This window comes from Rhinatrema bivittatum, chromosome 19 (assembly GCF_901001135.1).
Source record: "Rhinatrema bivittatum chromosome 19, aRhiBiv1.1, whole genome shotgun sequence".
NCBI classification, from domain to species: Eukaryota; Metazoa; Chordata; class Amphibia; order Gymnophiona; family Rhinatrematidae; genus Rhinatrema; species Rhinatrema bivittatum.
In genome coordinates this window covers 45,381,240-45,435,331 of record NC_042633.1, presented here as the reverse complement: position 1 = coordinate 45,435,331, position 54,092 = coordinate 45,381,240, and the positions used below count along the sequence as shown (strand labels likewise).

General features: G+C 50.5%; 4 protein-coding genes across 4 annotated transcripts; 3 read left to right on the top strand and 1 right to left on the bottom strand.

Moving 5' to 3' along the window:
• Window positions 1-12,997: 12,997 nt before the first annotated feature.
• LOC115080877 (surfeit locus protein 4-like) lies at window positions 12,998-26,203 on the top strand. The gene is made up of 6 exons (XM_029585337.1): window positions 12,998-13,048; window positions 22,129-22,315; window positions 24,124-24,200; window positions 24,552-24,595; window positions 24,863-25,049; window positions 25,717-26,203. The coding sequence occupies exons 1-6, from the start codon at window positions 12,998-13,000 to the stop codon at window positions 25,981-25,983; spliced, it is 813 nt and encodes a 270-aa protein (XP_029441197.1). The 3' UTR covers window positions 25,984-26,203.
• A 2,058-nt stretch (window positions 26,204-28,261) lies between these two features.
• Window positions 28,262-33,271, top strand: LOC115080900 (afadin- and alpha-actinin-binding protein-like). The gene is made up of 9 exons (XM_029585361.1): window positions 28,262-28,519; window positions 29,112-29,181; window positions 29,333-29,492; window positions 30,841-30,970; window positions 31,286-31,401; window positions 31,486-31,659; window positions 32,025-32,127; window positions 32,236-32,416; window positions 32,721-33,271. The coding sequence occupies exons 1-9, from the start codon at window positions 28,453-28,455 to the stop codon at window positions 32,935-32,937; spliced, it is 1,218 nt and encodes a 405-aa protein (XP_029441221.1). The 5' UTR covers window positions 28,262-28,452; the 3' UTR covers window positions 32,938-33,271.
• Window positions 33,272-35,887: 2,616 nt separating this feature from the next.
• On the top strand, window positions 35,888-39,522 carry LOC115080914 (alpha-ketoglutarate-dependent dioxygenase alkB homolog 7, mitochondrial-like). Its single transcript, XM_029585376.1, has 4 exons — window positions 35,888-36,220; window positions 38,198-38,371; window positions 38,681-38,805; window positions 39,070-39,522. Exons 1-4 carry the CDS (start codon window positions 35,993-35,995, stop codon window positions 39,203-39,205), a joined length of 663 nt encoding a protein of 220 aa, XP_029441236.1. The 5' UTR covers window positions 35,888-35,992; the 3' UTR covers window positions 39,206-39,522.
• Window positions 39,523-41,086: 1,564 nt separating this feature from the next.
• On the bottom strand, window positions 41,087-41,413 carry LOC115080418 (persephin-like; the record flags this gene model as incomplete). The annotated part of the gene is made up of 1 exon (XM_029584559.1): window positions 41,087-41,413. A coding segment is annotated over one exon (327 nt), but the record flags the coding sequence as incomplete, so codon positions are not given.
• Window positions 41,414-54,092: the final 12,679 nt, after the last annotated feature.

Genomic DNA, 54,092 nt, shown 5'->3' with positions numbered 1-54,092 from the left:
TAAAATAATGAGCGGAGTGGAACGAGTAATCAGTGAAAAGTACAAAGACCAGGACACACACAATGAAGTTACTGAGTAATACATTTAACACTAATAAGAGAAAAACTTTTTTACTCAACGCATAATTAAGCTCTGGAATTCATTGCCAGAGGATGTGATGAAAGCTATTAGCATAACTGCGTTTAAAAAAAGGTTTGGACGAGTTCCTGGAGGAAAAGTCCATTAATAATTATTAGGGTGGAGTTGCAGAAATCCACTGCTTATTCCTGGGATAAGCAGCCTGGAATCTCTCTAACCCTTGGGATCCCGCCAGGTTCTTGTGGCCTGGATTGGTCTCTGCTGGAAACAGGATGCTGGGCTTGATGGACCCTCGGTCTCACCCAGTATGGCAGGTTCTTATGTTTTCAGCTACTGAGTGGCAGAGCCAGAATCTTCTTTACCCTAGAACAGTGGTTCTCAACCTTTCTAATGCCGTGACCCCGCAATACAGTTCCTCATGTTGCGGTGACCCCAAACCAAAAAATAATTTTGGTGGCTACTTCAAAACTGTAATTTTGCTACAGTTATGATTCGGAATGTAAATACCTGATATGCATTATGTATTCTCATTGCTACAAATCAAACATAATTTAAACATAGTGATTAATCACAAATCAATATTTAATTATATGTTGAGAAATATTTATTACTAATTCCAATAAATAACATTTCACCATGGCATAGCATGGGTTTAAATATAACAACAATTCCAAATAAATAACATTTCACCATGGCATAGCATGGGTTTAAATATAACAACAATTCCAAATAAATAACATTTCACCATGGCATAGCATGGGTTTAAATATAACAACAGTAATATAACAGTAAACAACAGTGCAATGTTTTGCAACAGTATGCTGCCAAATTCAGTGAGATGGTTGTGGTTGCTTCTTGCTTACCAATTCAGAAATGATTACACACAAAGCACCTTACACTTACACAGTATTGTGTGCATGGTGTGTGTACTGTTTTTACATTATTAACCTTTTTTACACCAGCAGGCTGTCTCGCAGGCTCTCTTGGCTCTCCGCCTCTTGCCTCTCCGCCTCCTAGGCTTCTGTCCTCCGGCGCTTGCTGCGTCCGCCCACTGATGACGTCAGCAAGCGCCGGACACATGTAATGCGCTGCTATGGACTGTGGAGCGTTCCCCCCGCCCCTTAGGCCCCGGACGGATGATGCAATCACGTCTGCGCATGCTCGCAGGCGTTCAGTTTGGAACGCGCATCCATAACGGCGTGCGTTCCAGCTGAATAGCGCTGCTGCAGACGGTAGCGCGACTTCTCAGCGGCTAAAGCCATCAGAAATATGTATTTTCCGATGGCTTTAGGCAACCCCTGTGTTTTGGTCGTTCGACCCCCCGCCGGGGTCGCAACCCACAGGTTGAGAACCGCTGCCCTAGAAGTTACCTGCAGCATCCCTAGACAACATGTGAGACTATCTGGAGATTCGGAGATTCAGGCTGACTCGGGGGGATATTCCACAAACATTTGTAATAGTTTGCATGTCGGAACAGAGGGCATAGTTTCTCATTTTTCTCTAGGCTATCCGGCCCTTTAAGAGCAGGGTAATCGGAGTGACAGCTCTGCAGCGAGCTCTGGGAAAGGGCCTCAAACAACAGCTCCGTCACCTAACACTTCTGGGAGCTAAAAGTCTTCCCTTCCCTGGCGCAATGAGGTTTCAGGGTCTCAGCCCCAGACGAGGCGGTAATTCAGCACAGGGGGTTATTCTCTCTCTCTCTCTCTCTCTCTCTCTCTCTCTCTGTTGGAGGGGGGAGAAGCACCTTCGTTACCTTTATCCCTTATGCGTAGCAGGGCAAGAAGGAGCAGGAACATTTGCTAATTTCAGAGAATATTATCTCTGCCCGCTCCAGGCTGAGCAGAGTGGCAGCTCCCGCCTACCTGTTGCCTTCATATTATTTCCAACCCGCCTGCTTAGGTTTGCATGGAGTTAAGTGACATCTGCACACACACACACACACACAAATAAACACACACACACACACACACAAATAAACACACACACACAAATAAACACACACACAAATAAACACATACACACACACACACACAAATAAACACACACACACAAATAAACACACACACACAAATAAACACACACACACACACAAATAAACACACACACAAATAAACACATACACACACACACAAATAAACACACACACACAAATAAACACACACACACAAATAAACACACACACACACACAAATAAACACATACACACACACACAAATAAACACACACACACAAATAAACACACACACACACACACACAAATAAACACACACACACAAATAAACACACACACAAATAAACACATACACACACACACACAAATAAACACACACACACAAATAAACACACACAAATAAACACACACACACACAAATAAACACACACACAAATAAACACACACACACACACACAAATAAACACACACACACAAATAAACACACACACACACACACACACAAATAAACACACACACACACACAAATAAAGACACACACACACAAATAAACACACACACACAAATAAACACACACACAAATAAACACATACACACACACAAATAAACACACACACACACACAAATAAACACACACACACACAAATAAACACACACACAAATAAACACATACACACACACAAATAAACACACACACACACACAAATAAACACACACACACAAATAAACACACACACACACACAAATAAACACACACACACACACAAATAAACACACACACACAAATAAACACACACACACACACAAATAAACACACACACACACAAATAAACACACACACACACAAATAAACACACACACACAAATAAACACACACACAAATAAACACATACACACACACAAATAAACACACACACACACAAATAAACACACACGCCCCCCAAAAATAAATAAATAAATAAGCCAACAACTGCCTGGGCACCATTCAAGGCAGGGGAAGAGCACGAAGCCCAGGTTTCCCAGCAGATGTGATCCAGAGGTGCCGTTACCACAAAGGCTAAGGACGCCTGCGAGCCGACAACTCCCCCCCCCCCCCCCTTACCATCTCCAGCTGTTCCTGCTGTGGTCAAGGAGCTTGCAGGCACATCCAGACGGCTGCCAAGGTGCAAAGCCACCGGACTCGGTCCTGGTCAGATTCAGGGAAGCGTTAACGCCGAGGGGCTCCTCACAAGGCCAGGGAGCCCAGTCACACCCATTCTTGCACTGCAGGAGAAAGACCGATGGGCAGAAGCGATTTCGTTAGATTCATCATCCTGAGCCTCTGCAGGGTCCGATCACTGACAAACCGCAGCACCACAAAGCAGCCGTGTGGGATATTTATCCCCAGGCTCCCTGTACAGCGGGTGTGCGTTTTCCTCCTGTTTCTGACTCATACGGCTCAGAAAATTGTCCGGGCCCAGTGGATTTACCGAATAAAAAGAAGGCCTAGAGGTCTTCCTGCCACCGGTCAGCAGCCTCCCACCGTCTGCAGGGAAATCCGCCCTAGCCTTAGCTCCACGGCGGAGATCGGCGCCTAGACGGGATAAATTAACTACTCGGCGGCGCCGGTTCCACCGGCCTGTGCTTCGGGACCTTTACCTCCGCCCGGGGAAGACGGCAGGAGTCCGAAACGTACGTCCGGTTTGTGAAATCTGTGGGCGGGGCGGCCCTTGTGAAAACGCCGCTGCGGGTGGGATTCGGCGAGACGCCGCGACGATGATAATCTAAACTATTTCTCGGGGGGGGGGGGACACACACAGAAACGGAGGCCGAAGGAGTCCGGGGACCATGGGAAGCCCCCCCTGGCCCCCGGCGTCTCCCGGCCTCCAGCTCCAGGCCCGGCCCTGCCCGCACCCCCGCTACTGGGAGTCTCCTTCCGTGTCTTCCCCAGCAGGACAAGACGCGCCTCCTTAACGCTCCTCCCCGAGTCTGCTGCCTTACGGGGGCTCCTGTCGTCAACCCTGGCTCTGGAACATAAAATGCTTGTCTCCTGGGGGGGTTAACTGCTCCTATCCTCCCCTGAGAAAGAGCCCCGACCCGGCGCTGTGGCCAGGTTTTCCTCAACCTCCAGCAGCATCTGAAGCCGGCATCCTTGCCTATTTCCGGGAGAGCCTGGAAAAAAAAAAAAAAAAGGGGGCTTTGCGCGACAAAAACAGCCCAAGTCGCGTTTGGGAAGAAACGAGGAGTAAGCCAGGGTCAAGAGAGGTGATCACGTGCATAGAGAGTGCGCCAGGGCAACAGAGGCCACGGTGGTCCTTAATATCGTGGTTTGCAGCCTGCGCGGGCCTGTGTTGGCTCGGACATGGCTCTACCCACCTCAAAGGCCGCTGAGATGGATCCAGAAGACTCTGCCGAGCTCGGAGCCGGGTGACCCTGCAACAAAGTACTCAGAATCCCATCGCTCCGAGGGCTTTGTCGCGCGTCACTTTGTATCCATAAAATTATTGCGTTCCTCACGCCGCCGCTGCCGCCCTCTGCCTAGCAGCATTTTCCTTCCGAGGTGCCTCCGCGTTATCCGTAATAAGTAGCCCATGTGCCCCCCTCCTGGCTTACAACACTCCCAAGCCTTCTGAGGCTGCAGACAGCTCGCATTGCTGGAAGCGGATCACAGGTTCCCTGCTTTGCCGGCACAGAACCTTTCAAACGTTCAAATTCCCCCAAAGACTGGGAGATGGCGTTGGACACCTCCGCTGCTGGGAGTTTACGCACTTGCGACTTTCACCGCCGCTCTTCACCATCGCAGCGGCAGAGGAGGATATAGCAGCAGATAAGAACCCATCCGGTCTGCCCAGGCTACTTCCTGCTACAGTGGCACAGGCTCCAGCTGATGTCCTAGTCCTATTAATGATCCTCTGTACTTGTACCGTGCTTTCCTGGTCTGTTACTGCTTCTGCCTCTATCACCTCCTTTGGGAGGTTATTCCATGCATGTAAAGGAATAATTTCTGATGGTAATCCTGAGTCTGTGTCCCCCCGTTCCCCCCCTGCAGCCTCAGATCGTGAACCTCTTTGCTCTGGAGAAGGTTTGCGTTTAGCAGGCCCAGGGAGCGAACCAATGCTCTGTACAATTTCCAGGCCTCTGATTAAATTGTGGGCCGAGGTTTTTTGTAAGTGACATAAAATTAACGTATCCGACCACCGCTGGACGCCCAGCAGCTAGCGAAGCGCACGCTGCAAGGTGCAATCGCGGGGGAGGATCCGGATGCTAACCCCCCAAAATTTTAGCCTCCCCCCCCTCCCCCCTCTATTCTGTAAAAAAAAAAAAAAAAAAAATCTGCACCGTCCAGAAAAGGTCGGGGGCAGTCGGGCATTCCCTGGTCACCACTTGCCCGGAAGCTGGGAATTTGGAGGCTGGCGCTCTGCTTCGCATCCTTTTGATGCTAAAATAAATCGATTAAAGGTTTATCAACAGCCGGCCGCCCCACCCCTGAGTGTGAAACCTTTGGAGGCGCGGCACCGGAGCTGTGACCGGGTGCCACAGCCCCTCTCCCCCCTGAGACTGCCAGGGCCTCGTTACAGGAAGCTGCCTAAGCAGGTGCACTAAGGATTTGGGGTGGAAACCTCTCCAGCTGGACCCCGAAGGAGGCACAGCCTGTCCCTTGAGGACGCCGGAGAGGCCCCGGGGGGCACTGCAGGTCTGCTCCTGCCCCATGAACCAAACTTTGCCAAGGTGGCCTGCGCTACGGGGAGGAGGGGAGCCTCAGCAGCAGCGCTTCCCGTTCCCGCCGGCAGGACGGTGGCTCCTCCTCTCCATCGTTTCTGGACACTGTGGTGCTGTTCGCCGAGCTCTGCAGCTCTGGTCCTGGTTCCTTCTATGTCCACCTCATGCAGTTGGGGTGGGGGTGGGGGGGGTGGGGGGGAGCAGGGTTAAATCTAGGAAATGCGCCCAGACCAGCGGCCGCTGCAAATTCCCTCTGTTTTCTTCTCCCTTCCTTTTCGGGCCATTGCCAGCATTCAGCTTGCGTTTTATTTTTACCTCCGCCCCGCGCGCTGAGCCGAGGACGTTTGTGATATCGTCCGCGAGGACTCCCAGGCCCTTCTCCCGGGTGCTCGGTTTGGTGATGACCCAAGAGGTCCGTCCGGTCCGCCCAGCAAGCTTTTATTTTAGGGCAGTAACCGCCGCTCTGCGCAGCTTACCCCCGTTTACGCAGGTTACCCCCTTTTTTTCCCCTGTGTTTGAATCCCATTTCCGTTCGTATCTTCACCGCCTCTTCTGGGAGGGAGCTCCATATGTCCCCCCTCCCTTTCTCTGAAAAAATATTTGCTTCCATCTCACAACCCCTCCAGCTCCCCTGTCCTGAACTTCCACTGTTTCTTCCCTCTTATTTTCTTTCTCTTCTATGTATCACTCCATGGTGAGACCGCACCTTGAATACTGTGTACAATTCTGGTCGCCGCATCTCAAAAAAGATATAATTGCGATGGAGAAGGTACAGAGAAGGGCAACCAAAATGATAAAGGGGAATGGAACAACTCTCCTATGAGGAAAGGCTGAAGAGGTTAGGACTTTTCAGCTTGGAGAAGAGACGGCTGAGGGGGGATATGATAGAGGTGTTTAAGATCATGAGAGGTCCAGAATGGGTAGATGTGAATCTGTTATTTACTCTTTTGGATAATAGAAGGACTAGGGGGCACTCCATGAAGTTAGCAAGTAGCAGATTTAAGACTAATCGGAGAAAGTTCTTTTTCACTCAACGCACAATAAAGCTCTGGAATTTGTTGTCAGAGGATGTGGTGAAAGCAGTTAGTGTAGCTGGGTTTAAAAAGGGATTAGACAAATTTCTGCAGGGAAAGCCATGTAGACTTGGGAAAACCACTGCTCATCCCAGTTTTGAGCAAGAAGGATTGGTTCTGCCTGGGTACCTGAGACCTGGATTGGCCACCGTTGGAAACAGGACGCTGGGCTAGATGGCCCCCTCAGTCTGACCCAGTATGGCAATTTCTTATGTTCTTATGTAGAGAAGAAGCCATAAGCAAAGCTTACTGATGTTCTTTCCTCCAAGCTGTTTAAAAGTAAATTTGATTTTTGTCAGGACACAGGCATGATTCAGATTCAAGAGCAACTTTCTTGGCCTGACAATTTGCAAAGTAAGACATACAGTGGTTAAAAAAAAAAAAGACGAGCTGTGCCTCCTGGTGGTCAATGGGAAGAATGCAGCTGCATACTCTCCAATTTAATGCCCGTCTGGTCACATTTAAGCCGCCTCTAGATACCTGAATCAGAATTCTCCCTTTTGCATGCTAAGCCATGACCCGACAAGGTGCGTCTAAAATGCTCTCTCTTCAGCTCCGTTGTAACGCTCACCATTTCTGGAACCTTTTCCTCTGTTTTAATTTTGACAGCTCCTCAAAATGTTGCTGGCTGTGATGTCCCAGTAGATCCGAGCATCCCACTCTAATAAAACTCACCCTAGCTCTCTCGTGCTGGATGCCAGGACGCATGCAGAGAAAGCAGTAGCTTACCAAGCCTGCCCTACTGGCTCCCCAGGAAGTCAGGCTTACAGGACAGCCACAGTGATTATGCATGCGCTGGGGACCCAGTATCTGCAACGGAGCGGACACCTCGGAGGGACTAGTGATCCAAGAAAGCTTGAAGAATGGTTGACTGCTTGGCAGTTAAGATTCCCCATGCAAAAAAAGCATTTTGGGCTGCAGAAATGTGATGGGACATGTAGGAATGGTAATTACCTGAAGTACACTGACCAGGAGAGAGAGCACGGGGTGGGTAGTGCCTGATGATCTCCATGGAGAAAAACAGTAGGATAAGGTACCAGCCAGGGGTGCGTGGGAAGAGGGATCCCCACAGGTTCTTGGGGAGAGACCTCGTCTAGAACTTTGTGTCCGGTTCTGGAAGCTGCACCGTTGCAAGGTGGTCCGGAGAAAGAAAAGCAAAATGTGTTTTAAGCTCAAACCTCGTCAATGGTTAACTCAAGGCGAGTTACTTTCGGGTACCGAGGTCTCGCAATCTTAAGGGTCTGATGATTTACTAATAATGCTTGAGAAGCAACTCCCTTGGAAAATACTTAAAACACCTTTATTACTGCATTTCAGCAGAAGCTGAGGCCCTGTGGGCGCCAGTAAATATTTATGCTGTTGGTCATAGATTTTTATCACTTAGGTTATGTTTTATATTCGCTATGTTTCATGCTGTATCAAACCTGAAGGACTGGAACGACGTTCTGTTATGTACTGTTAGTAAATGTTATATCTTATTCTGTTATGTACTGTTATGTACTGTTATGTACTGTTATGTACTGTTAGTAAACATTACATCTTTCTTGCTGTACATTATGTGATTTTAGTTTTATTTTCATTGCTGTTCGCGTTGCTTTGAATTTGAAGCAGTGTTATTGTGTTTTTTTTCTTACATATTTACTTTTTACCGTTGCTTTCCTTGTTGTTATCCACTTCGATCTTGTATTGTAGTCCTTAATGAATCAAATGAGCAAGGAAGTAATGCACAAGAAGCAAAAACCTTTTTAGGAGGAAATAAGTTGTAGAGCTAGGGGGGGGGGGGGGGGGTCAGGATGTGAAACTCCAGGGAGATAAACTCAGGAACAATGCCGGGAAGCGTTTCTTCACGGAAAGGATGGCAGAAGCTAAAATGGTAAAAACTTATAGGCTATGCAGCGAGGCTGCTTACTTGTAAAAAGTGAGGGGATAATGAAGGCGTAACCCAGCAGTATCACAGCTCATGGGAGTAGCCCAGGGATCATTTTTAAACGGTCAGTCAGTAAGGCAGCGAGTAAGCAGAAGTTACAGCGCTTGTATATTAAAAACAAAGAAGAAAAAAGTAGCCAGAAGCTAGAAATAAGCCAGGAGCAGTGTAAACCTAAGTAAAAAGGTTGAAAAGTTCAGCTCAGTTACCCACATTGGAAAGGTGTTGAGGTAGTGTGATTGGGTTTGAATAGGGACCAACATTTACACTTACCAATTTATATCATTTACAAACTATGTTACCGACCCTAAAATGGCACCTATGTAACTTAAGATACGTTAGCCTCATTTTATGTGCCTTAATGTAAACCGTTGTGGCGGTTCCCACCAAACGACGGTATAGAAAAATGTTAAATAAATAAATAAATAAATAAACATTTGTTAATCAAGAGAGAGCAGTGAGTCACTCAGGCTGACTAAATGAAGTTAGACTGTTTGTAGATGACACAAAAAATAAAAACAACAACAAAAACGTCATTGAGAGTTTGATCAGACCCCGGTAGGCCACTACCAGACACATAGTGAATTCACTAATACATTTAAAGGACGTTAGACACATTCCTATTCCCATAGCAACCTAAAACTTAACTAGGAACTGAACACATTTGAGATGAAGGCAGCAGTCCAGCAGCAAGAGGGGGGACTTCCCAGTCTTTTGCATCGAGTGTCACATGTATGATTTTTTACCCACCGGTGAGAAGTTGTACATGTGCATGCGATGCAAAGAGCTCCTGGCTCTCAGAGAACGAGTCCGATCTCTGGAGACTAGAGTGGCAGACCTGGAGGAGCTGAGGCAGACAGAGAGGTATATAGATGAGACCTTCAGGGACATAGTAGTCAAGTCCCAACTTCAGACTGGCAGCCCTGGTGCTGCCTTGGAGGAAGAAGGTCTCATGATGGGAGAGCACCAACCAGGTGTAGCAGGAAAGGATCCTGTAGCAAGGACCTGCTCTCAAGGTGATGCACTGTCCTTTCGTACCGAGGATATCTCCCCAGGGCCAACTGCCCAGGAGGGAAGGGTTAGGTCGGCCGTCATAGTTGGTGATTCGATTATTAGGAATGTAGACAGCTGGGTGGCTGGTGGACGTGAGAATCACCTGGTAACATGCCTACCTGGTGCGAAGGTGGCGGACCTCCCGCGTCACCTAGATAGGATTTTAGACAGTGCTGGGGAGGAGCCGATTACCGGCATGGTTAAAAGGGGAGGTGAAAGAAGCTATTTTAGCCAAAAGAGTTCATTCAAAAATTGGAAGAAGGATCCAACAGAAGAAAATAGCATAAAGCATAAACGTTGGCAAGTTAAATGTAAGACACTGATAAGGCAGGCTAAGAGAGAATTTGAAAAGAAGTTGGCCGTAGAGGCAAAACCTCACAGTAAAAACTTTTTAAAATATATCCGAAGCAGAAAGCCTGTGAGGGAGTCAGTTGGACCGTTAGATGATTGAGGGGTTAAAGGGGCACTTAGAGAAGATAAGGCCATCGCGGAAAGATTAAATGATTTCTTTGCTTCAGTGTTTACTGAAGAGGATGTTGGGGAGGTACCCGTAATGGAGAAGGTTTTCATGGGTAATGATTCAGATGGACTGAATCAAATCACGGTGAACCTAGAAGATGTGGTAGGCCTGATTGACAAACTGAAGAGTAGTAAATCACCTGGACCGGATGGTATACACCCCAGAGTTCTGAAGGAACTAAAAAATGAAACTTCAGACCTATTAGTAAAAATTTGTAACTTATCATTAAAATCATCCAGTGTACCTGAAGACTGGAGGATAGCAAATGTAACCCCAATATTTAAAAAGGGCTCCAGGGGCGATCCAGGAAACTACAGACCGGTTAGCCTGACTTCAGTGCCAGGAAAAATAGTGGAAAGTGTTCTAAACATCAAAATCACAGAACATATAGAAAGACATGGTTTAATGGAACAAAGTCAGCATGGCTTTACCCAAGGCAAGTCTTGCCTCACAAATCTGCTTCACTTTTTTGAAGGAGTTAATAAACATGTGGATAAAGGTGAACTGGTAGATGTAGTATACTTGGATTTTCAGAAGGCGTTTGAGAAAGTTCCTCATGAGAGGCTTCTAGGAAAAGTAAAAAGTCATGGGATAGGTGGCGATGTCCTTTCGTGGATTACAAACTGGCTAAAAGACAGGAAACAGAGAGTAGGATTAAATGGGCAATTTTCTCAGTGGAAGGGAGTGGGCAGTGGAGTGCCTCGGGGATCTGTATTGGGACCCTTACTTTTCAATATATTTATAAATGATCTGGAAAGAAATACGACGAGTGAGATAATCAAATTTGCAGATGACACAAAATTGTTCAGAGTAGTTAAATCACAAGCAGATTGTGATAAATTGCAGGAAGACCTTGTGAGATTGGAAAATTGGGCATCCAAATGGCAGATGAAATTTAATGTGGATAAGTGCAAGGTGATGCATATAGGGAAAAATAACCCATGCTATAGTTACACAATGTTAGGTTCCATATTAGGTGCTACCACCCAAGAAAGAGATCTAGGTGTCATAGTGGATAACACATTGAAATCGTCAGCTCAGTGTGCTGCGGCAGTCAAAAAAGCAAACAGAATGTTAGGAATTATTAGGAAGGGAATGGTGAATAAAACGGAAAATGTTATAATGCCTCTGTATCGCTCCATGGTGAGACTGCAACTTGAATACTGTGTACAATTCTGGTCGCCGCATCTCAAAAAAGATATAATTGCGATAGAGAAGGTACAGAGAAGGGCAACCAAAATGATAAAGGGGATGGAACAGCTCCCCTATGAGGAAAGGCTGAAGAGGTTAGGACTTTTCAGCTTGGAGAAGAGACGGCTGAGGGGGGGATTTGATAGAGGTGTTTAAGATCATGAGAGGTCTAGAACGGGTAGATGTGAATCGGTTATTTACTCTTTCGGATAATAGAAAGACTAGGGGGCACTCCATGAAGTTAGCATGTGGCACATTTAAAACTAATCGGAGAAAGTTCTTTTTTACTCAATGCACAATTAAACTCTGGAATTTGTTGCCAGAGGATGTGGTTAGTGCAGTTAGTGTAGCTGTGTATAAAAAAGGATTGGATAAGTTCTTGGAGGAGAAGTCCATTACCTGCTATTACTTAAGTTCACTTAGAGAATAGCCACTGCCATTAGCAATGGTAACATGGAATAGACTTAGTTTTTGGGTAATTGCCAGGTTCTTATGACCTGGATTGGCCACTGTTGGAAACAGGATGCTGGGCTTGATGGACCCTTGGTCTGACCAAATATGGCATTTTCTTATGTTCTAGACTGTATGCATTAAACCATATACAGTGAGCACACTTAGAACCCAAACTTCAATGATCAAAGGGAGGCTGGATGTTTTACATAATGGCTTTGCTATCTTTGGTGGCCCTGTGGATTATTAGGAAGTTTGGCAATAAACTTACAACCCGGTCCCATAGTGAGCAGGGGCTGGAAATTCCAGAGGGAGACTCCTGAGAAATGCAGAGAGCGCAGGGGCTGAAAATAACACAAGAGACTCCTGAGAAATGCAGAGAGCGCAGGGACTGAAAATAACACAAGAGACTCCTGAGAAGTGCAGAGAGCGCAGGGGCTGAAAATAACACAAGAGACTCCTGAGAAATGCAGAGAGCGCAGGGGCTGAAAATAACACAAGAGACTCCTGAGAAGTGCAGAGAGCGCAGGGACTGAAAATAACACAAGAGACTCCTGAGGAGTGCAGAGAGCGCAGGGGCTGAAAATAACACAAGAGACTCCTGAGAAATGCAGAGAGCGCAGGGACTGAAAATAACACAAGAGACTCCTGAGGAGTGCAGGGAATGGAGTTAGAGGCCCGGGTACAGTCTCTCTTCCCAGCCCCCGCTGTCTATCTCCTAGCGATTGTCAGTGTTTAAAGTTGTGAATAAAGCTTTGGAAAAGAAAAAAAAACCCTCCAGTCCTGTCATTAATCTGCCCCTGGGCGCAGTCGTAGGCTCCTCTTGACTCCGCCCCTCTCCCTGCTCGCCCTGCAGGGGCGTGGCTGTGATGCGGGCGCGCTGGGCCCTGCGCAGTGAGCTGGACCGCGGTGAGTGGCTGCGCTGGCTCCTGACGTAAGATTGGCGGCGCACGCGCTCGCTCGCTGGTTGGCTGCGGCTGGGACGCAGGGTGCGTGCGTGGTGCGTGGTGCGCGGCGCCCTCCCTCTTTTCCTCGTTCTCGGCTCTGAGGAGCGCGCCATGCCCCCCAAGAGCGACCTGATGGGGGCCGCCGAGGACCTCGCTGACCAGGTGTGCGGGTAGATTGCTGGAGGGGGTGGGGAGGAGAGGGGGGTTGGTGGCGGCGGGGCAGAGGCTGACGGGGTTGGTGGTGGGGGGGGCCAGAGGGGCTTGGGGAGGTATAACGTGGAGGAAGGGGAGGGCTTTTGAGGGCAGTGTGTGGTGGGGGTTTCTGGCAGCGGAGAATGTGGGGGCAGCGGTTGACGGGGGAGGGAGAGAGAGCGAGAGAGGTTAGGGAGGAGAGGAGAAGGGGGAAGCAGAATGAGGGAGGAAGGGGGCAGTGTGTGGTGGGGTTAGTGTTGGGGAGGGGGTGTAGGGGCAGGGAGGAAGAGGGCAGTGTGTGTGGTGGGGTTAGTGTTGGGGAGGGGGTGTAGGGGCAGGGAGGAGAGGGCAGTGTGTGTGGTGGGGTTAGTGTTGGGGAGGGGGTGTAGGGGCAGGGAAGAAGGGGGCAGTGTGTGTGGTGGGGTTAGTGTTGGGGAGGGGGGTGTAGGGGCAGGGAAGAAGGGGGCAGTGTGTGTGGTGGGGTTAGTATTGGGGAGGGGGTGTAGGGGCAGGGAGGAAGGGGGCAGTGTGTGTGGTGGGGTTAGTATTGGGGAGGGGGTGTAGGGGCAGGGAGGAAGAGGGCAGTGTGTGTGGTGGGGTTAGTATTGGGGAGGGGGTGTAGGGGCAGGGAGGAAGGGGGGCAGTGTGTGTGGTGGGGTTAGTATTGGGGAGGGGGTGTAGGGGCAGGGAGGAAGAGGGCAGTGTGTGTGGTGGGGTTAGTGTTGGGGAGGGGGTGTAGGGGCAGGGAAGAAGGGGGCAGTGTGTGTGGTGGGGTTAGTGTTGGGGAGGGGGTGTAGGGGCAGGGAAGAAGGGGGCAGTGTGTGTGGTGGGGTTAGTATTGGGGAGGGGGTGTAGGGGCAGGGAAGAAGGGGGGCAGTGTGTGGTGGGGTTAGTATTGGGGAGGGGGTGTAGGAGCAGGGAAGAAGGGGGCAGTGTGTGTGGTGGGGTTAGTGTTGGGGAGGGGGTGTAGGGGCAGGGAAGAAGGGGGCAGTGTGTGTGGTGGGGTTAGTATTGGGGAGGGGGTGTAGGAGCAGGGAAGAAGAGGCAGTGTGTGTGGTGGGGTTAGTATTGGGGAGGGGGTGTAGGGGCAGGGAAGAAGAGGGCAGTGTGTGTGGTGGGGTTAGTGTTGGGGAGGGGGTGTAGGGGCAGGGAGGAAGAGGGCAGTGGTTGGGGAGGGGGGTGGTAGGGGCAGGGAGGAAGAGGGCAGTGTGTGTGGTGGGGTTAGTATTGGGGAGGGGGTGTAGGGGCAGGGAGGAAGGGGCAGTGTGTGTGGTGGGGTTAGTGTTGGAGAGGGGGGGTGGTAGGGGCAGGGAGGAAGAGGGCAGTGGTAGGGGCAGGGAGGAAGAGGGCAGTGTGTGTGGTGGGGTTAGTATTGGGGGAGGGGGTGTAGGGGCAGGGAGGAAGGGGGCAGTGTGTGTGGTGGGGTTAGTGTTGGGGAGGGGGTGTAGGGGCAGGGAGGAAGGGGGCAGTGTGTGTGGTGGGGTTAGTGTTGGGGAGGGGGTGTAGGGGCAGGGAGGAAGGGGGCAGTGTGTGTGGTGGGGTTAGTGTTGGGGAGGGGGTGTAGGGGCATGGAGGAAGGGGGCAGTGTGTGTGGTGGGGTTAGTGTTGGGGAGGGGGTGTGGGGGCAGGGAGGAAGGGGGGCAGTGTGTGTGGTGGGGTTAGTGTTGGGGAGGGGGTGGTAGGGGCAGGGAGGAAGGGGGCAGTGTGTGGGTGGGGTTAGTATTGGGGAGGGGGTGGTAGGGGCAGGGAAGAAGAGGGCAGTGTGTGTGGTGGGGTTAGTGTTGGGGAGGGGGGGTGGTAGGGGCAGGGAGGAAGAGGGCAGTGGTTGGGGAGGGGGGTGGTAGGGGCAGGGAGGAAGAGGGCAGTGTGTGTGGTGGGGTTAGTGTTGGGGAGGGGGTGTAGGGGCAGGGAGGAAGGGGGCAGTGTGTGTGGTGGGGTTAGTGTTGGGGAGGGGGTGTAGGGGCAGGGAGGAAGGGGGCAGTGTGTGTGGTGGGGTTAGTGTTGGGGGGGGGGGTGTAGGGGCAGGGAGGAAGGGGGCAGTGTGTGTGGTGGGGTTAGTGTTGGGGAGGGGTGTAGGGGCATGGAGGAAGGGGGCAGTGTGTGTGGTGGGGTTAGTGTTGGGGAGGGGGTGTAGGGGCAGGGAGGAAGGGGCAGTGTGTGTGGTGGGGTTAGTGTTGGGGAGGGGGTGTAGGGGCAGGGAGGAAGGGGGCAGTGTGTGTGGTGGGGTTAGTGTTGGGGAGGGGGGGTGGTAGGGGCAGGGAGGAAGAGGGCAGTGGTTGGGGAGGGGGGGTGGTAGGGGGGAGGAAGGGGGGCAGTGTGTGTGGTGGGGTTAGTGTTGGGGAGGGGGTGTAGGGGCAGGGAGGAAGAGGGGCAGTGTGTGTGGTGGGGTTAGTGTTGGGGAGGGGGTGTAGGGGCAGGGAGGAAGGGGGCAGTTGTGTGTGGTGGGGTTAGTGTTGGGGAGGGGGTGTAGGGGCAGGGAGGAAGGGGGCAGTGTGTGTGGTGGGGTTAGTGTTGGGGAGGGGGTGTAGGGGCAGGGAGGAAGGGGGCAGTGTGTGTGGTGGGGTTAGTGTTGGGGAGGGGGTGGTAGGGGCAGGGAGGAAGGGGGCAGTGTGTGTGGTGGGGTTAGTGTTGGGGAGGGGGTGTAGGGGCAGGGAGGAAGGGGGCAGTGTGTGTGGTGGGGTTAGTGTTGGGGAGGGGGTGTAGGGGCAGGGAGGAAGGGGGCAGTGTGTGTGGTGGGGTTAGTGTTGGGGAGGGGGTGGTAGGGGCAGGGAGGAAGGGGGCAGTGTGTGTGGTGGGGTTAGTGTTGGGGAGGGGGTGGTAGGGGCAGGGAGGAAGGGGGGCAGTGTGTGGGGTGGGGTTAGTGTTGGGGAGGGGGTGGTAGGGCAGGGAGGAAGGGGGCAGTGTGTGTGGTGGGTTAGTATTGGGGAGGGGGTGGTGGGGGCAGTGTGTGTGGTGGGGTTAGTATTGGGGAGGGGGTGGTAGGGGCAGGGAGGAAGGGGCAGTGTGTGTGGTGGGGTTAGTATTTGGATGGGGTGGTAGGGGCAGGGAGGAAGGGGGCAGTGTGTGTGGTGGGGTTAGTGTTGGGGAGGGGGGTGTAGGGGGCAGGGAGGAAGGGGGCAGTGTGTGTGGTGGGGTTAGTATTGGGGAGGGGGTGTAGGGGCGGGGAGGAAGGGGGCAGTGTGTGTGGTGGGGTTAGTATTGGAGAGGGGGGGTGTAGGGGCAGGGAGGAAGGGAGGAAGGGGGCAGTGTGTGTGGTGAGGTTAGTATTGGGGAGTGTGGGTGTAGGGGCAGGGAAGGGGGCAGTGTGTGTGGTGGGGTTAGTATTGGGGGGGGGGTGTAGGGGCAGAGTCTGGGTGTGTTTTCTGGGGGGTCTCTCCTGTTTTGCTCCTGATCTCTTGTCTCAGGCTATTGCACACACAATTGCATCTGTGCTGCTGCATTTTATAAATGTATTCACTGCTTCAGTTAACTGAAGTTAACAGAGATACAAATTAAACCACATACAGTAAAAAAATAAAAATACCCTGCATTTACTTCAGCTAGACTAAGGGCCATTTGTACAAAGGGATCTTCCCATGTTCTGTCTATAATAATATCTCGTGCATTAAATAATAAATCGCCAGCTCTCCTGCACACCGTGAGACCCTCTCCTTTCAAAAGAGAGAATCAGGGCACAGAGACCCCCGCACGCCGTAGCTGCCAACCTTTGTAAGGGGAGGGGGCGGCTCCTGCTGATGGATTTAACATGGGTGCTCCTGGGAGCTCCCTCCAGCACATCAGTGGCTGGGACCAACTGTTTTTACAGAAACAAAATGTCCTCGTTTGATAACATTCAGATTCAAGAAAAGAGAGCCACATTGCAATTAGGTAGAGCCACATTGCATGAGCATGAAGGAAAATACTGGTGCCCCCCCCCCCCCCCAATAAAGCCCAGGACAGGATCCCGTCCCACCCACCATCTGGAAACCTTTATGAGCAGAGCAAATAGTGCCGCAGCTGTGGCCTCCAGTTCCAGCTTGCAGGAGGCCCGTTTTCCTGGCCAGGAATAAGCCGGTCAGTGCTCCGTTGCTGTTCATGGCAGTTCCTCATTCCCACCAGCTTTCTGTCTCAGTAATGTGTACTTAACGGAAATCAAGAGTCAAAGTTTGACCTGAGCCAGACTTAACTTGTTTGTATTCCTGCAAGCTCTGTTTGCTTGGGACTCTTTCTCCGATCAACGCTGGCCGTCGGTGTCCTCCTTTCCAGGTGACTTCACAAAGTGGCTTGCTCTGTTTCCAGACTCTGCTGCCTCTAGTCTTGGGTGGAAGCTGGCGTTCCTTTGTACACAGGGTGGCAGTGATCCGTGCTGGGGGAATCTTATTCCAAAGATAAAACCTTAGGCTCTCTCTCTCTCTCTCCTGTACTGTGACTCTTGTACAGACCTAGAACTCCATATCTGAGGCTGTAAGAGTGTTTATTCCTAAAAACCTGTCATCAGTATGTCCTGTCTCCAGTAGTGGAGAAGCAAAGAGCCTTGGGCACCCTGCGGTGTGCATTAAACTGGGTGCCAATAATATTACTTTTGTTGCAGGATTTCTGTGGTTAAGCAGCACCAGATCGAGCGAGTGTTGCGTTTCGGTTTCCTCTTTTCTGTTTAAATTGTCCGCATGCAGCGTTGCGGTGAAGTCTGCCTCCGTTCCTTTTTACGTGCCGGGAACGAGAAAGCTGTTTCCACGTGCCAGTGGATCTGAGACCCAAGGCGATTCAGCTCATCCACTGACAGCTGCACAAGTAACCTTTGGCTTTTGGTTCATGTTGAGTAGGAAGGTTGAGCCAGACCGTGGGCCGGTATCGTATCTGTGTGCAGTGCAACATGGAGCTCGGTTTGCACCCTCTGCCTGCGTTGTACAATCTTTTTTTTTTTTTTTTTTTTTAAATCGAGGTTTAATCCGCTTTTGACACCATTGTGTCCCCAGCAGGGTCAGAGGACGGTGTGTGTATGATCTGCAAGACAGGGGCATCCTCTGCTCTTGGCTCAGGGCCCTGTACGTGGATCTTGCGAGAGGCCAGAAAACAATCGCCTAACGTGACGGTTCTCCGCGTTTTGGCAAACATTAATCGGAAGGTCCCGCTCCCGTGGCACGGAAGCAGCCGAGGGTGGTCCCCTCTTTCAGTCTGAGACTGAGCAGCATTATTTCAGGGGGTTAAGGCCCTGCCACCCAACCCCACTGGGGACATAAAAGACTGTTTGAAGCCCGGCCACACTGGGAAGGTGAACCCTCCCATTACAAAAAAGCTTTCTGATATGAAAGGGAAATGAGATTCTGATGGGGGGGGGGGGGGGGGGAGGACTGGGCCTGCCTTGAGGCCTTCCTCTTCAGGTGCTGCTGGGATAAGTTCACATCCATTGCTCGCGCTCTGCTGGTGCTGGCTCCGGTTGGGTTCAAGCCTGTACTCCACCACCACAGCTGGCTGGGAATGTTTTCTGAGAGCTGGCTATACCGGAAGATCTTTGTTGCCCACCAGCTAATCCCAGGCTGCAAGGTCCTGTTCAGTTTGGGTGCTAAGCTTTATCCACAACTTGCAGGGCAACCTCACGCAAGTCCCCATAACCTCCGTCCGCTTGAGCCTAATGCTGGAAGCTGATCAGAGCAGGGACATGGTGGGGTTCAACAGATTGGTCTTTAGTTATTTATAATTCATATTTAATTAGCCGCCATACCAGAACCTGCTCGGTGTGACGTTCAACTCGTAACTGAGTACCTGCGATGGCAAACGAAACCGAATACATGCCTTGGTGGTAATTTACAGTACAATATGACGAATGACGGTATAACGGCCGCCGTGCTCCCTGGAGATCGGGTAATCTCCCTGAGGCACGGGGGGGGTCTCGTCCTTCTTAAGTTAGATCTCGCCGCTGCCTTCCGTACAGCGGATCGTGTAATCCTGGCGCATCGCCTCTGGGGATTTTGGCATCTCTGGGCTCGGTTTGGAGTTTGTTCCAATCGTGTGCTCTTAAAACGGGGGAAAAGTAGGAAAGACGTTCTAAGTGGGTCTGCAGTCCCTCGCGGGTCATCCCTCTCCGGGTCCTGTGGCCGCTCCTGAACGTCTGCGGATGTGCATTTACCAGGGGTAAGTCAGTAATTTAAAGCATGGCGCGGGGGCGGGGGGGGGGGGGGGGTGATTGAACATCGTGAGCCTGTCCTTGGTGCCTTCTGGGTTAATTATTGACGACCGGCAGGTAAAAATAGTCGGTCAGGCTTTTAGGGGGTTTTGGGATTCGTTATTGATGCCAGGCTGTCGTTTATACCACAAGCCAGATCTGTTGTGAGATCTGGGATTTATATAAATTACGCCTGTTAGCTCTCTCGTGTCTCTCTTACAACCCAGTGGTAGCTCAGTTATTGATCTTGCCCATTCTTGATTATGGCAATGCTCTCTTGGTTTACCATGGAGTACAATTTAAATCAGCGCAGTTATTGGAGAATGCCTGCCTTCGGGTCATTCACTTCAGGATCGGGTCTCTCCACTGCTTTCTGATCTTCGCTGGTGAGAATTTAAATACAGATTTGCTTGCTGGTACGGCTCGTCTCCATGGATCAATGCTCCGTGGAAACTTGGTAATCCAGTGAGGTCCTCGCTTCCTGCTGGAGGCACCTTCTGTGCATCTCTCCGAGTCCTGCCAGCGCACACTTTCAGTGGCTGTTCCTGATGTTTGCCACGCCCCGCCTCTGGATTTGAGATCTCTGTCCTGTACAAAACCTTCTTAAGAAACCGCTAAAGACCTTGGCTGTCTTAGGATTTATTCTTAAAAGCATTTAAGGCAGACTGAATTGTATCTGTCCCATTTTTTATTTATTATTTTAGTTTTACCTTGTTATGATTATTTCTTTTTTTTTTTTTAATGACTTTTTTAGGGTGACTTTACCTGTTTTGTGATGTGCAGCCTTTTATCGTGTTTGTCTTTTACTCACTTTATTGGCAATTGCCTTGTGTGTTTTGTCTTGTCAGCCGCCTAGGGGCGAGCGCACAGGTGGCATATAACCCGTGGATCAGTCCAAAGAAGCGCAGTTCTGGAGCCAGGCAAGAAAAGGGGCACGCGGGGGTCTTGTAGCTGAGGGGGGCAGAAGGAGTAAAACTTCCTGCGGTGATCACAACGTGCTAGGAGGGGGGACATAGTGATAGAACCGGTGCGTCGAATATTTGGGCGCTTGATCGTGCAGCAGCATTTTAAAGGCCGATGAACGGATCTTAAAATTGCATCTGCTTTGTACAGGAAGCAGACCTGTCTCGACAGTCGAGCAGTGGGGTTCTGTATCGTCTGTAATCGTAGGAGGGATTTCTCTGGGAGACCGATCTGTAGGGAGTTACATAAGCTGATTTGATTGAGTAAGAAACATAGAAGTGACGGCAGAAGAACAACATACGGCCCATCCAGTCTGCCCAGCGAGCTTTCACGGTTATTTTTCTCATACTTATCTGTTTCTCTGACTGCTGAGGTCTGGGCCCTTAGTGGTAACTTTTTGGTTCTAATTTTCCTGTAGAGAGCAGTGCTGGACCTGCATAAAAGTGAAATATCAAGCCTAATTGGTTAGGGGTAGTAATCGCCGCAACAAGCAAGCTACTCCCACGCTTGTTTACCCAGCCTGTGCAATTCAGTCCTTGTTGGTTGTCTTAATATAAATCCTCTTTTCTTCATTCCCCCTGCCGTTGAAGCAGTGAGCTGCGCTGAATATGTATTCAAAGTGAAGTATCAGGCTTATTTGGTTTGGGGTAGTAATCGCCGCAACAAGCAAGCTACTCCCACGCTTACTTGTGAATGCAAATCCTTTGTCCCACACTTCCTCATTGCCGTTGAAGCGTAGAGCAATGTTGGAGTCGCATTAACCGTGTGTATGTTTATTGAATAAGGACATTAATCACCAGGAAGTAGCAGTCATTCCCGCAAGCCACCCCCATAAGTGGCCAAATGGGATTTCCGAAAAAGTGATGGAGCTGGTGTAATTGGGGGGGGGGGGGGGAGGGGAGAACCCCCATGACTCCATGTCTGATGGAGGCACAGAAAGTTCACAGAGGTGTGGGTTTGGTCTCTCCTCTGAAGCATCACCCGCTGTAAGAGAAAACGGGGGGGGGGGGGGGTCAGTACCGTGACTCGACAGAACCTTGGTCCTGGCGGTGTCCAGCTTTATCCGGTTCTGTGGCGTCCGTGAATTTATCTGCCAGTGAGTCGCGCTAAAGCTTTCTCCCTGCTGGTACCCGGTTCCTCCCCATATAACGGCGTGTCGCCTGCATGCACGGGAACGCGAGCTCCTCCGGGTCGCAGACTCCAGCTGAGGCTTGGACGCTGGCCTCCAGCAGGGTCACGTGACCTCCCTGTGCTTATTAAGCTGGAGCAAGGGACGCGGCGGCCCTGCCGCTTGCAGTTACACTCGAGCATTTTAACTTCAGTGCCCAAGCAACCGCCTCTTTCTGAACTGTTTGCGTCTTCCGTGCGAGGGAGGGGGGGGGGGTGCAGTTTTTTTAATCCTTCGGCAATGGTTGTTGCACCATCACGGTGAGGACGGATGGCGAGGCGTTTCCCAGCTCTCTCCTGCATTGTGGAGGCTTTCAATCTCTCTCTGTGAGAAGGAGACCATCCTCCTCCCACCCAGACCCCCCCCCCCCCCATGCTTTGTTCCTTCTCAGCCTCTCTTGCTTAAGATCCATGTTTTAAAATAATAACAGCGCAAACCTTGTTCTGCTCACCTGTGTCCCGCAGCCTGACTGGTTTGCAATGAAGTAGCAACCTCTGAGCCGCCCTTCACCCTCTGAGAGTGCCTTATTCTCAGATTAAATATCCAAGATCCCCAGACTCCCTGCACTAGCTATGTGCGTCTTACTTCGTAGGACGTGGCTTTATAACCATCACCCCCTGCATCTGTTCCTTTACTGGCCGTTCTGTCTTGCTAACGAGTCACTCTTGCCAATGCTCCTCTCGGGTCCGGATTGGTTTCTCCAAGGGTGGCACGGCCTCTGAGAGAGGCATGGCGCTGATGCTTCGTTTTTATTTTCTCTCTTCCCCCTGCCCCCAGTTCCTGCGAGTGACGAAGCGGTATCTACCTCACCTGGCGCACCTGTGCCTGATCAGCACCTTCCTGGAGGATGGCGTCCGCATGTGGTTTCAGTGGAACGAGCAGAGGGATTACATCGACATGTCCTGGGGATGTGGTCCCTTCCTGGCCATGCTCTTCGTATTAATCAACATGTTTGGACAACTGAGTAAGGACTTAGAAACTTCTGAGGAGAAACCTGTTAATCCACTGCTCTGCCTACTTATATGTAATTTGGCATTAATGAGAGAAGTGCAGGCATGAGATGCTTGTTTCTATGCATGGACAGAGCTGAATGTAAGTCTCAGTACTGGAATAGCAGGAGGTGCTGCAGGGCAGGAGTGAGGTGCATTGGCAGAGCTGTGTGTGTGTGAGGGTCTCAGTACTGGAATAGCAGGAGGTGCTGCAGGGCAGGAGTGAGGTGCATTGGCAGAGTGTGTGTGTGAGGGTCTCAGTACTGGAATAGCAGGAGGTGCTGCAGGGCAGGAGTGAGGTGCATTGGCAGAGCTGTGTGTGTGTGAGGGTCTCAGTACTGGAATAGCAGGAGGTGCTGCAGGGCAGGAGTGAGGTGCATTGGCAGAGCTGTGTGTGACTGTCTCAGTACTGGAATGGCAGGAGGTGCTGCAGGGCAGGAGTGAGGTGCATTGGCAGAGCTGTGTGTGAGGGTCTCAGTACTGGAATAGCAGGAGGTGCTGCAGGGCAGGAGTGAGGTGCATTGGCAGAGCTGTGTGTGAGGGTCTCAGTACTGGAATAGCAGGAGGTGCTGCAGGGCAGGAGTGAGGAGCATTGGCAGAGCTGTGTGTGAGGGTCTCAGTACTGGAATAGCAGGAGGTGCTGCAGGGCAGGAGTGAGGTGCATTGGCAGAGCTGTGTGTGAGGGTCTCAGTACTGGAATAGCAGGGGGTGCTGCAGGGCAGGAGTGAGGAGCATTGGTAGAGCTGTGTGTGAGGGTCTCAGTACTGGAATAGCAGGAGGTGCTGCAGGGCAGGAGTGAGGTGCATGGGCAGAGCTGTGTGTGAGGGTCTCAGTACTGGAATAGCAGGAGGTGCTGCAGGGCAGGAGTGAGGTGCATTGGCAGAGCTGTGTGTGAGGGTGTCAGTACTGGAATAGCAGGGGGTGCTGCAGGGCAGGAGTGAGGTGCATTGGCAGAGCTGTGTGTGAGGGTCTCAGTACTGGAATAGCAGGAGGTGCTGCAGGGCAGGAGTGAGGTGCATTGGCAGAGCTGTGTGTGAGGGTGTCAGTACTGGATAGCAGGGGGTGCTGCAGGGCAGGAGTGAGGTGCATTGGCAGAGCTGTGTGTGAGGGTCTCAGTACTGGAATAGCAGGAGGTGCTGCAGGGCAGGAGTGAGGAGCATTGGCAGAGCTGTGTGTGTGTGAGGGTCTCAGTACTGGAATAGCAGGGGGTGCTGCAGGGCAGGAGTGAGGTGCGTGGGCAGAGCTGTGTGTGAGGGTCTCAGTACTGGAATAGCAGGGGGTGCTGCAGGGCAGGAGTGAGGAGCATTGGTAGAGCTGTGTGTGAGGGTCTCAGTACTGGAATAGCAGGGGGTGCTGCAGGGCAGGAGTGAGGTGCATTGGCAGAGCTGTGTGTGAGGGTCTCAGTACTGGAATAGCAGGGGGTGCTGCAGGGCAGGAGTGAGGTGCATTGGCAGAGCTGTGTGTGTGAGGGTCTCAGTACTGGAATAGCAGGGGGTGCTGCAGGGCAGGAGTGAGGTGCATTGGCAGAGCTGTGTGTGAGGGTCTCAGTACTGGAATAGCAGGGGGTGCTGCAGGGCGGGTGTGAGGTGCGTGGGCAGAGCTGTGTACATTTCCCTGCCCCCTTTCTTGTCAGCTGCTTCTCACCTTAAGAGCTAAAACTGCCTCCCGCTCCCTGTAAGAGAAGTTGCAGATGGCAGAAAGTTCTTCATGTTGTGGAGCTGCAGTTACTCTGGATACTGATGGGGGGGTGTTTTTTCTTCCTCCCGTTCTTGTGCTCCTGCAGCGGGCTGTGTGCTGGTGCTGGCTCGGAAGTTTGTTCCCTATGCTTGCTTTGGGCTGTTTGGGATAATCTTCATGCAGGTGAGTTGTGCACCCTGGACATTTTGTTTGCCTGCAGGTTCAGAGTGATCAGGCTGTGCTGGTCCCACGCTGCTGCATCACCTTGGATGGCCGTGCGTGGTGCGGGGAGCCCCCCCCCGCCAGCCCCGGGTTGCCGCTCGCTGTGATAGGGGAGCCCTGGGGCTTGGGAGACGTGGGAGAAAGCTCGGACTGTGCCGGCAAGGTCCTGCAGTTCCCCTTTTTAAGGAGAGTGGGAAGGGAGGCGGTGATGCGAGGGCCTCTGTAAATAGATCATCGCCTGGTTCCCTGGCTTTAGCGCCGGAGAGGAAGTGTCTGCTGTCGCGTCCTATGTTCTGTTTCTCTCTCTTACAGACCATCGCGTACAGTATTCTGTGGGATCTCAAGTTCTTGATGAGGTGAGTCGCTCCTGATGGCCACAAGCTGGTGCTCGCCTGTGGCTCGAGTCACTAGGCCAGAGGGGGGGGACTGGAAATGCGTCAGCTTTGACCTCGCTGCTTCTGCGATCACAGCGCAGGGGTCAGGAGGCGTAACACCCCCCCCCCCCCCCCCCCCCGGGTCTCTCTCTGCTTGCAGCAGGGAGCTGTGTCTCTGGTCTCTCTCTGTGCCTCTGGCAGGGCTTGTGACCTCCTGAGCTGTTGTTTTCGCCTCCTCTTGTGCTGCAGGAACCTTGCCCTGGGTGGTGGATTGCTGCTGCTGCTGGCAGAGTCGCGCTCGGAAGGGAAGTCCATGTTCGCCGGGGTCCCCACCATGAACGATAACTCTCCGCGGCAGTACATGCAGCTGGGCGGCCGGGTCCTGCTGGTGCTCATGTTCATGACTCTGTTACACCTGGAAGCCAGCGCCTTCACTGTAAGTGACCACCCTTCACTGGCTAAGCACTTAACTTTCTGCTTGCAAAACATCTCTGGTCGGCAAAGAGGAATGTAAGAGTAAAGGTGTCCGTCCAATCTGCCCAGCAGGTTACGGGCAGGACCGGTTGCTGTCTGCAGGTTACCCCCCCCCCCCCCCCCAATGCCTTTGGCTGTCTGCCTGTGCCCGATACTGGGCTTGGAGGACCTTGGTCTTACCTAGCAGTAACCACCGCTGTGTGCAGATTATCACTCCTGCCGAAGGCACAGGGTAATTACTGCCCCATCTCTTCCCACTCCCTGCTGGATTCCATTACTGTCTTTGTCTTTATGGCCACGCTTTCTGTGACTGTTCCCAAGTCCGCTCCCGTGGGGTTTCAGGGCATGACCCCTAGTGCTGCAGCAGCTTTTTATCACTGTGTATAGATTGAGGGTTTGCCTTACAGGGATTTTTTTTTACCTGTTAGAATAAAGAAGACGGCGTCTTGTTGCTGGAGATGGCATGAAGGGTATCAGAAGCCCATTCCGGCTTCTGGGCAGAGCTGAAGGCCTGCCTGTGCCTCGCAGGAGGCTCCCGTCCTGACATCTTCTTCTTAGTCCTAAGATCTATTTTTTTCACAGCTCGTGTGTGTTTTGTTTTGGTTTTTTTTCCTTTTGCCTCTGTGTAGATTTTCCAGGATATCTTCGGTACGGCGCTGATTATTCTAGTGGCCGTTGGCTTTAAGACCAAGCTGGCAGCGCTGACGCTGGTGATCTGGCTGCTGATCATTAACTTGCTGCAGAACGCCTTCTGGAACATCCCCACCTACAGGCCCCTCCATGACTTCCTCAAGTATGACTTTTTCCAGACCATGTCGGTCATAGGAGGCCTCCTCCTGGTGGTGGCTCTAGGGCCTGGCGGGGTGTCTATGGACGAGCACAAGAAGAAATGGTAGAGACAGAACGCCTGCCAGGACGAGAGCGGACAGGATGGTGCCACAACAGTTTTCTCACAAATATTTTTAATTGATTTAGTCCCATCTGTGTATTTTTTCCATTTGTATGTGATATAAAACTCTCTATCATTGTTTACTGTTGCCTTAGTGAGAGATTTTTTTTTCTATTAAAAGTAAGTTGGAGACATTTATAAATTAAAAAAATTCTATGGTCCTCTTCCCTTTTGTGTATTGCTGGGATTTTTTTTTAAGGGGAGGCTAGCGCTGAGCATGGCTGTGTTTTTGGAGGGTGGAGCTCGATGCAGACAGTACAAGCCCCTTTCTGTCATACACTGGATTTACAGTTTGAATCTTGAGGACTAGATTTAACTCTGAATGATTCTCTAGCCCTGATGTATAGGAGAGTGACACAGCGGTGCCAGGGTAAACTAGTATCCTATTCCCTGTCTGGGACTGGTCTTGCTCTGTGGCTGTAGCTCATGGGGAAATGCTATAGCGTCCCTGTCATCCTTGAGAGAGGACGTGCAAGCCTTAATCTGTTCTCTAGACTGCGATGGTCTATTAGTTATCATCATGGGCAAGCTTGCTCATGGTGTATGATAAGCCCTGGACAAGCCTATGCAATGTAAGTTCTGGCCTGGAATGCCACTGCTGTGTGCACCGATGTGGTTGATATTCAGCTGTTTTTGGGTACTTGCCAGGTTCTTATGGCCTGGATTGGCCACTGTTGGAAACAGGATGCTGGGCTTGATGGACCCTTGGTCTGTCCCAGTATGGCATGTTCTTATCTGACTTGAGATCCATAAACCTGACGGTGTTTATCTGGCTAATCGTAGACTTTTAAGAGCGGCTGCCTATGCCCTGCGCCCCCAGCCTTCCATCCCCTTAGCCGCCTCAAATGGTGCTGAAGCGTAAGGCTGTAGTAGGGGCTCTAACGGGCCGCCGCTCTTGCGTCGTGCATGCTCTGCTCTGTACTCCTCTAGTACTAACAGTGCTAGCGCTGTGCGATCCCAGAGTGCAGGACCAGAGAAAAATCCCCACATGCAGCATGGCATGGTTAAAATTGCGTATGTGCTGTGTTGTCAGCTTTCTTCCCGGCATTCCTGGGCACGCAGCAAGAAAGGGGTGGAACTGCTGGTTGATGACGTTTGCAGCAGGAAGCAGAGGTGAGGAGGCTCTGGCAGGCTTTTAATTGTGGTTGTTTAATGCATCTGAGGAAGGAAATGAGCTTCGTCGCCCTCCCGGATCTGTTACTACAGCAGAGAGCAGGGCACCTGCACTCACTGCCCTGCTGCTGCTCACCTCCCCCCATCATAAAAAAGCAACTGCAGCTGCTGCTCCTCTGTAGTTACTGCACCATTACTGCTACTCCCTCCCCACTACTGCAGCTGCTGCAAAATGATAAGGGGAATGAAACAGCTCCCCTATGAGGAAAGACTAAAGAGGTTAGGACTTTTCAGCTGAGGGGGGGATATGATAGAGGTGTTTAAAATCATGAGAGGTCTAGAACGGGTAGATGTGAATTGGTTATTTATTCTTTTGGATAATAGAAAGACTAGGGGGTACTCCATGAAGTTAGCATGGGGCACATTTAAAACTAATGGGAGAAAGTTCTTTTTCACTCAACGCACAAACTCTGGAATTTGTTGCCAGAGGATGTGGTTAGTGCAGTTAGTATAGCTGTGTTTAAAAAAGGATTGGATAAGTTCTTGGAGGAGAAGTCCATTAATGGCTATTAATTACGTTGACTTAGAAAATAGCCACTGCCATTAATTGCATCAGTAGCATGGGATCTTCTTAGTTTTTGGGTAATTGCCAGGTTCTTATGGCCTGGATTGGCCTCTGTTGGACACAGGATGCTATTATTATTGTTGTCCTTGTTATATGTAACTGCTCTTTTGCACTTTTGTTAAATGGTAAAGTTTCACCCCTGTTTCTTGTGAACCAGCATGATGGGACCACTGTCTTGAATGTTGGTATATAAAAAACTTAAATAAATAAATAAATAAAATAAATGCTGGGCTTGATGGACCCTTGGTCTGACCCAGCATGGCATGTTCTTATGTTTCTGCTCTCGGGCGTGAGGCTGGGCTATTCGTTACATGTCTTGCCCCGCCCGCTTCCGGGGCAGGTGAGGAAGTCTGCGTTGTCTCCGCCCACTTCCGGGCTTACTTTACAGGTCAGCTGCGCGTCGCAGGCCCCGCCCTTTCACTTGCTGAGACCTCGGGGTTCCGGATGGGGGCGGTGCTTTCTTTTCGCCAATCAATGACCACCCGTCGGGGGGCGTGGCTGCTGCGGCGGTTTATTTCAATGGCGCGAGCGTGGCGCTGAGGCTGGGTCGTTGTCTGACGTCACGGGGTGCGACGCCAGCTCTGCGAGGGCGCGGGCAGGGAATAAAAGAGCGCGTCCGTGCTCGCGCCACCGAAGCTGCAGAGCGTCGCGAGCTACCCCCCCCCGGCCAGCGGCAGCATGAAGCGCAGGGAGCTGGAAATCCAGCGGCTGAAGCTCTTAGCTGACAAGAAGACTCGGAGGGCAGGTGCAGGGGGCTCGGTGGGGGTTTGGGTGCAACCGTGCACGGGACAGGAGGATTTCGGCACAAGCGGTAGAGCCGTGCACCTGAAGTCCTGGGTCACGGACAGCGCCTCATTGCTCAGCTGAGCTGATTTGGGCGTTTTCCCATAGAGCTCCGTAAACGCCCACCTACCGAGAGCTTATCCTTAGGTTGGGTATCTAGGGCTAATGGGAGCACTTAACGTTAATCGCCAGATTCTCTGTTGCATTTTTAGGGCTCCATCCAGCTTTATGCTGGAGGCGTAGGGGCATTGCCATTGACAAACTTGCAGTTCTTTGTATTATTTGACTCTCCAAAAAGACTACAAAATAAAAATTGTAGTCTTTAAGCGGTTTGGTTGCAGGTCTAAGGAGATCAGGGCAGGGAGCACGCTGGAAATTGGGGACCTGCTGCCTTTATATCAGAAAAGTATGCACTGGAAATCCCTCATAGTACAAGCTAACTCTCCCCTGCTCTGTTCCTGGCTCCTCAGGATAAGATGGGGAAAGAATAGCAGGCAGAGGCTGTCCCTCTTCATCTTGCATTCTGTATTCAACTTTGTTTTTGCTTCCTGTAGCGGTTCCTGGTGCCCTGAAGCAGGCAGAGGTGACGAGAGCTTCCAGGAGGAAGGGGAGAGTGGAAGTGAAGTAAGACGACCAGTTCTACGTATAATGTGACCAATAGTGGGATGGAGGGAAGGGGCTGTATCCACTACCTGCAGCTCCATGCTGCTTTGGGCAGAGCCATGCTCTGTCCTCCATACTCCTCTGTACCACCCTGTACCCTTCTCTGCTTCAGGAAGGAGGAAGATGTGGCATCACTGCAAACAATTATCAGGCATCTGGAGAAAAGCAATAAGGAGCTGGTGGCAGAGAACTTTGAGCTGAAGCGATTTCAGGAGCAGATGAAGAGGGACATGCAGCACTTGCTCAGCTTGCGGCGCGAGGACAGCTTAAGTGTAAGTGTGGCCACAGTAACTTGTTTTCCCAATAATTTTGTCTGTGCTTACTGCTTGGGGGGGTCCTGTGCGGCAGCTGCTGTCCCTGTGCTTTAGTAAAGCAAAAACTGCTCAAATCACTAAAACTGCATTTGCAAAAGTCTGCATTTTACTAAATCCATTTAGTTGCCCCAGCGTTAGTGATGGTGTAATTCCATGTGCTGTGTATAAATGTTCTTAAAAGATTGAAGCCTCTCCTATTTCCAAAAGATTTTACGACAGTTTTACAAGCACTTGTTTTGTCAAAATCAATTACTGTAATTAGATGTTTTTGGGCCTACCAGCGAATGTTACAAGGCCACTACAATTATTACAGAACGCAGCGGCTAGACTATTGACGGGAACTAGAAGATATGAACCTATTACGCCAATATTAAAGGACCTTCATTGGTTGCCTGTTAAATACAGGGCTCAGCATGAAGTTCTAGCGCTAATTCATAAAACCCTCTACAATGAAAAGATAGAATGGTTAACCTCAAACTTACGTTTCCATATCCCATCAAGAATTCCACCTTCTCCCTTATCCTCCCACATTATTATCAAGCTAATTTATTTTGTCATCTCGTTATCTTCCATGTGATTATTGCTATGCTAACTACCTCATGTTTCTTATATAATGAAAGTTATAACAATATAAAATATTTCTCTTGTTAGTTGTATCCGTTACTTTTCTTATGCCTTTACCCTGTTCTACCCCGTTCCTTCCACTCCCTTCCCCCCTCCCCCCCTCCATTTCACTGTATTTCTCTTGGTTCCATATAAACCGATATGATGTACCCATGAATGTCGGTATAAAAAAGTTGTTAAATTACAAGATCAGCAGGTACAGGGATGTTACCCGTACCTTGTCCTAAAATTGTTAATTTAAATAATGTGAGGGCTATTTCCATTGCCTGTCCCCAGCTGTGGAACTCTCTACCATAGGAACTAAGAATGAAATTGGACATTAAAATATTTAAAAAGGGTATTAAAACACATGGCTTTTCAAACAAGCCTTCCAAGAGTTTTAACCTAAGAATTATATACCCCCTTTAATATAAATATTTAGTTAATTGTATTTCTGCTCTTACTGATCTGCTTCTTTAACTGTTTAAATTTTATGCTTATCTTACTATTTTATTTGTTTTTATTATGAAACTTAGTATTTACTTCTCCATTTAATTTTGGAAATGCAAATATTTTTAAATGAATGTTCTCATCGGTTAACATTAGTTATGTTCTTATGAAGCTTCGATTATATAAAAATAAGTAAATATAAAGCTGAGATGGTCGGTTTGAGGTGGGGGTTGATAGCTGCTTTCCCTCGCAGGATTTCTTTCACCAGGAGACTGAAGGGGACATGAGCCAGTCGCACGGATCTGCGAGTGAGCAGCTGACGCACAGTATCTGCGAGCAGTGGCGCAGCCTGAAGAGGCACCTGCAGAGGCTGGAGCGCCGAGGTGGGCCGGTCCATGGTAGACTCGGGCGTGCAGTCACATCTAGCTAAACAGTGTGGGCTAAGGCTTCTATAATGCACACAGCAAAGGGGGGGTTCGGTGTTCATTAAAATGCAAAGGTGGTGATGGGACCGAGCCCTCTCGGCTCTCCCTCCCAAACTCCTCTTTCAAATTACTTTTTAAATCTGGTGGATGCTGCTGCCGCTGCCATAACCACTGCCTTCTGAAGCAGAGACTTTGATATGAGGGGAATGGAGAGGGTTGCATTTCTCAGCACCTTCCCCTCCCACCTGCTGACGTCTTTTATGCCCTCTGCAGGAGAAGACAGGCACGATGTGATCCCGACGACAGACCACGAGAGAGAGATTTCAGTGCTGAAGCGGGAGATTGCAGAGAGCCGGGATCTGATCGTTATGCAGCAGCAGATCATGCAGGTGAGTGCCGTGCGGCGGGTGAGTACCTGAAGCCTGAGTGCGTGTTTTTGGGGTGGAGGGTGACTCCTATGCTGCTTTCTGCAGGAGCAGCTGCTGGCTGCCCAAAACGGCCGGCTCCCCTCCCAGGTGAGAGGCTCCTACTTCCTGGAGGAGCAGCTGCGACTGCAGGAGGAGAGAGGGAAGCTGGAGCAGCAGAAGAGGACGCTCCAGGCGGAGCGATGGAACTTCACGGAAGCGGCAATTCGGCTGGGATATGAGGTTTGGATGGATGAGAGGACGTGAATGGGGGTCCTGCAGCAAGGACAGGTTTTGCGCCTCTGGTGGATGACTGCCCAAATGACCAGGTCCCCTTGTTAATCAAGGCCTTTGGCACTGTTCTCTGTACAGTGGGGGTCGCTCCTCCAGTACAGGTCCTTCTACTCTGTAGCCAGGGCAGGAACTCAAGTGTGAGTTTGAGATTCCTTCCTGCTCTGGCTGTACGTTCTGTCTTCGTTTTAATGCTTTGAGTAAAGGGGTGCGTTAGTGGTGTGTGGTTTTTGTTTTGTTTTTTTTATGAACTTTTGCTGGGTGTGTGGTGACTCTGCCCTGATGGCAATAATCTGCTGCTGCTTTTTCATGGCCAGCGGAAGCAACTTGAGGAGGAACGTGCCCTGTTCCTGAAGCATCAGTTCCTCAACATGGTGCCGAGCTTGGATCAGCGAAGCACCTTCCCCTGGCCTGCCTTGGGTGAGTGGTGTCAGCTCTTGAGGTCAATCTCTCGACTTGCCTGGGCTCTGCCGAGTTCCAAGCACTGGGCACTCGGTCTTAATCTGTATTCTGCCCCCCGTACCTCAGGTCTGGAGCACGGGAACCTTACTGAGGCTGCCATGTGGCTCGGACCGAGTGAAAACCCCTACCTGCTGCCTGGTAATGCGAGGGCGAGCACACCTCCAGCTGTGTCAGCGAGCAAACAGCGTGTGGAGACCCCCAGCACCGCTGAGCTGTATCGTGTGTTGAAGCTCACACCGGAGAACAGGTGAGAGGAGGGAGAGGGCCTTCCTGCTGTGGCTAAGACAGGCCGGTCTCTCTTTAGAAAATCTGGTTTAAGAATGTTTCAGGCAAGGTCACAAACCTTGGGAAGACCTCTTTGATAATTTAGGAGTCCTCGGGTTAGCTCCTTGACACCTTGCTGACCCTCCTCTGGGGCAGGGGCTTGCTGTCTTGAATTACTAATGCTGCTGCAAGCCACCGTGAGCATTATCTAGAAAAGCGGGCGAAACCTCCAGACAGGATGCTGAAGAGTCACGGACTCTGTGCCTTCCTCTCACTTTGTCTTGTAGGACCTTTTCTGTGGGAGAGAGCTTTTTGTGTGACTGCGGGCAGCAGAGCATGCCATTGTGCCTTGATGAGAGAGAGAACCTGTCCCCATTGCACAGCGAGAGATCGCAAATCCCTGCCAGTTTCAACCGCCGAGAGAGTGCCTGCCAGACCCAGACAGAGGACTTCCTGCTACTCCGCAGCAATCTCCTCAGCCAGTTCCTGGATGCTTCCTTCTAAACATCTCCCTTCCCATGCTTCTCATAGATCTGACAGGATCAGCTTCTCCATGCTTCACGCATTAGTTTATCTGCACCTCCTGCTAGACTTTTTTTTTCTTCTTTCATTCTGTCTCATTTTATGGATTAATATTCTGCATGGGTAAGGGAGATCTGAGAGAGGATGCTGGGTGTGCACTGGACGAGGGAAGACACACGCCGTCCTTGGATCATTGCTTGTACATGTAGGTGATGACGGGTGAGAAATCCTCCAGTGCTTTGCTTGGGTCCTTTGTGCTGTACCTGTGTTCATATTATTAGTTGTATGAAAGAATAATAAAGACATGAATCCATTCTTTGCTGTCTGGCTTGGGTTTCCTGTGCTGCTTGTTGAGCGGCTTTGCCTGGTTTCTACAGGTTAATGGTTAATGGCTGCCTGCTGCCTTGACCCTTGCTCTCAGCATCCCATTGGGGAAGTGGTCTGTAATCACCATGATATTTGGATTCAGAGTTCCCTCCCCCATTTTGCAGCACACACACAACTGTGCACCTGGCTTCTGAAAATGAAGCATCTGCGGAAGGGGGAGGTGGGGGACTGATGGAATTTTTCCAAATAGCATTTGGGTCAAAAAAACAAAATACCTTCACATCTAAATGTGGAGCGAGGTTCCCATATGGAACTGTTTAAGTGGTGTCTGGCATGGAAACAGGCAGAAGTATGGGGGATTATGAGAGGAGAGAGCTCAGACAGGAAGCTGCTGTCCTAAACCAGTACTTGCTGTAGCGTGAGTGACTGTTTTGATATATGCGTCTGCCCGCTGTGGGGTAGAGACACACTCCTGGCTCTTCTGCCTGCTCCCAGCTTTCTTTTCTCCCAGTGCCTGAGTGTGAATGATTGTCCTGAAGGGAGAGGACTACACCCTTGGATCATTTCATATCTTAAGGCAGACTCTGATTGCATTATGTCTTGTCCTCATTGCAAGGGTACCTGGAGCGGCTGTGTCTCTGGATAAGGAAGCTTAACCCAACTTTCTCAGAAGGTGACCACTGCTACAGTGGAACATAGATATATATTTGGGACATGATTGCTACTCTGGTGCTGTGGCAGGTCTTATGCACCCCTCTGTAATAACACTGACTGTCAGGAAGGGAGCCCCACTGTTTTGCTCTTTAAATGTCATATGTACTAAACAGCATAATGTATTGGAATCTGCATGGAGCATAGCATGCCTGTACTGCTGAACAGAGGCACAACCTTGGCTTTTCAGGGGCCACAAACAGACCTGCTTCTTAGGCTACCAGGCACCAGTATTCATCAGATATAGCTGATTCTGCAACTGAACTGAGATGCAGGCTCAGTTGCAGAGCTTGATTACCTAGAATACAAACTGATTGTGCAATCATTTTTAGCTTTTTTTTTTTTTTGTTTGCATTTGAGCTTTGGGGTTTGTACAAGGCCATGGTTGGATATTTTTTAAAGTCCAAACAAACCTTGCTATATAAAATGCATGAATACACTAGGGACAGCTGAAGATGGATGAATATGGTAAATAAAAAATGATATAGGAATAAGGGAGGGAAAAGAAGTGAACATCAGCCACAAAATAACCAAGTGCTGGGATAACATGACTATTCAGCTATCCCTGATCCTGAGGGATTCTGGTCCTGAGTGATCGTGATACTGAGATGGAGTCTGCCTTGCATTAATACAGCTGCTACTCTGCTTTCTCCTTTTGCCATGGAGCGTGTTCTGAGTAAACATGCAGTTTTCCTAGCCCAGGGGTCGGCAACTACGATGTTGGAGTGATTTTGAGGAATTACAAGAACAACTTTATGCAGAGTGTAGAGGATGCTGGGCACCTCCCTTTCTAGAGTGACACAAACAGGTCTTGTTTTCAGGACATCCAAAACGAATATGCATGCAGGTATATTTGCATGCACTGCTCCCTTATGTCTCATGCATATTCATTGTGGATGTCCTGAAAACAAGACCTGTTTGTGTCACTCTAGAAAGGGAGGTGCCCAGCATCCTCTACACGCTGAGGAATTACAAGAACAACTTTATACAATCAGCTCATGATCTAACAATTTTGAATACCTTTGTTTTCTGCTAATGTGATCTCCTCCCTCCCTTTTCCAGATCATTTACAAATATTTAAAAGCACCAGTCGCAGCCCAGATTCCTAGGGCAGGCCACTATTTACCTTTCTCTGTTGCGAGAAATAACCACCTCGGCCTACTGTTTTTCCTGTCCACAATAGGACACTTCCTCCTAGCCCATGACTTTAATTTACTGATGAATCTTCCATAAGGGCCTTTGTCAAGTGCCTTAAAAATCCAGATGCAATAGAGCAGCAGCTGACTCGTGCACTCCTGGGGCTGTCGCTGGAGTGTTCGCAGCCTGTTGCACGCTGAATAAAGTTGTGCTTGTTGAAGGCTGGTGCTGACTAAAGTGGTTCTTGTCGTCAGAGCGTTCCCAGCCTGTCCTTAGTGCTCGGAATAAAGTTGCTCTTGTTGAAGGCTTGTGCTGAATAAAGTTGTGCTTGTTGAAGGCTCGTGCTGACTAAAGTGGTTCTTGTCGTCAGAGCGTTCCCAGCCTGTCCTTAGTGCTCGGAATAAAGTTGCTCTTGTTGAAGGCTTGTGCTGAATAAAGTTGTGCTTGTTGAAGGCTCGTGCTGACTAAAGTGGTTCTTGTCGTCAGAGCGTTCCCAGCCTGTCCTTAGTGCTCGGAATAAAGTTGCTCTTGTTGAAGGCTGGTGCTGAATAAAGTTGTGCTTGTTGAAGGCTCGTGCTGACTAAAGTGGTTCTTGTCGTCAGAGCGTTCCCAGCCTGTCCTTAGTGCTCGGAATAAAGTTGTGCTTGTTGAAGGCTGGTGCTGCCTAAAGTGGTTCTTGTCGTCAGAGCGTTCCCAGCCTGTCCTTAGTGCTCGGAATAAAGTTGTGCTTGTTGAAGGCTCGTGCTGACTAAAGTGGTTCTTGTCGTCAGAGCGTTCCCAGCCTGTCCTTCGTGCTCGCAATAAAGTTGCTCTTGTTGTGCAGCCGGTCCCGGCCTGCCCCGCGCCGTTTCCCTGGTAACCGATGGGGCCGGCGCGGGCCGTGAGGCGCTTCCTTCGCGTCGCCGCCGTCCGGGCCCTGCGGCGCGGGAGCTCCTGGCTGGCGGCGGCGGGCCCGCTCGTTCTGCAGCGGCTGGCCGGGGACGTGCAGGTGCGGCCGGACTTTCTGAGCCGGCGGGAGGAGGCGGCGCTGTGCCGGGAGCTGGAGCCTGACCTGCGGCGCCAGCGCTACCAGCGCGAGCATTGGGACGGGGTGAGTGCGCGGGATGCCTGCCCCGGAGAGTTCACGGCCGCGCCGAGTGGCCCCGGGCTGAAGGTCACGCGGTGGGAGATGGTGGGGGCTGGGACTGCAGGTGTGACAGCTCCGAGTGACCCCGGGCTGAAGGTCATGCAGTGAGAGATGGTGGGGGCAGTGGGGTTGGGAGCTGGGACTGCAGGTGTCACAGCTCTGAGTGACCCCGGGCTGAAGGTCACGCAGTGAGAGATGGTGGGGGCAGTGGGGTTGGGAGCTGGGACTGCAGGTGTCACAGCTCTGATCCCAGTCTGAAGGTGACGCAGTGAGAGATGGGAGCTGGGACCGCAGGTGTGACAGCTCTGAGTGGCCCCTGGCTGAAGGTGAGGCAGGCAGTGAGAGATGGTGGGAGTAGTGGGATTGGGAACTAAGGCTGAAGGTATCATAGCTCTGAGTGACTCCTTGCTGAAGGTGACGCAGTGAGAGATGGGAGCTGGGGCTGCAGGTGTGACAGCTCTGAGTGGCCCCTGGCTGAAGGTGAAGTAGTGAGAGATGGTGGAGGCAATGGGGTTGGGAGCTGGGGCTGCAGGTGTGACAGCTCTGAGTGGCCCCTGGCTGAAGGTGAAGTAGTGAGAGATGGTGGAGGCAATGGGGTTGGGAGCTGGGGCTGCAGGTGTGACAGCTCTGAGTGGCCCCAGGCTGAAGGTGAGGCAGGCAGTGAGAGATGGTGGGAGTAGTGGGATTGGGAACTAAGGCTGCAGGTATCATAGCTCTGAGTGACTCCTTGCTGAAGGTGACGCAGTGAGAGATGGGAGCTGGGACTGCAGGTGTGACAGCTCTGAGTGGCCCCAGGCTGAAGGTCACGCAGTGAGAGATGGGAGCTGGGACCTCAGGTGTGACAGCTCTGAGTGGCCCCAGGCTGAAGGTGAAGTAGTGAGAGATGGTGGAGGCAATGGGGTTGGGAGCTGGGGCTGCAGGTGTGACAGCTCTGAGTGGCCCCAGGCTGAAGGTGAAGTAGTGAGAGATGGTGGAGGCAATGGGGTTGGGAGCTGGGGCTGCAGGTGTGACAGCTCTGAGTGACTCCTTGCTGAAGGTGAAGCAGTGAGAGATGGGAGCTGGGGCTGCAGGTGTGACAGCTCTGAGTGGCCCCAGGCTGAAGGTCACGCAGTGAGAGATGGGAGCTGGGACCTCAGGTGTGACAGCTCTGAGTGGCCCCAGGCTGAAGGTGAAGTAGTGAGAGATGGTGGAGGCAATGGGGTTGGGAGCTGGGGCTGCAGGTGTGACAGCTCTGAGTGACCCCAGGCTGAAGGTGAAGCAGTGAGAGATGGTGGAGGCAATGGGGTTGGGAGCTGGGGCTGCAGGTGTGACAGCTCTGAGTGACTCCTTGCTGAAGGTGAAGCAGTGAGAGATGGGAGCTGGGACTGCAGGTGTGACAGCTCTGAGTGGCCCCAGACTGAGGGTGACGCAATGAGAGATGGCGGGGGCAGTGGGGTTGGGAGCTAAGGCTGCAGGTGTCATAGCTCTGCGTGACTCCTTGCTCAAGGTCACGCAGTGAGAGATGGGAGCTGGGACCTCAGGTGTGACAGCTCTGAGTGGCCCCAGGCTGAAGGTGAAGTAGTGAGAGATGGTGGAGGCAATGGGGTTGGGAGCTGGGGCTGCAGGTGTGACAGCTCTGAGTGACCCCAGGCTGAAGGTGAAGCAGTGAGAGATGGTGGAGGCAATGGGGTTGGGAGCTGGGGCTGCAGGTGTGACAGCTCTGAGTGACTCCTTGCTGAAGGTGAAGCAGTGAGAGATGGGAGCTGGGACTGCAGGTGTGACAGCTCTGAGTGGCCCCAGACTGAGGGTGACGCAATGAGAGATGGCGGGGGCAGTGGGGTTGGGAGCTAAGGCTGCAGGTGTCATAGCTCTGCGTGACTCCTTGCTCAAGGTCACGCAGTGAGAGATGGTGGGAGCAGGGTCTCCTACCTATGTCCTAATTTGATTCTCTTGATTGTTCAGGCAATCCATGGCTTCCGAGAAACAGAGAAATTGCGCTGGACAGAAGAGAGCTCGGAAATTCTGCAGCGTGTCCGAGATGCAGCTTTCCCTCCCGGAGTACCTCAGCTCTCTTTGGTGCACGTCCTGGATCTGGAGAAGAGTGGCTACATTAAAGCTCATATTGATAGCGTTAAGGTAAGAGGCTCAATTACTGCCCTGGGCTCTGAGGGCCGTGGCAGGAGTCCACGTTTTAGTCTTCCAAATCTTTAATGGTGACTCTGCCAAATGCTTGGTTATATCTATTATTCACCTTTCCAGTGTAGTAAACCTCTCAGGTTGTTTCTTGCTGCGCAGTGTCTACAAAGCGGGAGGTTCAAAAGAGGCGTTCACCCCTGCTCTGGGATCCCTCTCTCTGCTTGGGTCGCTCATGGGATACGCTGGGGGGAATCTGCTAAGGGGAAATGCACAGCTCGGCAGAACTAGATTCTTTTCTTCCCCCGCCAGTTCTGTGGCAGCACCATTGCCGGCCTGTGCCTGCTCTCCTCCAGCGTGATGCGACTGGTGAGTCAGGAGAACCAGGACGACTGGGCTGATCTCTTGCTGGAGCGACGTTGCCTCTACATCCTCAGGTAGGGTCCTATAACGGGAGCAGGGCTTCCTGCCTGCAGGCCTTTTAGCATCCCTGTTCAAAATATTCTCCCCCCGGGCTCAACCAACTTTGGAAAAACTTACTGAAATGTATACCAAGAATCTGGTGGTCGGAGGAAAGGGGAAATGCAAACAGGAGAGAGTTTTTTTCCGTTTTCTGAGAGGAACAGAGGTTTATGGTTTGACTTGCACCCTTGTGGGTGCCCTGGAGTCCCTAGTACTGACGCAGTCTTCTTTCTATACAGAGGAAGAGCCCGCTATGAGTTCACTCACGAGCTCTTGCGAGACGAGGAATCCTTCTTTAATGGACAGAAGGTTGCCCGAGACCGCCGGATTTCTGTCATCTGCCGTAACCTGCCAGATTCTCCCCATCCAGCGTAGGAATCGCTGCCTGGATCCTCTTCCCAGCCCCCGCCTGGGTTAGCAAAAAAAAACCCAACAGGCTGTGCCGGCTCCTGGCCGCACGCGACTCGCTTTATATTCAAGTCTCTCCCAGAATGGCGTGCAAGCAGGGGAGGAGCACGGACTGGACACGCAGGGCCACGCGGCGAAGGGGCAGCGAATGGGGGCACAAACCGGCGGCACGGACCTTTGCTTCCAGTTCCTCATCCGTGAAAGGGAGGGTGACAGAACGAAGACCCGGGACCCATGTGACACATCTTTGCCCATCCTTGGTCAATAAATGGCATCACAGCCTGCCCGGACTCCGCGTTCCTATTCTTTCCGGTTGTGCATCTTCCTGCAAGCCCTGGCACGTCTTGGTGGATGTGCAGCCGGGAAGTGAAAGAGCCTCTGTATCTGACGAGTTTTTGGCTTGGAGGGAGAGGAAATAGTGGAAAATGTGCCCCTCCCTCCGTTGAGGTGCTTGATACGTGGGGGGCAGTATCGGCTGCAGGGGGGGGGGGGGGCTGACTCCAAAGCATTGTACCAGATCGGACGTCGGCAGGTTCCATAGCGCTTTTATTGTTCACAGAAACACACGTCCCGGTAAGGATTAGGCATGTACGGGAAGGGGAAAAAAAACGCTTATTATGTACAATAAGAGCCAAATAAATTAGGAGGCAGGACGGCAAAATCTGAGAAACGGGCAAGAGAGAGCAAGGCAATAAATTAAATAATTTATAAATCCATAAATATCTTTCTATTATACAAAAAACCCCGCAGTTAGGGGCGGGCTGCTGAGATTCCTCTAACCACGAGCCCCCAGCAAACCAGAGGAGGGGTGGGGGGGGGGGGGTGACGGGTCCGCTCCTTCCCCACGCTGGAAGTCCGGGCTGTATTTTGGCTCCCTTCTTCCGTAGAACCGTAAGGTCCTTCCAGTCTGCCTTATTTTTTTTTTTTTAATTTCATTCCCAGCCCGGTGTTTGCAAACATCTTCTCCCCCCCCCCCCCCCCCCCCGCACAAACAGCTGACGGGAGTCGGAAAAGAAGAAACATTTACAAGGTGAATTACATCAGAATTTAAAAACAGCGATTTCTAGCGAGAAGCGATCCTCGCGGTGTGAGGAGATCGTCCTGTCCAGTCCAGCAGGCACCTTCAGTGCCTCTCGCAGGAGACAGCTCACGGCTCCTGGTACCAGACGGGCTGCCTCCCTGCCACCTCTGACCTGTGCGGGTCCTGTCGATTGGGCTGTTCCTTCTTTTATAAGGGCAGACTGAGGGGGAAGGCTCACCGCTATTTCGGACACTAAGCCCCAGGCTCTGCCCAGTGGACGTTTTGGTGCAAGGAACCCTGACGCCTGTCTCCGTTTCAGCTGTGCATGCGCTGCTGCTGAGACTGTAAGCTCATCGGGGTAGGGGGCGCTGCGCCTATAGGGATCATTGCTGACATGATACTTGTTTTTACGTTTCAGCTCGCCTATCTGCTCCCCTCTCTTTAAAATAGAAAACCTTTCTGTTTGCACGTTAGCTGAGCCCTAGATCTGACGAAAGCGCAACTGGCGTTTAAAGCTCAGAGCACATGATAGGGGATTTGTAACTAGAAATGCTCCGGGCCTGGATAACAAAATGTACGGACTTCTAGATCCAGACGTCTCCTGACTGCTGCTGGTGCTTATCCTGGAGTTCCCTGTCCCCCCCCCCCCCCTAGTAATTTCCACGTCCGCACTAAAGCATCACATGGAAACCCCCAGGCAGCCCGGCTTGTGAATGGAGGCGTTTGATTCTGTTTGAGGTGTGGCAGGTGTTTGGCTGACACCTGTACCTGAGTTCCAAGCACGGCCAGTCCAGTGCGCAGAAGAGAAGCTCCTTCCCGCAGCCGCATCAGCCCACGCAGCTGCAGGTGGAGGCAGACAGCTTCTCCACCTTGTGCCACTGGTGGCTGTCGTCCAGGAAGGCCACGTCCTCGTAATGCGTAGGCCGGCAGCAGGGGTCGCTGAAGACCTTCTCCTCTATGAGAGCCGGGATGTCGCTCTTCAGGAGCAGGGAGAGGGTCAGGTCGTGGTTGGTGCGGGCCTTGGGGCAGCCGCCGCTGCAGTACTTAAAGAGGATGGTCTCCTCGGAGTCGTAGCCCAGGCCCAGGTCCTTGACCCGCAGCTGCAGACTCTTCAGCCGGCACTCGCGCTCGTCCGCCTTCTCCCGAGGCCGGGTCCCGGGCGCCAGCCTCCTCCTCCTTCTGCTCCTGGCCGTGCCGCTGCTGTTCCTCCACACCAAGGATGACGTGGCTTTTGCATGCTCGGTCCCTGGTCCCACCAGCAAGTCGGGGGGTCCTTCCTGGAAGTGCAGATCTGAAATGGATGAAGGAGGAAAGTTTACTTTTAGTACCAGCAAATGGTTTGCACTGGAATCACATGGGCAAGATAACTGGGAAATGCTGAATAGCTGTTACAGAATTGCAAGATTTAGGGTGCGTAGGTGGCAGTAAGGTGATAGGCAGGGAATGCATGGTATAAATGCAGCGTTATTAGTGAGCGAGGGTTGCACAAGGTTCCCCATTTGTGAGTTCCTGCTGTGCTCAGCCCGTGCACAGGGTGTGGACAGCAGAAGGGCCTAGCCCTGTACCGCGCTGTGTGAGGAGAACATTTGCGTCTCTAGAAGCCCAGTGCCGGTGGGGTCTGGACTCTGTAGGCCGCTGCACTGTGGGGAGGTAAGGGGTCAGGCATGTTGTGCATGCTGCTGAGAGTCTGGAGGCAGCGCCGGCTCAGGACAGACGTCAGAAGAAAGGGAAGAGGCATCTTAAACGCCCAGGCTACCTCAGCCCACAGATCTCTCTGAGATGGAAAACAATAAATACGTTTTGTAGTTAAGAAAGATACTGTAGTGATTTTCTTCACACTGATAATCCCTTCCGTCCCCAGCTCTTCACTGTGGGGGTCTTGTGTGACAGATTTGGGAGCGAGAATGCATGCTCCTGGGTGACTGCTAGGCAGAGACCCCATGTGACGAGTCCCCAGGACTATCGGATCATCGCAAATATATCTGGGGTCACGTTTTCCTGCACAGTTCTCTTGCGACTTCAAAACCTGTGCCTGGCTGAGTTTCGTTTTATTTTTCTTCCTTTTCAGTAAGGCTGAAGGGTTAGTGTGCAGTAGACAAGACCTGGCCATTGGTTATTTATTTTATTTATTTATTTATTGGTTTTTATATACCGCCGTTCATCCTAGGATATCGCGTCGGTTTACAGGAAAACAAAACAAAACGTCAGAGCGTTGTACATAGAACAAGGTGGTAATAATTATGGACTAGTATATAGATAAGTAAGGGAAGAAGTAACGTTGTACATAGAACAAGGTGGTAATTATGGACTAGTATATAGATAGGTAAGGGAAGAAGTAACGTTGTACATAGAACAAGTTAATAGTTATGAACTAGTATATAGATAAGTAAGGGAAGAAGTAACGTTGTACATAGAACAAGGTAGTAATAATTATGAACTAGTATATAGAAAACTAAGGGAAGAAGTAACGTTGTACATGGAACAAGTTGATAATTATGAACTAGTATATAGATAACTAAGGGAAGAAGTAACGTACATAGAACAAGGTAGTAATAATTATGAACTAGTATATAGATAACTAAGGGAAGAAGTAACGTTGTACATAGAACAAGTTAATAATTATGAACTAGTATATAGATAACTAAGGGAAGAAGTAACGTTGTACATAGAACAAGTTAATAATTATGAACTAGTATATAGATAACCAAGGGAAGAAGTAACGTTGTACATAGAACAAGTTAATAGTTATGAACTAGTATATAGATAACTAAGGGAAGAAGTAACGTTGTACATAGAACAAGGTAGTAATAATTATGAACTAGTATATAGATAACTAAGGGAAGAAGTAACGTTGTACATATAACAAGTTAATAATTATGAACTAGTATATAGAAAACCAAGGGAAGAAGTAACGTTGTACATAGAACAAGGTAGTAATAATTATGAACTAGTATATAGATAACTAAGGGAAGAAGTAACGTTGTACATAGAACAAGTTAATAATTATGAACTAGTATATAGATAACCAAGGGAAGAAGTAACGTTGTACATAGAACAAGGTAGTAATAATTATGAACTAGTATATAGATAACCAAGGGAAGAAGTAACGTTGTACATAGAACAAGGTAGTAATAATTATGAACTAGTATATAGATAACTAAGGGAAGAAGTAACGTTGTACATAGAACAAGTTAATAATTATGAACTAGTATATAGATAACCAAGGGAAGAAGTAACGTTGTACATAGAACAAGTTAATAATTATGAACTAGTATATAGATAAGTAAGGGAAGAAGTAACGTTGTACATAGAACAAGTTAATAATTATGAACTAGTATATAGATAAGTAAGGGAAGAAGTAACGTTGTACATATAACAAGTTAATAATTATGAACTAGTATATAGATAACCAAGGGAAGAAGTAACGTTGTACATAGAACAAGGTAGTAATAATTATGAACTAGTATATAGATAACTAAGGGAAGAAGTAACGTTGTACATAGAACAAGTTAATATTTATGAACTAGTATATAGATAACTAAGGGAAGAAGTAACGTTGTACATAGAACAAGGTAGTAATAATTATGAACTAGTATATAGATAACTAAGGGAAGAAGTAACGTTGTACATAGAACAAGTTAATAGTTATGAGCTAATACATAAATAACTAACAGTGAGAATAGCTAAGTAATTTAAACGGCAAAAACTTAAAGTAGAGGGAAAGGGGGGGGGGGGGGGGGGAGGAAGAGAGGATTGGACGTGCCGGGGTATTTAGAGATGTTGCATCATGGAGGAGGAGAACGTGAAGGGTAATGTCCATTGTGCTTGCAAGATGGGTAGGATGAAGAGGGAAGGAGCAGGGGGGGATCATGTGTAGGCTTGAGTAAATAACCATGTCTTGAGATTTTTTTTGAAGACCTTTGGGGACTGTTCAAGTCGTAGTTCAGTGGGCATAGAGTTCCATAAGGTTATAATGCAGCCTGTCTTATCATGACTTTACTCTTTAGTTTAATATTTAAAGCTTCAAACATGATAATCAGAGAAACAGGGGGGGAGGGGGCAGATAAGGACCTCGAGACTCTCATATTCTCTAAATTACTTCCTAGTGCACTAGAGGTTCTCTGAGCCCATCCCAGGCTTTACCCCCCACTCCCCCATCACTAAGTATCCTCTGTGCTTATCCCAGGCTTTACCTCTCACTCCCTCACAGCTAAGGATCCTCTGTGCTTATCCCGGGCTTTACCTCTCACTCCCTCACAGCTAAGGATCCTCTGTGCTTATCCCGGGCTTTACCTCTCACTCCCTCACAGCTAAGGATCCTCTGTGCTTATCCCGGGCTTTACCTCTCACTCCCTCACAGCTAAGGATCCTCTGTGCTTATCCCGGGCTTTACCCCTCACTCCCTCACAGCTAAGGATCCTCTGTGCTTATCCCGGGCTTTACCCCTCACTCCCTCACAGCTAAGGATCCTCTGTGCTTATCCCAGGCTTTACCCCTCACTCCCTCACAGCTAAGGAACCTCTGTGCTTATCCCGGGCTTTACCCTTCACTCCCTCACAGCTAAGGATCCTCTGTGCTTATCCCAGGCTTTATCCCTCACTCCCTCACAGCTAAGGATCCTCTGTGCTTATCCCGGGCTTTACCCCTCACTCCCTCACAGCTAAGGATCCTCTGTGCTTATCCCAGGCTTTACCCCTCACTCCCCCACAGCTAAGGATCCTCTGTGCTTATCCCAGGCTTTACCCCTCACTCCCCCACAGCTAAGGATCCTCTGTGCTTATCCCAGGCTTTACCTCTCACTCCCTCACAGCTAAGGATCCTCTGTGCTTATCCCAGGCTTTACCCCTCACTCCCTCACAGCTAAGGATCCTCTGTGCTTATCCCAGGCTTTACCCCTCACTCCCCCACAGCTAAGGATCCTCTGTGCTTATCCCAGGCTTTACCCCTCACTCCCTCACAGCTAAGGATCCTCTGTGCTTATCCCAGCCTTTACCTCTCACTCCCCCACAGCTAAGGATCCTCTGTGCTTATCCCAGGCTTTATCCTCACTCCCTCACAGTTAAGGATCCTCTGTGCATATCCCAGGCTTTACCCCTCACTCCCTCACAGCTAAGGATCCTCTGTGCTTATCCCAGGCTTTACCTCTCACTCCCTCACAGCTAAGGATCCTCTGTGCTTATCCCAGGCTTTACCCCTTACTCCCCCACAGCTAAGGATCCTCTGTGCTTATCCCAGGCTTTACCCCTCACTCCCTCACAGCTAAGGATCCTCTGTGCTTATCCCAGGCTTTACCTCTCAGTCCCTCACAGCTAAGGATCCTCTGTGCTTATCCCAGGCTTTACCTCTCACTCCCTCACAGCCAAGTATCCTCTGTGCTTATCCCAGGCTTTACCCTTCACTCCCTCACAGCTAAGGATCCTCTGTGCTTATCCCAGGCTTTATCCCTCACTCCCTCACAGCTAAGGATCCTCTGTGCTTATCCCAGGCTTTACCCCTCACTCCCCCACAGCTAAGGATCCTCTGTGCTTATCCCAGGCTTTACCCCTCACTCCCCCACAGCTAAGGATCCTCTGTGCTTATCCCAGGCTTTACCCCTCACTCCCTCACAGCTAAGGATCCTCTGTGCTTATCCCAGGCTTTACCCCACACTCCCCCATCATTAAGGATCCTCTGTGCTTATCCCAGGCTTTACCCCCACTCCCCCATCACTAAGGATCCTCTGTGCTTATCCCAGGCTTTACCTCTCACTCCCCCACAGCTAAGGATCCTCTCTGCTTATCCCAGGCTTTACCTCTCACTCCCCCACAGCTAAGGATCCTCTGTGCTTATCCCAGGCTTTACCTCTCACTCCCTCACAGCTAAGGATCCTCTGTGCTTATCCCAGGCTTTACCCCTCACTCCCTCACAGCTAAGGATCCTCTGTGCTTATCCCAGGCTTTAACCCTCACTCCCCCACAGCTAAGGATCCTCTGTGCTTATCCCAGGCTTTACCTCTCACTCCCCCACAGCTAAGGATCCTCTGTGCTTATCCCAGGCTTTACCCCTCACTCCCTCACAGCTAAGGATCCTCTGTGCTTATCCCAGGCTTTACCCCTCACTCCCTCACAGCTAAGGATCCTCTGTGCTTATCCCAGGCTTTACCCCTCACTCCCCCACAGCTAAGGATCCTCTGTGCTTATCCCAGGCTTTACCCCTCACTCCCTCTCACAGCTAAGGATCCTCTGTGCTTATCCCAGGCTTTACCTCTCACTCCCTCACAGCTAAGGATCCTCTGTGCTTATCCCAGGCTTTACCTCTCACTCCCCCACAGCTAAGGATCCTCTGTGCTTATCCCAGGCTTTACCCCTCACTCCCTCACAGCTAAGGATCCTCTGTGCTTGTCCCAGGCTTTAACCCTCACTCCCCCACCGCTAAGGATCCTCTGTGCTTATCCCAGGCTTTACCTCTCACTCCCCCACAGCTAAGGATCCTCTGTGCTTATCCCAGGCTTTACCCCTCACTCCCTCACAGCTAAGGATCCTCTGTGCTTATCCCAGGCTTTACCCCTCACTCCCTCACAGCTAAGGATCCTCTGTGCTTATCCCAGGCTTTACCTCTCACTCCCTCACAGCTAAGGATCCTCTGTGCTTATCCCAGGCTTTACCCCTCACTCCCTCACAGCTAAGGATCCTCTGTGCTTATCCCAGGCTTTACCCCTCACTCCCTCACAGCTAAGGATCCTCTGTGCTTATCCCAGGCTTTACCTCTCACTCCCTCACAGCTAAGGATCCTCTGTGCTTATCCCAGGCTTTACCCCTCACAGCTAAGGATCCTCTGTGCTTATCCCAGGCTTTACCTCTCACTCCCTCACAGCTAAGGATCCTCTGTGCTTATCCCAGGCTTTACCTCTCACTCCCTCACAGCTAAGGATCCTCTGTGCTTATCCCAGGCTTTACCTCTCACTCCCCCACAGCTAAGGATCCTCTGTGCTTATCCCAGGCTTTATCCCTCACTCCCCCACAGCTAAGGATCCTCTGTGCTTATCCCAGGCTTTATCCCTCACTCCCTCACAGCTAAGGATCCTCTGTGCTTATCCCAGGCTTTCTTGTTACTGGTTTTGCCTCTATCAGCTCCATAAAGAGGATTACTATCCTTTCCTGGAAGAAATGCTTTCTTACTTTTTTTTTCTGAGTTTATTGCTTTCTCTCATTCTAGAGCTTCCTTTTTGCTGACATAAAAACTTGGGATATCCCCGCAGAAAAGGACTGTAACGCCCCTCTACTTTCCGCAAAGGTTTCTTGCTTGTGGAGTATTTCTATCTCTCTTTCTCTCATATTATCAGGACGCTTTCGGAGATACGGCCTCCAGTCCTGAACACAATACTGCAGATGAGGGCATATCTCAGGAGAGCAGCGGGTGGGCTTGGCTCCCTGTACAGCGTATAAACGTCCGATAGACCTCTCCTGGGCTGAGGGGACCAGACCCCACCTATGATGATGATCTAACCCTACCAAGGTGGCACCCAGTCAGGGGACCTAAACCCTAATCTCCTCCCACGCTGACAGCAGAAGTGGAAATGTCTCCTACCTAGCAGATCCCCGGTGCTTGTGGGCTGCCTGTCTCCGAGCCTGGGATGGGAATCGACCAGTCTGAGCAGGAGGAGGAGGAGGATCAGACTCAGAGTCCGGATCCTTAGCAGGAGGCGCTCTGGCTCCATCTTCAGAAGGGAGTGAGAGGAAGGAGCTGGCTTTCCCCGTTTTATACCCTTGCATATGAGAAGGATAGAGAGGGGGGGGGGGGGGTGTTAACCTTTTCCATGCCAGCACTGGGAGCGGACCTGGGGCAGCAGGGCAGGTGCCTGGAAAAGTCTGTAAGGAGAGCCGGAAGGGAAGCCTGGAGCTGTGACTTCCTCTGCCTAAGCAGAGGGCAGGTGGGAAGTGGAGAAGCGGCTGACCTGCATGGAAAGAAAGCTTTACACTGCACTGGTGCCAGTTTTGAGGTGCAGAAAGGGTTACGGATTCTGGAAGCCAGGAATCCTTAGATGGAATTCCTCCTCTGATTACACACAGGAGTTGCACGGCGTGGACATGAATTATGGGCGATGGAGATCAGGGACCATCGAACCAGCGGCTGGAAGCTGCCTGTGGACTCTGCGCTCACCTGGCCTGCAGTCGGCTCCTTTGCAAGGCTCGTTGGCTGGAGCCCTTCCAGTATTGTTTCAAGAGATGTGAAGCAGCTATAGGAACCCCTAGAATCTTTGCCTCGCCCCTTCTGTCTCCTGCCCAGGGGCTTTTCCCCGTAATAAGGTCAATCTTAGCGGCATGAGGTCTGTGCCTTCTCTCCACGTGTCCCTCTGTAGGGCGCCGGGGCACAGGCTCTGTCCAGAGACGGCGCGCTGGAGTCCTGGTCTCCGTCGTGAGCACGTTGCCTCGGCGTCTGCCCCTTTTAGCACACACCTTATTTATGTATGTAGGCATTTTACATACCATCCTTCACAGCGGCTTACAGGGCAACATTCATAGCAATAAATTCAGCAGTCAGAAACAGTTTTTTGGGACACGGAACCAGACGGGTACAAAAGGCAAGGAGTAAGGCTAATTTCAGATAAAACTATTTCACAGCTTAGTCTGAGAATCCTGCATTCCCTCAGTTGATTTATTTCTTGTGATACAATTATCTTTTGTCCTTCTTGTCTTCGAGGCTCCGTATATTCTGAGTTTTTGAGTTAAATTAAATGCATTTATGAATAGCCATGTTTAAATTTCTCTCTCTTTGGTAGAGAATTTCAGAGCTTTGGACCTGCTACGGAGGATGCTCGATCTCTCACTTGTGTCAGGCGTGTGCTCCGTAATGGGGGAATAGTCAGTCGTCCTTTATTTTGAGATCTTAGTGTTTGCTGAGGGTCGTATGGCTGCAGTGTCACTCCTAATAGTCCTGTGCTGAATATCATCCTTATTACTTTGTACTGGATTCTGGATTGTATTGACAACCAATGTAGTGCCATCAGCGAGGCAAAGAAAATTGGTTCTTACCTGCTAGTTTTCGTTCCTGTAGTACCACGGATCGGTCCAGAGTCCCGCCTGGTTCAGGTAGGGAGTTGAGGAGAGTCCGATCGATCTGTTGTAATTAATCTGAAGAATGGCACAGGTTTTGTTTAGTCTTTCACGGTTTTTAATGGGGACAAGGTTATCTGTGGTAGGTTTCCTCTTCCCACTTCTTGTTCAGGGGATATTAATTCGTGTTTGGTATTGGTGATGTTACCGTCTTAGCTTGGTTACAGTTTAATACTGAGGGACTGCAGGTGACACCTCATGTTAAGTGACTGTGTCTGTAAACCTTTCTCTGTCTCCACCTGCTGGTAGGGAGGGCAAAAGCCACTTGTCTGACTGATCTGTGCTTCTACAGGAACAAAACTTAGCAGGTAAGAACCAATTTTCCTTTAATAGTCTTGCTGCGGCGTTCTGTAATAGTTGTAGTGGTTTTAAGTGACTTGCTAGAAGACGTAGAAGTCAAGGTTAGAGAATATTAGAGTTTGTAAAGTTAACAGTGGTTTCAACCTTTGCAGTATATGCAGTTTAGTTTCCTGATGTGCATTTTCATTGTTCAGTTCTCATCGAGCTGTACACCTAAATCCCATACTTGGTTTGAGGGATTAATTTGAAAGTTGCCGATGTCTAAGGCGGGTGGTTTAACTATCGATGACCTTCTATTTTAGCCAAATCGTTTCAGTCTTTTTAGGGTTTAGTGTCTGCTTACGTTGTGAGAGTTCTTGATGTATTGCTTTCATGTCATGGATGTAGATATTTTCGTGTGAGCTAGAGAGTGGTATATGTAGAACTGTAGGTTGCCTGTGTACAAGAAACGTTTTGTTAGAGAGAAATGATGAGAACCCATTTGCTATCTGTAACGTCGATCCCGATGTCTCTCAGCTGATTGCATAATAGATCATGATCGGCAGCGTCAGACTGCTAAGTCATTTAGCACACGACAGTAAGAGTCATCTGCATCGAGTCTTCCTAAAACCATTAATGAGAGGACTAATGTCTCTGAGTGATGCTTCCTGAATCCAGATTGATGATGTGATCTTCCAAGTGATATTCAAGTTGGGAATACACTGTGTGAGCCAGGATCTAATACAGGAAAGGTAAAGGGAAATGACGTTTAAATATTTACAAGGTATTAGTGCACAGGTCGTGAACCTATTCCAGTGGAAAGGAGGCTCTGGAGCAAGAGGTCGTGGGATAAGGTTGAAAGGAGGTAGACTCTGGAGGACTCTTAAGGAAATATTTCTTTACCAAGAGGGTGGTGGATGCATGGAAGGGCCTCCCGGTGGAGATAAGGACAGGATCTGAATTCCAGGAAGCATGGGAGAAGCACAGGGGATGTGGAAGGGGCGTGGAAGTTGTCGTGGATGGGCAGATAAGATAGGGCGTATCTGTTTTATCTGCTGTCACATTTCCATACAAGGAGGACCGAGCGGCTGCCTTACAAATGTCATCTGGAGAAGCTGCTATAGGCTCTGCACAGGACGAAGCCTGAGCCCTCAACAATAAGTAGTGCAATGCATCTCCAGGGCCTGTCAGCCCTTCCACAGAGATGCTGAAGAGACTTTCTCTGATCCACCTGGACTATGACGATTTTAAAGCTGCCTCTTCCTTCCAAGGGCTGCAGAACAACACAAATAGCCGGATTATCTCAGAAGAACAGGACCAACCTCTGGGAAGCAGAGGGATGTGTACTGAGCATGGCTTCTCCTCCTTTGGGAATGCTGAAGACAGGCAAGATCACTCAGCTTAACACATGACACCATTAGCAAGAAGCAGCTTGTAAAATAAATATTATATACCGGGAACTACTCGCTCATCGGAAGCCATAAATCCGGCCTTCCACTCCCAACACGCAGTGTAAATATTTTTCAATTTTTGACTTGGCAATTAAAACTTATCTGCGCGGTAACAAAAAGAGACTTCTTGTCAGAAGCCGTGCAGCCTGTGGGGTGAATTTTAAGAGGTGCCCCGCATTAAAAGGCCCATACGCATGAGTATATTTTCTCTCTCATACTATAAGTATGAGAGAGAAAATTTGCTGAGCAGACTAGATGGGCCATTTGGTCTTCTTCTGCCGTCATTTCTATGTTTCTATGTTTCTATCTGGGCCGGGCGTGAGCAACTTGTATTTTAAAACGGACCAGTTGCGTGCATATACGCGCGCACGCGCGAGCAAGCAGATGTGGCGTTCGGGTACGGTGGGGCAGGCCCACCGTTTGTGCCCGTAAATCCTGTTTTAATTCCGGTAACCACGGTGCTAGTTGGGCTGTTACCCGCACTTATGAACTCTGCAGAAAACAACAGCGTGAGGGGGTCTGGATGACCTAGAGGGGGCGAACGGGGTTGGCCTTCACGCGTGCGCCGACAAAGTCCTAAGGAAGATACAAGAACTCCGTCTGCCTGAGCACCCGTTTACAGTTAGGAGCACGCGTACACGCCCTGGGTTTATTTTAATTATTATGCGTGCTCTTGCATAGACAATTAATCCTGGCACGCATCCACTCGCACACGGGCGGGTTTTGAACTTCCTTTGTCCAGGGATTGCGCACGCTGGCCCCAGTCTGTTAGGCGTCATCTTGTCTGCCGCCATCCAGGTGACAGCTCCACAAATCCTGCAGAATACACACCGGTTAGAAGTGACTAGCTGAAAGAGCCAATTCCTAAGCACCATGGGAGGGTCCTTCAAAGATTATTATTATTATTATTATTAGAGTGAGAGAAAAGGCATAGAACCGCCTGGCCTGTTCATTTTTCCTTGCAGGGAATTGCAGTGCCAGGTTGATTGCAGGTCCTGTAAACTCTGAAGGAAGCAGGGACCCTCTGCTCTGTCTTGTAGGAGTATTTACCCTTATTTCACTGTAAGCTGGTAATCGTTCAGAGCTGCTCTGCCGAGCACCGATATCCAGGCCAAAGTTTGGATGCCTGCATTACTTTTGCAAGCAATTTTCAGGCAGACTGGCAGAGCAAGAGAGACCCTTGCAGCTCTTGGGGGGGGGGGGGGGGGGGGGGGGGGGGGCGGTAAATGGAAATTCTCAGCTCAGAAAAATCAAAAGAAGTGGCTGGGAGTGGAGCAAGATGGCAGATGCCTCCACACAACGCTTGGCAGTTCGGTTCTGTGCTACAGGTTATTTCCTCTGAATTTTCTATAGCATGGGCAAGCGTAACTGCAAAATGTTTCACCTGCTGTAAGTACTCCCCCTCAGGACTCGTAGACCATGTCGTGCTACAGGATCCCTGCGGTGCCGGCCCGGAGGACTGGATGACCCTGAATGTGCACAGTCCAGCGCGACGGTTTCTACCGCTGAGCATTCGGAGACCTCTGGAGCGAGAAACCCGGCCTCGCGGGTGCGTCGGTGGAGGCAGCTCTACTTCTCGCGCTTCTGCATTTACTTCACAGGGCCAGGGACCCTCACACCTGCCTTCAATAGGAGCCTGGGAGAGGCAGGTGAGACTGAAGTGCTGGAAGAACAAGGGACTCGGTTGCAACATTGGTTAAAGATCCAGCCGCTTTACAGCGTACGGATGACAAAGGCTGTTCGGTGGCCCCGAAACTGAACGGATGGCACCCAAGAAATGTTGGAAATTCGAAAGATAGGAGGAGGAAGAGTTTCCACCACCGCAAAAGCATGGGGGGGTTTTAAAAATCAGACTGGAGGATTGGGGTCCCGTTTCCCCTGGGAGTTGGACTTGAGTAATTTCATAGAATGGGCTGGTGAAACTTCAGGTGTTAACATGAAAACTGTTCTTCAGCCAGAGAGAGGGGCTTGTTCTTCGCTGTCAGATAAATATTTACCCGGACCCCTCTGTGTTCTCCCTTAAATATCCTGCAAAACGTTGATTCGCTACCGTAGTGTTAAACCTGTTGTCTTCATTCAGCCGTCTCCTCGAATTCTCCAGCTGATTCCTTGCTGTCTGAAGCTCCACCCCTCTCTAAAATCTTTATCCTAATTTTTCTGGCTTTTGTCTGTAACTCCAGCTTATAGTGGGACTTTTGTACCTCTCATTCTCTCCTCTGCTCCGCAGTGGGACCACCCTGTGGAGCTCTGCATCCAGTTCTGGTCGCCCCATCTCAGAAACGAGGCAGCAGAACTAGAACGGGGCAGGTGAGGGTGACCCAAAATGATGAAGGGCATGGAGCATCTCTCTCGTGATGAGAGCTGCACCGGCCAGGGCTCTTCAGGCTGGGAGAGAGGGACGGGATGGAACAGAGAACGGTTATTTACCCTTTCAAATTATACTAGGACCCCCTGAAACTAACAGCAGGTTTAACACAAATTTAAGAAATGCACAATTCAACTGTGGAATTTCATGCCAGAAGATATGGTCTTGGATAATAGTACAGCCGGGTTTAAAATGCCTTGCACAGGTGAACAGGCCCTTTCACAATTATTGCCAAGTAGACTTGGATTTCTTTGCTCCCACTTCTGGGAGCAAGCAATAGGGAATTAATTTTCCTATCAGGTGCTCTTGGGTTCTTCTAAGTGACAGGATGAGGGGCTCGGGTGTGACCCGGCACTTCTTATGTTCTTATGTACGGGATGAGGGGCTCGATGGGTCCTGGGTGTGACCCGGCACTTCTTATGTTCTTATGTACGGGATGAGGGGCTCGATGGGTCCTGGGTGGACCCGGCACTTATGTTCTTATGTACGGGATGAGGGGCTCGATGGGTCCTGGTGGTGACCCGGCACTTCTTATGTTCTTATGTACGGGATGAGGGGCTCGATGGGTTCCTGGGTGTGACCCGGCACTTCTTATGTTCTTATGTACGGGATGAGGGGCTCGATGGGTCCTGGTGTGACCCGGCAC

Excerpts from the sequence above, each read along its gene's own strand:
- LOC115080877 (XM_029585337.1), top strand. The coding sequence starts at position 12,998 with ATGCCCCCCAAGAGCGACCTGATGGGGGCCGCCGAGGACCTCGCTGAC. Across the intron at positions 13,049-22,128 it reads CCGAGGACCTCGCTGACCAG|TTCCTGCGAGTGACGAAGCG; the intron begins GTGTGCGGGTAG and ends CCCTGCCCCCAG. Across the intron at positions 22,316-24,123 it reads CAACATGTTTGGACAACTGA|CGGGCTGTGTGCTGGTGCTG; the intron begins GTAAGGACTTAG and ends GTGCTCCTGCAG.
- LOC115080900 (XM_029585361.1), top strand. The coding sequence starts at position 28,453 with ATGAAGCGCAGGGAGCTGGAAATCCAGCGGCTGAAGCTCTTAGCTGAC. Across the intron at positions 29,182-29,332 it reads AAGGGGAGAGTGGAAGTGAA|GAAGGAGGAAGATGTGGCAT; the intron begins GTAAGACGACCA and ends TCTCTGCTTCAG. Across the intron at positions 29,493-30,840 it reads GGCGCGAGGACAGCTTAAGT|GATTTCTTTCACCAGGAGAC; the intron begins GTAAGTGTGGCC and ends TTTCCCTCGCAG.
- LOC115080914 (XM_029585376.1), top strand. The coding sequence starts at position 35,993 with ATGGGGCCGGCGCGGGCCGTGAGGCGCTTCCTTCGCGTCGCCGCCGTC. Across the intron at positions 36,221-38,197 it reads AGCGCGAGCATTGGGACGGG|GCAATCCATGGCTTCCGAGA; the intron begins GTGAGTGCGCGG and ends TTGATTGTTCAG. Across the intron at positions 38,372-38,680 it reads CTCATATTGATAGCGTTAAG|TTCTGTGGCAGCACCATTGC; the intron begins GTAAGAGGCTCA and ends TTCCCCCGCCAG.